At 41.7% G+C, this 72,089-nt stretch overlaps 1 long non-coding RNA gene across 1 annotated transcript; it reads right to left on the minus strand.

Annotated features, from left to right (window-relative positions):
- Nucleotides 1-28,588: 28,588 nt before the first annotated feature.
- LOC131812895 (uncharacterized) lies at nt 28,589-58,547 on the minus strand. The gene is made up of 4 exons (XR_009346537.1): nt 58,027-58,547; nt 54,894-55,187; nt 36,425-36,601; nt 28,589-29,437 (listed from the first exon to the last, which is right to left on the minus strand). It is a non-coding gene; the product is annotated as an uncharacterized LOC131812895 (long non-coding RNA).
- Between the last annotated feature and the right edge of the window lie 13,542 nt (nt 58,548-72,089).

The following is a 72,089-nucleotide window of genomic DNA, read 5'->3' on the forward strand; positions in this document are numbered from 1 at the left end:
CATAATAGGTGCTCAGTAAATCTTTGCTGAATAAATGAATGAGGAATGAAGAAGTATTAAACAACTGATGTTGACCCTGAGGAAGCTGGTGTTCTCTCTTAGCCCTCTCTAGTCACTCTGTTTTCCTTTTAAGACCAGTATCCTACTTTGTTGTTATTATTATTTTTTTTTAATTGACATGTAGTCAACAGGCAATATAACATTAATTTCAAATGTTCAGTGCAGTGATTCAGCAAGTTCTCTGATGACCTCTTGTCTTCTGATCTGGACCAAGGGTTATTAGAGAGCCTTTCTTTCTTGGCAGGGAAGGGGAGATGAGGAACATTTATTAGGCACTTGCTGTGTGCCAGGGAACTTGTATAAAGCAGGCATAAGGACTTTTACAGATGAGAAAACTTGAGTTTCTTATTGGTAAATCATGTGCCCATGGACGTAGTCTGGTAAGTGGCATGGAGAGATGGGAAAACCTCGGTCCATCTGGTTCTCAAGACTTGGTCATCTTTACGTTGTGCCAAGCTGGCCTCTTTACAGGGCTTATGGTAAGAACTGGCTCAGGCTTCTGTAGCAGGCCTACAGTTCCCCCTAGGGACACACGCCTGAGCAGACTCTTGGTGCCTGGCTCTCAGCACCCACTTGGTACAGGGTCATCTGCCTGGGTGGTCTTAAACCTGTGAGGGCCTGAGAGCTGCTGTTTATCATTGTCTAGGCAGCAGATCAACCGTGGCTGGCCGTATTCTAGTCCTCTGGATGTTCAGTTTTGTTTTCCACACTGGTGACTGTGTGAATTAAAATAGGAATCAGGTCCCTGGAAGGGGGACGTGTCTGTCCTTCTGTGACTGTAGAAGGCAGGTAGAGCATCTTCTGAATGTTTCTGCCCCAACTGAATGATCTGGGAACACTCACCTCAGAGGAGTTTGAAGATGAAAGAGTTCTAGGAACGTGTTAGACACACACGGCCCCATTTATCTGTGTATACTTAGGCCTCTTTGTGCTGAACTTCCTGGCTTCCCTGGGAGGGTCTCAGCATTGAATCCTGAGTATGGCCTGTTGGACCCAAGCAGAGTTGGGTTTAAATGCTCTGGCAAGATGTGAGTACCAGTGCTTACTAGCTGGTTCAATTTCCTTTTCTGAAAAGTGGGAGTCAAGATGCTTACTTTATGGGGCTGGAGCACATCTGATGGTCAGCAGATGTGATCATGACCGTTGTTGAGTTGAGGCTGGAAGGTCCTTTCCATGTCAGCTTATGATCTGACCCAAGTGTTTTCCAGCTCATCTTTATATAGCGTCTCTTTAATAGACTTTAAGAAACGATTTTGAATCTACTGTCTCATTTTTTTTTAAACATTTTAATTTTTAATTTTTTTTTAAGATTTTATTTATTTATTTGACAGACAGAGATCACAAGTAGGCAGAGAGGCAGGCAGAGAGAGAGGGAGGAAGCAGGCTCCCTGCTGAGCAGAGAGCCTGATGTGGGGCTCGATCCCCGGACCCTGGGATCATGACCTGGCCGAAGGCAGCGGCTTAACCCACTGAGCCACCCAGGCGCCCAACTGTCTCATTTTATCTTTATAATAATCCCACAAGATGGGTATTACTGGTATTTTATTAATCATACACCTTATGGGAAAATAAAATCTTAACAGAGGTTCAGTGAATTATTCCCTGTCTTCCCTGTAGTGCCGAAGAGTGGAGTGGTAAGGAATGCTAAGGCTCTGGAGTCACCTCTACTTATCTTGGGCAAGTTTTCATCTCCGTGCCTCAGTTTACTCACCTGTAAAATGGGATCATTCCCCTCATAAAGCATTTGGAATAGGTGCAGAGGGAGCACTCAGTTGAGCCTGTTTGGAAGTATAGAGACGTGGCAAGTAGAGGACGGGGCCTCAGAGTCAGATCTGAGTCCACACACCTGTACTTTCCGCTGCCCCAGAACGTCCCTCACCCAAGTGCTAGTTTCAAGATGAAGGAGTCTGACACAGTCGAGACACTGTGGGCCTCCTATGATCCTCCCTCCTACCCCAGCTCTCTAATCCCCCACTTTATTTGTTTTTTCCTAGATGAGGGAACCCAGAAAGGTTAAGTCACTTAAGTCTTAACGTGGTTTGTGGCAACCCAGAATTACCATCCGGGACTCCTGACTGTGAGTTACTCTTTTTGTGAACCCAGTATCTAAAAATTAAGAAAGGAATGAGATACACCCACACACAGAGAAAAACAGCATATCTTGAATTTCATTCCTGCCTCCAGCTAACACAACTCTTGTGATCAGTAATTCATTCCAACAGTTCTGATTTCTTCAAGGGTGGTTCAGCATAGATTAATAGTGGCAAGTAGACGCGGTCTGGGGTCTCCACGGGAGAAGCACTTTCTCAGAAGTTTTGCATGACCGAGCTGCTACACATGCCCCTCCTAGATGGTGCCCGGAATTCCGGGTTCCATGTGTTCAGTTTCACATCCCTTTGCCTGCCTCCCAAAGGGTAGGACAAGTGCAGGCTGAGGTGGTGAGATCCACGTGTCAGATAGAGTCCCAGTGGCTCCCTGGAGGGCGTGTGGAAGAGGGCTGGCTCATGTGTTGGAATTCCCAAGTAAAAACAAACAAAAAAATCTATCATCACATTGGTGCAGAGTTCCTGCTTCTCAAGAATTGGATTTCTTGGAGCCTGTCTCTTCCCACTAAAGCTCAAAGCATTCCCTCAAGTGGGAATTCCAAGTGCCAAGAGAAGACATATGGATAAGCTTGGGAAATAACTTTGGTGATTAATATGGCCCCCTAGCATTTAACCTTAGCTTACCTTTGTCATTTTCTTTGCATGATATCTCTTTCTGCACCCTGTGTTCCAGCCAAAGTGAACTGCTCATCCTGTCTGTGCCCCGCTGGCCTCCCTGTCTTTGCTTGAACAGGTCTCTTGCCCTGGAATATTTCCCCGAAATCCCTGACCTCTTGGTCTCCACTGGCCTGGTCCCACCTGATCTTCAAGATGCAGCTCACATGCTGCTTCCTGACATCCTGTCTGATCTCTGGGAGCACTGCTCCTTCTTCCTGGCCCCTCGAATAGTAATTGAGTTCCTTCCATGAACCAGGAACTATTCTAGTTATTTGGGGTGCCGAAGTGAACAAACAAAGATCCCTGACTTCGGACTGTTTACCTTCTGGTGCCTCCCATAGTTGATTGCTAATGCTGGGCATATGAAGTTCTCCTGAGAAATACTGTGCCACTCAAGGTCAGATTCATGTCACGTCCGGTATCTTTAGTCATCCTCTCAGTGGCTTCTATTGCTGTTGGTGTAAGGATGTTAATGCTGAGCATTCCTTCCTAGATCTCCTATGGATCCCATCTCCCCTCATATCATTTCCCTCCCAGCATTCTCTGTTCCGCTTTCTTCTTGTCCCTGCTTCTTTCCCTGATACGGTGCCTTTGCACAGGCTTTCCTTCTGCATGGAACGCTGTCCCCACCTGTCTCCATTTGGTTCCTTTCAAATCCCAGCTGAAACTTTACTTCCTCAACATTGCTGACTAAATCAAATACCTTGACGCTTCATGATGTCACCACTGCCATGTCACTCCCCACAGTTGCCAATTTACTTGTGTCTGTGACTGTTTTCTTCATATCTGTCTTCTAATCTGGATGGCGAGTAAATCAAGGGCAGAAGTGGTGTCTATGTTTGTTTATCATTTACAGCCGTAGCAGATAGTAGGGAGTCAATAAGCATTTGTTGAACGAATCAATGAATGGATATCGCCTATGTATGGCGGATTATCCGCGATGGGCTCAATTTCAAGCACTCTGTTCTTGCTTGTACATTTTTAGTTGTCTGGACATCTGTCCTAGTTTGCGTTTCAGAAAACATCATCATCTGACCCTAGCGATGCTCTGTGCATAGAGAAGGTACTCAGTATTTGTGTTTGCTAATTGAATACATTCATGAAGTCAGAGTTTGGTAGAATGGGGAAGTTGGTGGGAGTGGGAATCACCTATCAGAAGAAATTCTGCTCGAGCCGAAGCTGACAGTGGCGTGTCTCCACAAATACTAACACACACATTTCAGAAAGGCTCATCAAAGGAGGCCCAGGCCTGCTGGAGGTCTGTTTATATTGTGTCAGCAAAGGATAAGGCAGATCTTCCTGTGATTGTTGCTCAAGGTATACAGAGTTTTACCTAAAGACCTTGCAGTCAGTGTACAAGACTAGTCAAAATGGAAAATAAAGTTTTAAGTGCAAGAAAAAAAGTAGCATTGGGTAGTGATTCTTTCCTCTTTTGCTATTTGCTCTATTTAAAAAAAAAACAAAACACCTTAGGTTTACTTAATAAAGAAGAGCAGTTGTTGGTTTACAAAGCACGTTCACATATATTAGCTTATTTTTATTATTATAATACTCCAGAGAGAGTGGTATTATTAGTCCCATTATTTATTTATTTATTTTTTTACAGATGAGGACTGCAAGGCTTAGATCTCTATTCCCAAGGGCACGTGGCTATTGTATCAGCCAGGATTGTCTAGACTATACCGCTGTAAGAGGAATTCCCAAATTCTCTGTGCGTAACAGAGTTTGGTTTCTTGTTCATGGGGTTTGTCCGTTGTGTGTTTGCTAGGGGACCACGCAGCATGCTTCAATCAAACATACAGTGTTGTCTGCTCCCTCTGGGCCTTCCTGCGGGCTGTTCCCTTTACCCATCCTTCTGGTCTTCCTTCTGTATCTGGTAAGCTTCTACTTGTTCTTCAGGACTTAGATCAAACTTCACATTTTCTTGAAAACCTTCCCTGAATATGGCTGGAGATGGTTCTGAGCGTGGTGTCCACGAAGTGCTCCGGACTTATGCCATCAGACTATCCTACAGTTGATGGTTTACCTGACTCTACCCCAAGTAGACTTAGTGCTTCTTGGAGGAAAGGACTATGCCTTGAGTTATTTCTGTGTTCTCAGTGCCATTCATGGAGCCTGTCTCCAGCCAGTGCTCACTGAAGAGAGAAGAAAGGCTAAAGCAGGGTTGGGAGTTTATCTTGGGAATAAGCTGAGAATGGACGACAGTGAGTTGCCCATCACCTCATTCCCATGCAGCACTGTGGTTCCAGTTGTGAGAAACTGGACCCTGTGAGGCAAGTCAGGCTGATTTATCTGAAGATTGTATGCCAGAGTAGTTGAGGCGATTGCTCGAGATGTTTAAGGTTGACCATGTAAAGCCTGATGAAAACCTACCAAGTGTAACAACTGCATAGCCGACTCATTCATCCAGAACTTCTTGCTCATGAAAATAGTGGATGATCAAAACTAACCACATCTCAAGACCATTCCATCTAAAAAACTCGGAGCAAAATTTAGCTTGTCAATTTTCTCAAGAGTTAGTTGTATCTTTTTTGTTGCTTTTGGATAGCTGGGTAAATTGTTGTTTTTCTTTCCTGTCACAGCCCTGGACTTTGACAGGTCCTTGTTTATAATCTGGCAACTCTCATTGGTAATATACCTGTTGAAGGATTAATTACAAATGTTTAAAATATGAACTTTCAGTGAATGGGGAGCAGGGATTGTTTTATGAATTTTCTCATTACATCTCATTAGCATCATATCCAGAATTGGAGTCGTTAGAAAAACAATAGACACATGTTCCGGTGCTCTCTCCAAAACTTGTGTGGGCAATTTGAGTTTCGAGGCCTATGTGTGATATAAGCAGGGCACTGCAGATATGGTGGGACTGGACAGCGCTATGTAAATACACCCAGAATATGAATGTGTCCAGAGAAGCAGGCCCCAGACTTGAACCCCAGACTGAACAGGGGTGAGAGGTGCTCGAATACCCATAGTGCTTGGAGGTCCTCTCATTCTATCTCCGGTTGCTGAAATAGGACAGAGAGCCTGGTCTTGGGAGTCAGAAGACCAGAGCCCAAATCCCTTTTCTGTTTGTCTAGTTCAAAGATTGATCATGCAAGAGGCATCTTTGCTCCCGCTGGTCCGCAGCCTGAGGAAATGGTTTTCAGCTAAAGTGAATTTTGCCGTGCACATGTTCAGGCTATGTAGTCCAGTGCGATCCTGGGCAAGTTGCTTAAATTCTCTGAGAACTGGTCTCCTCACTCGGTAAAAGGAAGAGGGTACCATTTACCTTACAAGAGTTGCGTTTGTAAAGTGTCTGGCCGTAATTGTACTCAGTGGTCAATGAGTAGTTGACTAGTGGTCAGTTCCTTTTGTAGCCTTTTTCTAGTGTTTGGGGTAGAAGAGACTGATTTATAACCCTTTTGGTCTTCACCAAAAGTTCAGTACATATGAAGCCATTCCTGAAAGGGACAGGAGAGTCCATCTGGGTCAGTGCCAGCGCCTCATGTGGGAATCTAAAGGATGACATGTTATGGTGAAGGGTTTGTGCTTACACTCAATGTTGGATGATTGAAATATTGATCGATGTTGGGAAAGCTTAAAAAAACAATCTAATTTTATTTCAATTTGTCCTTGCATTATGATTTCTGGTTCTACTGAAGGTCAAAATTGGAGATTTCATGGTACTACTAAAAAGATTCTTTTGAAGGTGTTTTTGGTTAGCCAAACCAAATTGTACAGGGACTATCTCAAGGACTTTTTTTTCCCCCTCATGGGAAGGTGGGTTTTTGTGAAGGATATTCATCCAGATGCCTGTCTGGCTCTTTCTGATTGTTCCAACATCTCATGACTTTGGTCATCCCTCAAAAATGTTTTATTCTAGTATTCTTTTTCCTCAATATGAGTCAAAGCCTAAAATTCAAAGGAAAGAAAATAACCTAAATTCTAGAACCATCTAAAAAGTCTGAATATTTGTTGGTTCAAATAGCAGGAAAAAAAATAAGACTTTTTTTTTCTTTTTCTGTTCGGCTTCATTCTAAAGAGATCACTTTCTAAAGAGATCACTTTCAGGTCAGAAGGATTTTTGATGTTTTCCAGACTTTCCTATACTTTTTAAATACTTTTTAGAACATGAAGCACTAGGCATTTATATGTGAAAATCTTATTAAAATTCTTTTTCCAAAAACTTGTCATACCCTTTTCCCTAAAGCATTAAAAACATCCAAAGAGCAACGTATATATCAAAACCCAAATCAAGTAATTTAAAAAAGTATCTTAACGATGAAAATATAGCATATCTGATTTAACCACAGAATATTTGCCATTGGTGTACATCAAAATTGTTAGATGAAGAAGTTAGTAAATTTAGCTTTTCTCTAATCTTTAGGCATAGTACTATATTTACTCAGACATTGTTAGTCTACAATTCAAATTGCCTTAAACTTGACAGAACTACAAACATTGTTGAATATAATCTCTAAGTAAATAACATATTTTGGGTGAATCCAAATTCTAGGCATATAATAAGAGGGCTAACACTTGAAATCCTGTTATCTTCTTTCTCTTTTCTTTCCTCTCTCCCTTCTTCCCTCCCTCTTTCTCTCTTTTTTTTGTAGGTTTTTTCATGCCTAGTCCCAGAAAACTGTGCCACGTGTCTAAGAAAAGATTTCACTTACTAATCACTCACTTACTAATTGATGGCATTGTAATATTTTCACTAACTTTTGGCTGTCATGAAAACTATCCCAAATTCAGTAATGGACAAATGAGGATACGATGTATCCTCTCATTACAGTGTCAGTGGAGTTCAGTAAACTTTCTATTGACTGGGCTACTCTATGGCTCTGTAGGAATGAATACCAGGATAACTTGTAGATTTTTGTCTGGTAGAGAGACAGATAATTCCTGTTAGTGGAAAAGATGTCCCCAAAGATTAAGGGTTATGGCTCTGTGGGACAGTGACCACTTTTGTATCTAAAGTAGAAGTCTGTTATTGTATATCTATTGTATACCTAACTTCTACTACCTAACTTCTCAAATACTTGTTATAACATCTTACTAGTTCGCTCATTAACTAATAGGTTAAATAAAGCCTTTGATACACATTCATTTTATATTTATTGGAGTTGAAAATTTACCTGAACAGTATATAAGATGGTTTATTTATCTTTTAAAAGAAAGTATGTTTTATATTTATTCTTACTGATGAAATTAATAAGTTCAGTGACATCCAATGATCTCAAGGTAGGTTGACTGATATCAGGGAGCCAAGGTGATATTTACGAAAGTCTTCCATATGTTCTCTTCTACCTGATTATGTGCTCAACAAACATTTTATTGCTGTAGTTATTCTTGCTAAGAGAAAGCCACGTAGAAGGGGAGGCCAGGTCCATGTGAAGCATTCACATCTGGTGGCAGAGTCCGATTTAAACCAACTGTTGCTATCTTGGGCCAGAGGATGGAGGTAGGAAGGAAGTGCCATGGGAACAGAGATAAGGAAGTTTAAATAAATTCCCTGTATATTAAAATATATATTAACATACACTTCAAGGAAGAAAAGGCTAATGAATAGCTTTTATTATATAACCACAGGCTTATGAAAATGAGTGTCTAAAAACATTTGAAAGAAATGGATAATAGAATATGTCTGAGGGGGAAATAACCATTAAAAACTTGAAAAATTAAATACCCCATTCTTAAAAACAATTTCAGACTCTCCCCATCAGTTTTAAAAAGCAGTGGTCATGAACTTTGCCATGAGCAGTCCATGAAGATTCAATACTTGATAGCTTTTCAGGAGTTAGGTCTTGTAAGAGGCTCATCTGTCAAAATTGTCTAGAGATAGTGTTCAAAACACAAACTCCTAGTCCTAGTCCAAGATTTACTAAATCAGACTCTTCAGGGGGTGGGTCAAGGAATGCAGGGTGTGTGTGTGTGTGTGTGTGTGTGTGTGTGTGTGTAGACTTTAACATGCTCCCAGAGGATTTGGATGCAATTGAGTTTTGGAATTACAGGTGGTGGGGGCGGGGTGGTTCATAGTATGGATGGGGATCTAAGGTCTGCTTCAAGTCAGGCCCTTTGTTTGATTTTGCTGTAGAAGGCTTCTTAGCGGGCATCCTCGGGCACTATTGTGCATCTTTTAGAACCTTAGGTTCACTATATAAAATTGCTCTCTTTATGCGGCATAAGCTGCACCATTATCCCAGGGGCCCAAGGTTGGCTGGGTCTGAACTTAAACCTCCTCCCTTCTTTCAAACTGCTTATGTGCTTGTCTGCCCTCCAAGGAACTCTCACTTCCGGGAGTAAAAACCCCTAACAAGTATATACTTTCTGGAAAGCAAATTGGCTTTGCAGATAAAAAGCCTTAAAATGAATCATATCCTTTGACTCCTTTATTCCAGTTTTTTTTTTTTTTTCCCCAACCCAATCTAACAAAAACCAATGATCAGAACCATGTATACTCATTTTTTTTAAAAATTATTCTTGGAAGAGTTTAAAAATTTTTTTTTTCAAAAAATGCAATATAAATATCCAAGAATACGGGAGTTATTCAGTCTTAGCTAATAACAATAGGATGAAGTCCTTATGGTATCTACAAACAATGTTTAATGACGTAGGACTATAATTATGGGGTGCTCACTTTGTCCTAGGAATTTGTCTTCTTTTTCAAATTTTCTGTGATAAACATTTATTAACTTTATGATCATAGGAGTGCCGTAAATTTTTATCTTTTGAAGTTTTCCTATTTTCTGCAAAAAAATTTATTAACTAACCAGGTGACTGTGAATGATATTTGACTAAGAGACTAATTTTGTTAAGAAATTTAGCATCTGGGCACCTGGGTAGCTCAGTGGGTTAAAGCCTCTGCCTTCGGCTCAGGTCACAATCCCAGGGTCCTGGGATCGAGCTCCACATTGGGCTCTCTGCTCTGCAGGGAGCCTGCTTCCTCCTCTCTCTCTGCCTGCCTCTCTGCCTACTTGTGATTTCTCTGTCTCTGTCAAATAGATAAATAAAATCTTTAAAAAAAATTAGCATCTACCATTTACAAAGTCATCAGATAATTTGCTAAATGAAAGTGAGAAAGCTTTTTATTATTTAATAGGTCTGGCCTCTGCCTGGCAATGCCTTAGCAGTTCTGGTTACTTTATTCATTTTAAAGCTAGAGCCTTATTTTTCAGAACTAAATTCAAATTACCTTCCTTTTTATTTCCCTTCAGTTTCCTTCACCTAATCTGTCTGTATCAATAGTGCTTTAATTACTTTTACCTGCATGTAACAACATATTTGCAGGAGCTAATTAATTCACTGGCTGGAGGGAATCTCCATACCAGAGAGAATCTCTCCAGGCCTCCAGTTCCCCTGCGGGTACCTTCTCACAAATGTAGAGTTTGCACTGATGGCGCCTACCTAACACTGCAGACGGGGACTGGACAAGGGGGAGTTTGATGGAGAGATGCAAGGGAGTGGAAGGGTCAAGGCACTGATTATGAAATACATCATGGAAATTCACCTGGGGATGAAAAATTGGGATTATGATGGAGGCGATAGAAGGTAATAAATTTGTAGATCCAGTGAATGGATTGGAACTCTTAACTGGGTCAAAATATTGTTGATGTGGCCATGATAGAAGATGTGAACTGGTGAGATAGAAGGTGGGCATCTGAGAGTGGAGAGTTCAGAAGAGAAATTTCAGCCTGCTGTGGTATTGGTTGATAAGATGTAGCTAAGTATGGCAGTGAGAGGCCAGGCAATGGATTAGTGATCTACATGAGTGATGAAGTCACCAGGAGAGATGCTAAGAGAGGTGGTGAGGAAAAGAGTTAGTCACCATGTTCTAAACTCTTCAGTGAATGAGGACACCAACAGCGAGGGGAATCTAATGGCACATCCTTCAATGAAGCTTTTTGTTTGTTTGTTTGTCTGTTTTGGAGTAGAAAAAGGGAGGAGAAATGATGTGGAAGCAGCAGGGGATCAAGGAGGATATTACCCCATGAAATAAAACATACCTTATAAGGCTCATAACTCTAGAGACCCTCCTTGGAGACTTTCACCTGGCACGTTTTCTCCTTTGGTCCCATTCATGCTCCTTCTCTTTCCACTCTACCTAGTTAACAGCTTGACACTGTTTGTGTATGTGTCCGTGGGTCTGTGTCTCCCTCTGGATTTGAAATTCTTCTGTGTGGAAGGCCCTTCAGTGTGTGCCCAGCATAAATGCTTAATGAATGTCAAATAAAGAAGTCATTTGATTGAAATGTGCTGGGAGAGTTTTTAGGATTTTGGTTCACCCCAGATTGGTGTACCAGTTCTCTTTGGAGACTATGCTTATAGAACCTCTGATGACCTCAACAGATACCTCTGGACTTTTGAGTCTTGCATTAGATTTGGCTTGGAAGTCCTCATGTGGACATCTACCTTTCCACCAACATTTTTTTTCCCCTAAAACAACTCCATTCATGTGTCCTTCCTCATTACCTGGCCTCTGATGTCCCCCCAAGCAGACGGTTCAGGCTCCCTGCTCTGTCCCAACACACCCTCTCCATGTGCAGGCACACTTGTCTTCTGAAATGCACACCCATGATGATATATAATGGGTTGCCATCAGATGGACTGATTTTGAGTCCTGGCTCTGTCAGAACCTAGCTGTGAGATTGATAGAAACTCATTGACACATGAAGAAATTACAGATCAAAAAGGTTGAAAAACCAGCCCAAGATCTCATAACTCAATAACTTATAAAGCCCAGGGTGCTAGGGTTATAGAATTTGGGGTTCACCATTACCCCAAATGCTTCTCAGATGTTTTCTATCAGTTGGTTTGGTGGTGGGGTAGGAGGATAGTTTTCTCTTAATTCTAACAAAGTATCTAAGTGTGGGGCTTCGTTCACAAGTTCCATTTTTTTTTTTTTTTCAGCTCAGATGAAACCTGAATAAGAATGACAGTTGTAAATCGCCCCTTATGCATCAGTAACCTGCACGTCTTCCTGTTAACAGAATGTGACTTTAAATGATATGACTGCTATTTTATCTTGGGTCAGCCCCTCACATTATTTCCGTCATAAACAATGTTCCAAATGATCGGTATTTGGGAGGAAACACCTTTCCTGTATGGCTTGGTCATGAGATGATGGTCAGTTAGGATAACTGTGACTTCACTGCAATCATGAGTTAGGCAACTAGAAGGTCATACGTGGGGCATAGAGTTACCTGCCTGGTATAAGCCATTTTCCATAAGCCACTCCTCTGTAGAAAGTAGGGGGTTTTGAGTAGTAAGCTTATACTGTATGTTCTGGTGCTACCCAGTGTGGGGGGTGGTGGGGAAGGAGGCAGCTCATTTAAAGCAGAAAGGGCACGAGTCTTGGAATAAAAAAAATTATAGATAGAAATCCTGGCCCTGAAAGTTATCTGCCTGTGGATCACTGGACAGATCCCCTCATCACCCTTAGGTCTGGAATTCTCTTCAGTAAAACATGATTCTTATATTCCTTATATAGGTCAACAGTGGAAAACATAGGGAAGTGCCCATATATAGGCTCCCCAAATACTACTTTGTATAGAAAAACTTTTAGAGGCTTAAAATCTTACTGTTTGTTTCAGAAGTTGCTTGGTGCTGATACCATTTTGAGTTACAACTTCCTTTCTGGTACAATATGTTTGATATATTAAAGCAAAGAGTGATCTGGCTAGTTGAATGAAGATGTTTTCCCTCATATTTTATGTGTTTCTGTAGGGTTCTAGATGTTGACTTTGGTTTTTTCAACCAAGAAAACAATCATGTTCCTAACATGGTTTTGTGTATCTTAACCCAGCAGGCAAGAACAGGCCTTTAGTGTAAGTAGTCTTAAGAAATACTGATAATAATTACATGTTGTTTTCTCACTGTTACTCCTACAGCAATCACAACTCCTCACAAAAGGTATAAAGGACTTTTAGGTCCATTAACTACTTAGAGCTAACTCCACAATACTCTGGAGCATCATGAGGATTAGTATTTGGTATTGACCTTGACCTTGACCTGATAGATGAGGGATCCACCTCTAATTAAAATGCATTTATTTTTCCACAAGTTCATTTTAAAATACAATTTCTGGCCTCTTTTGTAATCAAAACGGATCACACTTATTTGTGTCTTCATTATACTTCTCTGCTTCTCCTTGCTTATTTTCAACTTGCCCTCAACGTATGTATTTATAAATCTCATCCATCAGAATAATAGTGCTTATGCTGCCTGGAGTGGGCGGCGTGTTTAGATGGTGAGCTAACAAGTGCCCTTTCATCCTCCGCAATGCCAGCAAGCAACTGTCAAAATAACAGTATTGCTCTGCCTGGGACAGCTAAAGTCAAGTTCTTGTTCTGTGAACAGGGAAATACAACAGAAAGAAAACAAGCTGTGGCGTTCCCCGGATCCAGGCTGTGCTCCGTCCTGTTTGTTATCTGCGGAGCGCTGATGTTATTTCAGCCCTGTTGTCATTCTGGACGTGCTGCTGCGGAGCTGTTGTGACCGTCAAAATTCCTGCCATTACTTGGGGGCTGATCATGGTAGCCCCATGTGCCAGGAACGGGCTTCCTGGCTATTGCTAGTGACACACATCCAGGGGATGAAAAAGAGCCTCCGAGTTAGCTCTGTGTGTGCACGTGTGCGCGTGCGTGCCTGTGTGTGTCTCTGTGCTTGGTTGGTTAGAGTGGAGGAGCGGCCACGGCATTATTTATTTATAATTTCAGGTACTCTGTTTCACAATGTCATTGTTGGAGGAGTGTTTAAATGCCATTAAGACCAATCAACCTGTCTTTATTTACTTTAGCCTCAAAAATGTTACACAAACTATATGTTCACTTTTTAAAATTGGAAAACACATACAAGCAAAATGGAAACAGCACCTGTAATTTCACCACTCAGGAATCAGTGTAGTTAGGAATCGGGTGCATAACTCTTTGGTCTCTTCTATGAAAGAGATTGTGCTTGACCTTTTTTTTTTTTTTTTTTTTTAACTTAGCAAACTATTATAAACATATTTTTCCAAGTAAATAAATTCATAACCACATCTGATTTTTATAGTGTTCCACTGTGTGGGTTGACTATAGTTTTTGTAACTAATTTCCTGTTTTTGGATTTATCTTTTCTAAGTTGCATTAATGAATACCCTTGTACATACATTCTTTCATACCCAACTGGTCTTCGAAAACGTCCTGTATTGGGAAACAGCTCCCTGCCCACAGCAGATTTAACTAGGGCATGGGTTCTAGAAATGGGACCCTTAATCTGCACGATATAAGGTCTGTGTGGCATGGTTTGTGTCACACTGTGTTCCCCTACTCTTCTGAACTCTTTATATTTTCTAGTCACCAACTACATGCTTCCAATTATATTTTCTTCCATCAGACTATGGTTGCTTCCATTCGTCTTCCCAGGCCGCAGGACCATTAATGATGTTAATAACATCACATAGTGTCAGCGGTCTTTCTTCAGTCTCTAATTGACAACTTGCCATCTTTTGTCCCAACCAAAAATTGTATTGCTTTTATCAATGATTATGTCCATGTATGTGAAAATGAAAAGCAATGGGGAAAAAAAATACTGACTTTTAAACACAAACTTAACTGTAAGAAAAAAGCACAAAACCAACAATAGTTAAAGGCTCCCAGGAGGTCACAGGCTGAACAGAGCCTCTGAGAACTTCTCTGAATACTCAGAAGTTTCCCGGCCCAGGAAATCAGGTCGCAAGATCTTGAGTGAGCGCTAGAAAATGTAAGGAGTTCTGTAGTGGGGCTATCTGGCAGGACTGTGGTGTAGGTAAGATTCTGGACATCTGGCAGGAAAGTTGTCAGGATGCTGTAGTGCTGTGTTTTCTGTGTCTAAGCTCACTCTGGCCAACTTCCTGCTTGCAAGAGTTGGCCCAGCAGATTGCTTCTTTGCGACAAAAGGAGTAACCTTGGCTGATTCAGGCAATAAGGCATGGAGAGGAGAGTCAGCACTTCACCAGTCAGCATGTAGGCCAGGCGAACCAAATATCGGCACAGTCCACTAAAACCCTCCTGATTATCTGCTTATCTTCATCCTTGGTTTCCTCATTATTTTTCTGAAGACATCTTGAAGTGTGGCAAAATTGGCAATTTAATTGCCGTAACAACTAATAAGAAAAATAAATCTGGAAAATCCAGATCTATTCTTAAGTCACTTCTGCATTCCACTGTGGGTCAAAATTATTGCTAGTGTGCACATGTGTGGGCACACACACACATACAAGCATTAAAAAAGATCGTAGTCAATAAATCACATACATTACAGAGTGCACTCAACTCAAAGTTGAAGGTAGAGTTCTATTTGATATAGCCTGTTTGATAACTCTTGTTGACTAAAAACATGTAACAGCATGTGAAAAAATAAAGAGCACTTTTAGATAATTACATAATACTTATTTTTAGAAAATATACCGGAGACAAAAAGTTTTATTTCATTAGTACTGTTTAGGAATAGCATAAAATGGACTGGGGTGTATTATGTTCAAACTATTCTCCTACAACCAATTTTTCCTATTTCTCTCTTCTTGGGTTTACTCAGAATATGTCTCCACGATGGGTTGTCAAAGGTTGGTAGTTTCCTGGGTCTTCTCATGTACCGAGGCAATAGCTGCATCTGTTCTAGTCAATATTGTAACCCAAGTGTCATATGTAAACAAGTAAATCTCTACATCCTGGCTTTGGTAAGGGCACCAGACGATCATCATTGAGGGGCATAGACATTCTGAAGTGGTTAGTGTTGGGATGGGAGGTGGTCCCGGAAGAGAAATGAAGAAGGAAGGTAATTAACAAAAGCAAAATGTCCTGGGCTGGGACCCTCAATCAGCTAGCTGTCTTTTCATTTCCTCTGCTCCTAGAAAGGAGCATCATACCTGGAAGGCCCAGCATTTCTTATTACAAGAAGATTTCATATACAGGTATATTAGGAAGCCAGTAAGCCAAACTCAATAGCTAGGATGAGAGATTGATCATTAAAATGATGATTATCTCTAGATCATTCACTCTATAGATGTGAATTCTGAATCCCAGAGAGGGGCTGGGATGTCTTTGAGGCCACTTGTGAATTAAGAGCAGAATCGAGAGTAGGACTCCTTCCTCATGTTCCAGCTTGATGTCCCTCTCAAGGTAGCACCGTTGGGAACAATGTGAAATGAAGCAATTCATGTTAGCAGCTGCATTTTGTGACTGGTATAACTCCAAAAATCATCCTAAACAAGAAACTGCAGAGATAATTGTACAGAGGATGTATGGCACATTGAAATTCCATTATTTAAAAAACAAAACAAAAAAAAGCAAAAAAAAAAAAACCTCCACATTTTTTTTTTTTTTTCTGGTATTGCCGTCTAAATTTATGGTTTGGTTACTGGCCTGGCAGGCAGCATGATGTATGCTTGTATCACTAGGTTGTTAAATACCTCTCTCTGCTTCATTCTCAAGAGATTTTTCTGCTATTCCTCTGTGTATTTTATTTTATTTGGCGGGGGGCGTCATTTGTTACAAAAAGCAGATATACAAAACCACGGAATTGCAAGTGGACCTTTGGGTACTATCAACATTTGAGTAACCAGGCCTGTACCCTTCTGTAAGTCACGGTTTGCTGGGGGATTTTTGTGCTGCTCCTATTATGCTGTCTGGGAAATGGTTCTTAAGATCCCAACCTCAGGGCTGTGGAAACTGAGGTTCAGAAAGGGAACTCCTGTATTCTGAGATTTGGTACAAATTCTCTGCAAGTCAAGTTTCAGAGAGGACCGGGGCTGGGTCAATTCTAATTTGGAGGCCTGCCCTCCGCCCCATTTTGGGCCCTTCCAAAATCACATCCAGTTTTTCAGTCATCTCCTTTAGCAAATCTAATCACTTCAACTTCCCATGCACTCAACATTAGTTGTCCAGATGAGTTGAGAGCTCGAGTTACCTCCAGGCTTTATCACCACTCACATTTTGTATTTTTGTAAGAGAAATGCAATTAGCTAGGGGGCTTAGCATTCTGTGGTTTGTATAATCTATTTGAAGAGTTTGTTTTGTGGCTTATTTGTACGTCCCCTCTTAGTATGTGAGTTGAATTTTTCTTCCATTTTATTCCCATCTTATCATACTTTCATTATCTGGTCATTTAAAAATTAAAACCAGATTTGAGTCGGTGTTTAAGACATGCTATCTGAGGTTGGAAGACAGGATTTTTGTTCCCAGTTCTTCTTCTCTACAGATTCATGACATTGGTTAAGCCTGGTCCCCTCTCGGGCTTTAATTTCTTCACCCGGTGTTGGACTAGCTGACCTGTAAGAGGTCTTCCTAGTCTGAAATGCTGTCCTTGCATTTTGGGTTAGGGATGTTTAGCAGAGTTTGATTATCTTGTTTTAGATCAAAGACTGTGGGAACCAAAAAGGTCTCAGTTTGGGATTGTCTCTGTATGGTGTCCAGGTCTCTCAGAAATTGTCCAGGCAAAGCCTGCTCTGCTCCAGATCCCTGTAGACATCATGTGAGGTGCTGTGGCTCCCATAGTGCTCCGGGTCATGAACTGACAGGCTGGGAACGTGCATGCTTTCAATGTATCATGAAACCCTTAGCAAACTGTCAACAGGTAGACTTGCAGACTTTTTATCTGGTTGTTTCTTAAACAACAACAACAACAACAACAACCACCAACCATGCCTGATAGCTTCATAGATGATGAACTCTGTGAGGAAAACTTCATATCTTCACTTTACAGAGGATGGTCTTGAGGGCCAGAGAATGAGTGAGTGAGAGAGATGTGATGGCCTAACTCCCTTTTCTCTTTCCCGATTTGAAACCCGCCATTTTGGCTTAAGTTTATAGAGTTAATGCCAAGACTCCTCAAGCCATATGGGTGTCTTCCCCCCGTGTTAGGGTCAGAGACAGAATTAAAATTAAATTCCTATTAGTCTGAGAAGTGGTGCTGCTCTTCCCAAGCAATCTTGCTTCACAGCAGGCTTCATTTGAGGGAAGCCAATTTACCTCAGGTGCCATAGGGCCATTTGCCATTGTCCCATGGAATAATATCCAAACTTCACAGCATGGCATTCGAGGCTGTTCAACCTTTAGTTACAACCCGTTTGCTTTAAACTGGCTTAAGCCTGACTGGCTTGTGGTTGTAAGTCTTCCTAGCCTGTTCCTGATCTGCTGTGATTTCCCCTAGCATCCAGTGACCCTTGGCTCTGCCTCCAGTAATTAATGCCACCCCAACATTTCATACTCAACATGAGTATTCCGTATCCCCAGTTTGGACTATTACCTTTGTCTCAAGGACTCCGTAGGGTTTCCTTCGTGTTCCTTAGCTCCTCTCCCAGGGAAAGACACCCTGTCAGCCTCGTGAAAATTACTCTCTGGCTCCAGTTTGCTTGTCTGGCATCGTGACTGGCTTCTTTTTCACTTGTCGGGACAGGTCAGGAGAAGGAGCTTCAGGACAGCTACGGTGGATTCCCTGAGTAGCTCCTCTATGCCATGCCTTGGGTTAAGCTGGGAATATGGAGAAGGATTAGATGCTCCCCTGCCTTCAAGGAACATGTAAGCCATCAGGGAAGAAAATGAAATAATTAAAGGTAGTGTTATGTTGTAGGTATGATGAGAGAAATCCATATGGAGCGAGTGAAGGGCATAGAGAAGGGACAAGTCCTTTGTGCCAGGGTTGTGGGGATGGTTGGGGAAACGTGTTGCTGAATCTCCAGGAACATCCCACGTGAAGAAAGTACGCCTCCTACAGAACCAGACTTCCTCCCTGAGACTGGGGAATAGGTCCTCTGAAACAGAGAAGTCCATGGTTTGTTAATGATGCCTTTGCAGACAGAGTAATGTGAGAAAGAAGTCAGAGCCTCTTGGATGGAAATCTTTGACATTTGGGATCCAGAGTGCTCCATGGCCAGGCAGCCTGACCAAGGGTCTAATTTGGTCTTCTTCAGAGAGGGGAAATTCCCAGCAGCGACTGCAGTGGAAATGCTAAATCTGGAAGGCCGACAGAATAGACTCTTGTTTTATCTGGCTGAAATGAGGGGGAAATGGCTCTTGATATGACCTTTCTTCCATGAGGGGGTTGCCTTTTAGACTTGGAAAAACTGGCTCAGAAACAAAATGATGACTGAACCGATACATGCAGAACATCAGTGGCGAGTAGTTTCCTCAAGACCACTCTTTTTCATGTGTGTTAGGTGAGAAAGGGTTAGGTGTCCGGCCCTGGGCAATGGCATACAGGGTGGTTCAGGCTTGAGATAAGTAGGGCTGTTTGGTGCCCATCAGCTGGTGGCAGAGCTGGGACAGGTCCATTTCTCAGGAGAGGAGCAGAGCAGAGAGGAAAGGGTTGGAGCTGTCTGCTAGGCCTGTCCCACCCCAGCAGATACAGAGGACGTTGGATTCCCTGGCTCCCTGAGAGAGGTGTTGCTCTGGACACATTTTTCCATGGTGACATTGCCCAGGGTCCCTACAGGAGGTAGACTGGGGAGAGGAATGGGAAAAACAATGTTCTCCAGCAGGACCATGACATAATGGAAACCCTGACACTGATTTGCAAACGTCTCTCTGCTCCGACTACCTGGGGCTTTTATTTAACGTCGGACACCATGGTATTTATGATTCAGAGTTGATGAAATAACTCTACCTTCAATTAAAATACATGTGGGTTAGCCTCAGGATCATACTGTTGAGTGGAAAAACAAAACCAGGGGAGAATACAGACAGTGTGATTTCATTTATATAAAGCTCAAAAAATATACAACTACATATATATATGTGTGTGTGTGTGTGTGTATGTGCGTGCGCATAGGTTAAAGATGAAAACATATGTATGTTACTATAAAATTAAGCAAGGAAATGATTAACATAAAATTTGGGAAGATGATTATGAATTTTGGGAGGGAGGGAATGTTTGGGATAGGGAGGGATACCCACAAGGGATTTCAAGATAATGATAATGTTCTTTTTGAAAAACTACACAGTGAGAACAGAAGTGTTCATTATGTGGTAATTCTTTCTATGTGAGGTATGTTTTATGAATATTAGCTAAATCTACCCTGTTTAATAGAACAAACTGAAGTCTTCTCACTAACAGTGGTAGGATTTGTGTAGGGACAGAGACGTGTGTCTGATGCTCATACGTTAGAAGGAAGGACATCCGATCAGTTGGCTTCTTACTATGAATCAATATGATTCTGGCTTTCCTCATAGCAATAAGTGATTTATATTTTGAATAAAAACCCAACTGTACAAACTAACCCCAGCTGCCCCTGTTGAATCAAAATTTTATTTCCCTTCCTGATGTGGGAAACAGGAATGAAATAATATAAGGTGAAAAAAAAGAGGAAGATATCAAACTGTTACAGTTTCATCCTGATATTGTGCAACATTTTGTTCATGTGCAGAGATGAAAAAGGCTTGGAAAGTGTCTATTAAAGTACTTAGAAGGAATTATCTCTTGACTTATTTGTTTTCAGAATAGACGATAGGTTTTATGAGCGGCTGTCCCATTGGATTATTTCCTTTCCCTCCACTTCTGGACAGGTTGCTCCATCCTCTCGATCATTCCTTGTTGCCCTGTGACAGCACCAGTTTCTTCTCTCTGTGTCTTGTTTGAGAAGGACTCTCCTTTCTGCTTTTCAAAAATGGTAAACATTTAATTCGGTCACTGGAACATGTTAGTGAATCCAGGAGCTGGGAGACCAGCCAGGAGTTAGGAAAACCATAGGAAATATGTGGCCGGATGGGTCTTTGACTGGGCAGAGGGTTGTATGGGCAGTGCAGGCTGTGTGGTCCGAACAAGCACAGCAGAGGCAATGGGATCTCACCTCCTGTCTCTTCCTTCTTTTTTTCAATCTACTCCACTGTCCTAGGTTAGGTTTCCTGGGAAGCAGACTGACACTTAGGTTAGTGTTCACGGGGTACATTAGAGAGTGTTCTTGGGACCAACATCTGGGGAAAGGGGGTGGGGAGAGAAAAGGTGGAGAGGGGAGGGCAGAGGAGGGACGGGAAGGAAGCAGGATTGGGTCTAGGGAGAGCTCAGGCTGGGCTGCAGGCTCAGTGGAAGCTTCAGCAGACCCGGAGAAGCTGTCAAGATGGGAGAAGAACCATTTGGAGCCTGTCCAGTTTTGGGGGGTAGGGTCGGACCTATATAGCCCACATTAGTTGGACACCAGATGCTGCCCACCTCAGGAAAAGGGCATGGCCCTGGGTCAGGGGAGATCCTTTCAGCTGAGATAATCCCCAAAGTGGGGGCCAACAGGCTTCCCAGCAATTTCATATCAAGTTGTTCACTCTTCAAGTGGGATCTTTATTTCCATTCTGTAGTCAAGATTATTTTCTTATTAAAACATGAATTTAAGAATGTCAGCTGCTGCTCAAAATCCTTCCATGGCTCTCCACTGACAATAGGAAAAGGATCCAACCCTTACCTTGGCATTCAAGTCTTTTTGCAATCCGATCCCAATTTTCATTCTTCCTTTCTGACAACATTCTTCACCTCTGTCCATGACCTAATAAAAATACAGCATGTTCCAGCTACACTAAATATTTCCCATGCCGAAGGTACACCTTGATATCCCATTTACTCTGTCTGGAACATCTTACTCGCTCAAACCCCTACTCAGTTTTCGAAACGAAGCTCTAATGGTGATGAGCCCCGGGTGATGTACGGAAGTGTGGAATCACTGTATTGTATACCTGAAACTTACACAACACCGTAGGGTAACTAACTGGAATGAAAATGAAAATTTAAAAAAAGGGACAAAACCAAGCTGAAATGCCCTTTCAGCTAGAACGTCTCCAGGCATAGACTTTCTTTTCTGCGGATCCTCATGTCCTATTTTTCTGGCCTTCTTCTCTCTCCACTCATATTATTTTCCCTTTCCTCTTCTTCACCCCTGACTTGTGCTTCTCTTCCTTGTTCCTGTACAAATCTTCTCCCATTCTCTCTGATTCCTCTCTTTTTCTCTCTGGGCACTTTTCCTTCTCAGGTAGTCTCCCGGGAAAAGCCAGAGGCCCGGGGCTTGGTCTGCATTACCTGCCTCGAGGGACTCTGGATTGGCGTGCAGGTTAGCGAACACTACTCCCGAAGCTCTTTATGCCACCCTGATGACCCTGCTTTTCCTGAAGGTTCTGATCATTTGCCCGAGAAGAGCTGTCCATGAACGTCGGTGTGCTGGGACTGCTTGCTGATCAGGCGAGCGATGCAGCCTTACCTAGAAATACTGTCAGGGTTGCTCCAAAGAGTTTCCGCCTCAAGGAAGAGGTGACTTATTTTAGCGATGGGCTTACATATCTGACTCCTCCAGTAGACTGAGAGTGATCCAGGCCGGAGACTCGGCCTGCCATCTGCGTGCGCCCTCTGCCTCGCCCAGCCCAGCTGTAAGTGGTGGTGTGGGTGGTGGTGGTGGTGGGGGGCTTCCTTCAACATCTGTTGAGTGAATGAATTGCTACATATGTTTTGTTTTTCATTTGAGTAAAGGGGTGAGGGTGAAACGAAAGTGAATTCCTTGCTCAGAGACTCAGCAAAGCAGCATGAAGAAGAGGCCACATCCCTTTCTAACATGCTCAGCTTTTCATTGCCGAGTTGATGTCATTCGTGAATTGATGGTGTGTTGATTACAGCTGTGAAGACTTCCACTTATTTCCATCTGTCCCTGACACACATTAGCAGCAGACACTGACAGAAACCCGGTCACGTGCTAGGCTCTGCGTTCATTTCTAGCCCTCACAGTAATCCTACGAGGTAGATACTGGGATGCCCATTTTGCTGGTCGAGCAAGTGAAGTTCAGAAAGGTTAAATGAAGTTGTCTCTGGTGATGTACTTTCAAATGACAGACCAGGATTTGAACCAGGGCAGCCGATTCCAGAGCTCTCCCTCCTCCTGTTACTCCCTACTGCTAAAATTCAGTATACGGGTACTTCCTGCATATATGGGTGGTGAGAGACATTTACCCATTAGGGGTGGGAAACATTTTGGGGAGCAACTGTGCTATCATTTCGAAGAAAGGCCACATAATTCATCCGTCAAAACAAGAATTACCACCAGTTTCATGCTGACTTGAAGTGGACACTTCAGCTGGGTCTCTGTAACATCTTCCACTGTGGAACAGAGAGAGTTAGTGAGTGATTGTGAAAAAGAGTAGTCTCGAAGTTCTCTGAGACAAAAGAACAGCAGAATCCCGTGCTATCACTCGATGTTGTCATTACCAAGAAAATGCATCCAATAATGTTGTTGCTCTTAAGTCATCACGGCGATCTCCCCAGGCCATGCACTGTGCCAAGTGCTTTCTGTGCAACGTCCCATTTCAGGCCCACAACAAACTTTCGGGGTAAATGTGATAATTGTAGATACCGTGGGAGCCAGCACTCTTGCTCTTAGGTCTTTCTGTGAGATAAGTAGAAGTGCACAGACATCCTTGTGTTCGAGTAGTGACTGTAGCTTCATTCATAATAGCAAAACCGAAAACAGCCCAGATGTCCATCAAGAGGAGACGAGATAAACTGTGGCATGTGGGAATATTACTGAGGGATAAAAAGGGAGTAACCCCAATGGGCGCAAAAACATGGATGGAATCTCAAAACCATTATGCTGAACCAAGGGTATCTACTTATTTCACAAGAGTACATATGATGTTATTTCACTTAAATGAAGCTCTAGAAATAGATGGGCTTTTTGGGGTGGAAAAAACATTAGGACTGTGGTTACCTTTGGGATGTAGGACTCCAAAGGCATCAGAGAATTTTCTGGGGTGATGGAAATGTTCTATGTTCTGATAGGGGCCTCCACCACACAGGGAGATGCATTCATCAGAACTCACTGGGAGGTACATTTAAGGTTTGTGCATCTCGTTGTATATAAATTTAACCTAAAAAATGGCAAACCAATATTGATCTCTGGTTAATCATATGCCTGTTGAAGTGTTTAGAAGCCAAATTTACTCATGTCTGTAACTTTCCTTCAAATGCATCAGAAATAAATGGCTGTGGATAGACAGGGAGATATGGCTTGATGTGGGATGAAGGTAGCATAGTAGATGCCAGCAGGCAGTCTGAGTAGTGGACAGCATGGTTATGCATGATGGATTTCCTTCAACTTTTCTCTGTGCTTGAAAAAATTCATTAAAAATGTTGGAAAGGGGCACCTGGGTGGCTCAGTGGGTTAAAGCCTCTGCCTTCGGCTCAGGTCATGGTCCTGGGGTGCCTGGGATCAAGCCCTGAGTCGGGCTCTCTGCTCAGCAGGGAGCCTGCTACCCCCCACCCCCACCCCCGCCGCCTGCCTCTCTGCCTACTTGTGATCTCTGCCAAATAAATAAATAAATAAATAAAATCTTAAAAAAAAATGTTGGAAAATCAAGTAGTAGACACCCAAAGAGGGAGTGTAATCAGAACAGAATAAACTAGAATAAAGTGCCCTTATTTTGATACAAACGAAGCTCTTTCACACCAAAGGTCAGAGGACTCTTAAGCCTGTATCTTAGAGTCAAAACCTTACCACATTCGAGCCTTTTACTTCTTCTTGGTCCAATCTGATGTTCCAGTGCATTTCCAGCCACTCTCGGACAGATCTCACCCACTGGTCCCTTGAAATGACTTCTTCCTCCCTGCATTTTTGACATACATTTAGGCTTCTGTACCTTTGCTTTATGCTGTTTCCCGTGCATGGAAAGTCTCCATCTCTGCAAAGTCTTTATTGATCCTTGTGGAGCCACTCTCGTGTCCCTTATTGCCAGTTCCTTTTATGGCACTGATCACATTAAAGTTTCCTTAATGCTGTTTCCTTCTTTCTCCACCTCAGGACTCAGAGAACCTCGAGGATGGGCAGAGGCAGTGTGGAGCTTAAGTCTTTTGTGCCCAGGACCTGGTACAGAGCTTGATGCAGAAAACAAACTCAAGAAATACTGGCATAAGCAGCAAGCATAAGAAATGATGCATAGATGAATTAGAATAGAACGGACATTGGGAAGTCCCTGTAGCATGCATTTGCCACTTTGGTCTCAGATCCTTTTCTTGTTCTTTCTTTGCTTTCTTCTGTTTATAGGGGGCTGAGCCCTGCGAGTGACATTTCCCAAGGACCTTCACCATCTGGCTTCTGGCTAAGACCAGCTGCTAGGAGATGCTGGTGAGAGACTGGAGGGAAGATGGGGAGAAGCCAGGGCGTTTCTCTCCTCTTGTCCTGCTTTGGCGAGTATCGCCAACAGCAGCAGAGTCTCCTGCACATCATTCTAGCTGCCATATGATAACCTCTCCTTCTCGTGGCCCCCACTCCAGTTGCCTCTTGGTGACTCCACCTCCTTCCCTTGTTCCTCCAGCCCTTGGGATGGTGGTGGCTTTTAGCCGTTGATAATCTCTAGTTTGACCATTTATTCTGTGGTTGGCTTTTAGGCTCTTCTGACAACTTTGTGACTAATTTCTTCTGGAGCTAGCCTGGGCTCTGTTTCCCTGAGTAGCTCCTGACAGAGGTAGTTCCCTTACGTGGTACTCCAGTTTCTGCATTTTTATAAAATGAGATGGATGAGATACAGGATCGCCAATTTTCTCCTTGCTAAAATTCAGATTAAGGGGAAGAGATTCATTAGAATGCCACCAAAGTTGACCCGTTTTTCAGTTTCAAAAAGGGAGAGAAAGATAGAATTCCTAACACTTCCACTTAGTACCCTCTGTGCTTCCTCATGCGGGGATCACCGTGCTCAGCTAGGGCTCATCAACAGGGGCCATGAGTGAGAGTCTGCCCTGGAGTCCTGCCCGGCATGATGATTAAAATGCTACCTGTTAGGTGCCAATTTCCAAGGCACCATCAGCGATTACACAGTGGCCAGAGTCAGGGAGAAGCAGCGGAAGCTGGGGTGGCAATGAGGAGGGAGGGACCTGGGATCAGTGCTCATCCCCTACCAGTCCTGGTACTTCCCTGAGGACAACCCAGGACCCCGGGGTTAGCGTGGGTTGGAAGGAAACCGAGAGAGGATGAGCCGCTTCTCCGCTAGGACCTCTTCGTTCATGGTCATCAATTATCAGCTAACATTTCATCATCCCGTCTACTAACTCCCACCTCATCAGGCTCAATACGATGGAACGCGTTATTTTGTGTGTGAAAAGAAAGACAAAAGTGGATGATATCTAATCCCTTCTCTCCAGCTACCCTCAATCAAGTGGGGGGTATGTAGACACATGTATGACTCTCATTCATAAAAACAATTCTAACACAGCACAGTTTGTAGTATATACTATAATAAGTGCAATAGGGGCACCTGGGTGGCTCAATGGGTTAAAGCCTCTGCCTTCGGCTCAGGTCATGATCTCAGGGTCCTGGGATTGAGCCCTGCATCGGGCTGTCTGCTCCGCGGAGAGCCTGCTTCCTCCTCTCTCTCTCTCTCTGCCTGCCTCTTTGTCTACTTGTGATCTCTGTCAAATAAATAAATAAAATCTTTAAAAAAAATAAGTGCATATAACAGAGGAAGAAAGAATTGTAAGAGTGTTTTGGAAAGAATTGGTGGAAGGATGTATTTTGAACTAGACCTTGGCAAAGGATAGCCAGATTTAAGCATGGGGGGAAAAGACATGGTAGGCAGAGGTTAAGAGCCCGAGCAGAGGCATGGGGCAAGAAAATGTAGGGCCCATGAGGAGTACGTGAGGGCATGGGGAAACCAGAAGGGAAGAAGGCAGGGATCAAGTTCCGAATCAATCAGTATGAGATGAGGAGTTTGGAGTGTATTCTTTTTTTTTTTTTTTTTAAAGATTTTATTTATTTATATGACAGAGAGAAATCACAAGTAGATGGAGAGGCAGGCAGAGAGAGAGGGAAGCAGGCTCCCCGCTGAGCAGAGAGCCCGATGCGGGACTCGATCCCAGGACCCTGAGATCATGACCTGAGCCGAAGGCAGCGGCTTAACCCACTGAGCCACCCAGGCGCCCCTGGAATGTATTCTTATGCAACTGGGAGTGACTGGAGGTTTTTGAGCAGGGATAGTCAGATCTGTGTTGTAGGCAGACTGCCCTTGTGTCATGGCAGCGTATGGATGGGCAAGGAAAAGGCATGCGAAGAGCCCATGGAGGGTGCCATTGTAGTAACCACTTCTATAGCCGCTCAGATATGCCCTTAGAGGCCATGGCCTCCATAGGGCAATGGAGACAAAACAGAAACTAGTTGAGATTGCATCATTAGGAATGCTTGCAGACCTCAAGAAGACTGGGAAGAATGACCAGTATCTGGGTTTGTACTTGGCAGGGCTCATGGAGGGGCTGTGGGGGCAACTAACTGGAGCAGCCATGAGAGTGCAGCTGAGATCACAGACCACAAAGCCCCGTGAAACCAGGGAGGGGTCAGCTAGAGGTCCAGTGGAAGAAGCAGCTGTCCCAGTGCAGGCAGCCTTCAGCTGTGGCGTCCGTGAGGGGATAAGAACAGACTGTGAGGTGAGTGACCCTAAGAGGAGTTCGTGGGTGCCCAGTAGTCACCTCTTGTGCTCTCATCTCCTGTATCAGTAACAGGAGTTGGTCTTTACTATGTTGTTCTTGCAAGCTCACGTGGAGGCCAAGGGGACAATGTAAGGTCCAGAGTAGGTGGATTGAGTTGCAGATCTGCACTTACCCTGTCAGCTCTAAAGCAGCTCTTAACCCTTCTGCTACTCCTAGAAAAAGAGTCTGGTCACTGCTTGATGCGAAGGGCTCTGGAGGTGGCGCAGCCTTGCGTAGGGCCTGGTGCCAGTGACTTAACTTCCCAGTGTGTCAGTTTCTTCCTTGGTAAAGCGGGGACACTAGCTTTGCCTACCACTTGTTGCTGTGAGGATGAAATGAGATGACGCAAGCTAAGCTTTTAGCACAAGGTGTGGAACACAGTAACTAATTAATAATGTAATTGCCATATTACATTATTAATGTCTTATCATAATTATTACTCACTACTGTAAAGTGGGGATAAAAATCTGTAGCTCTGAGAGTTTCTGTGATGATCCAGTAATGAACATGAAGGTGTTTTAAAAGTGTAAAACGTAGTACAGATGTAAGATATTAATTATGATGATAACAAGGGCCCATTCGAAGCGAGATGCTCCCCAGATACGCTTTCAGAGCCAGTGTTGTGTGAATGCCTAGAGATCATTCCCGATTTCTGTGCTCTGGCTTCTCTCACTGCCTGAAATCAGCTGATAAAGGCTTCTCAGCCCCTTCTGCCCTGAGTGGGGCTAGTCTGGTCCGCTCTCCTAGCAGTTTATGTCAAAGATCTTGTTATGATAAGTGTAGAATGAATGAAGCCAATGTCTACTGTGAAGGCCACCTTGGGGGTCACAGAAGCCATCTCTACCTGCTCCTCTAATGATGCAGTTATAAAGCCCAGTTGCATTTAGAGCCTTACTGTTCACAAACCTGTTAAGAAACTTGCCTGAAGTCATGCATCTGCGAGGTGAAGAAGTTGATTTTGGAGGCCTGTCCTATCTGATTCTAATGCTTGTGTTCTTTTTTTATTTTGCATTCTCTGTGCCTCTCACTGTCTTATTTGGGGATGATGGAAAGGAGTTAATTAATGATTTGGGATAGGAGAAGTTGGCAGAAATATGGTGATGCGCTCCACAGCCCCTGTGGCTACTGATATTAGAGCCAGTCGTTGGAGGTCTGGGTAACAGACCTATTCTAAGAGGAGTGCTATGTATTATGTATTTTGAAAAAAAAAAAAAAAAAGAGAGAGAGAGAGAGAGAGACTGTTACCATTCCCAGCAGTCAGAGCAAAAGCTGATGTTCGCCTCTGGTAATCTATCCAAGTAATAATGACCACAAGGCCAGGATGACCCAGAGCAAAATTATCTTTCCCCTCCCAGTTATTTTTTTGCTTCCAATTTTAATGAGAAATACAAAATTCCTTCTATTCATTGTTCCAAAGCTTTGAGTCATCCTAATTCTTTCTTCCGCTTCTTCTTACCACCTCCTGTCAGTTCTCAAGTCTGTTGATTTTTCCCTTCTTAAAGTCTCCCTCTTGCAGTCCTTCTCTCCACAGCTTGGTCAGGGCCCCTCGTGTCTTCTCAGGGTTATGGTGGCAGCTCCCTAACTAGCCTCCATGCCCCATCTCTCTGTGTCTTATTCACCCTGTGCCCAGGCACCAGTGTGAGCTTTCAGAAGCAAAGCTCTTTTCACATCACATCCCTTCTCAAAGTACTCATGATATGTTCACAGTGTACACAGTGAAGCCCAAGGTCGTGATCATGGTGTTCAAGAACCTTCAAGTCAGAGACACCTGTGTCATCACTCACGATGGCCAGCAACACCCTCTTCACTTTCTCATACACGTCCTACCAGGCTGAGCTTACAGATCTTGCCTTTGTCACAAATCTTTTCTTGGTTCTCTGTGTTCCCATCGTCCTCATTTGGGTGTACTCATTTCACGCTGTTTTGTTTCTGACTTATCCAGGTGTCCATCTTCCTGCCCAGAGAGCAGGCTCCGTATGACCAGAGCCTGGGCTGTATGTATCTCAGCTTCCCAGACAGCATCCATCACTGGCCCCACACAGCAGGGCACAGAGGGATTTTCTGCATTTGCCTCTATTTGACTGCAACTACCTAGTTGAAAATTACCACATTAAAAAGCAACACAACAGCAAAGTGTCTTTGCTCCAGTATCCCATTATAGAGAGTTTTTGAAGTCTTGAGTTGATTTCATGATCTAGTTGTGCCTAAAAAAATTATAGGAAAAAGAGATGTTCAGGCATAAAATCAATGAGCAATACTTCAAAGGTAAAAAAGCAGATTCAGGATTTTTTCTACTCTTCCCATTTGCGGCTAATACTGGTGCCAACATTTGGAGGTGGTGGATATTTCACTTATTTGCTTATGTTATGTATTTTCTGCATTCTTCTTTTCCCTCTTAAATTATATGCATTATCAGGTGTCTCTAAATTGGGATTAATTCATGAAAAAGCTATATAGTTTTAAAATGTTATCTTGAGCTGTATTATAGGGACTCCTATGTCAGGAGGCTTTGGTGAAGAGTCTGGGTTTTATACTGTTAATGATAAATCATGGGACTGTTTTAAGTAGGGGTGTGATAAGAGATGAATTTAAAAAACATCATTTAGGCTGTAATGGGGAGAATGGATGGAAGGGTCGGAGTGTGGAGTCAGAGAATCCAGTACGATGCTACAGAAGTGGTCCAGGGAATGATGATGGTGGTGTTGACCTGAATGGTGGTAATGAAAATGGAGAGAAGGAAAAGATCATGGAATATATAGTGGAGACGAGTCAGTGGGTCTTGGAACGAATTTGATGGGGAAGGAAGGTGTACTGGGTTGAACTGTGGCTTCTAAAAGATATGTCCATCTGGAACTTCTGAATATGACACTTATTTGGAATAAGTGTCTCTGCAGATGTAATAAAGATAAGGATCTTGAGATGAGATTAGATTAGGGTTAGGTCCTAAATCTAAAGATGAATGTCCTTATAAGAGACAGAAAAGAGACAGACACACAGATCAGAGGGGAAGGTCATGTGAGGACAGAAGCAGAATCAGAGTGGTGCATCTGTGAATCAAGGAAGGCCAAGGATTGCCCCCAGCCAACAGAAGGAAGAAGAGGCATTGAATGGATTCTTCTTTAGAGCCACCAGAAGGAATCAAACCTGCCTACATCTGATTTAGGCCTTTCAGCCTCCAGAACTGTGAAACAAGAAAGGTCTGTTGTTTTAAGCCATTAAGTTTGTTACGTCATGTGTAGGAAGCTAATATGGAGGGGAAGAGGGAAATGAAGAATACCTCCTCAGATTTCTAGTTTTAGGTACCTAATAGATAGCGATACCATTTACTAAGATGGGGAAGACAGGGAGAAGGGCACGATTCTCTACAACTAAGTATATCTTCTGGGGGTGGCAAGGTGAAAGGAATTCTACAGGAAGTAGAATTCAGAGCCACCTTGCAGATCCAAGGGAGAGGAGGAGGTAAGCATAGGAGGCTCCGGGTCTAGAGTTAAAGTTACAAGGAGGGAGAGCCAGATGGATTGAGTAAAGGAGTGACAGGGGAGCTAGTGGTGACACACTTTAATCTTCCTTCCCAATGAATGTGGGCCATTTACTTAATTTCTTTGAGTTTCATTTACTTCGTCTTAAGATAGAAGTTAAAAAAAATTCACCATCAATAAAATGACAAAGCAGCCTACTGAATGGGAGAAGACATTTGCAAATGATGTATCTACTAAGGGGTCAAGATCTAAAATATATGAAGAACTTATACAACACATCAAAACCACCAAATAATCTGATTGAAAATGGGCAGAGGACCTGACTAGACATTTCAGGATCTGAATAGACATTTTGCCAAAGAAGACACGCAGGTGACCAAAAGACACGTCAAAAGATGCTCAACATCACTAATCATCAGAGAATTGCAAATCAAAACAATGAACTATCACCTTACACCTGTCAGGATGGCTAGAATCAGAAAGACAATAATAACAAGTGTTGGCGAGGATGTGGAGAAGAAGGAACCCCCATGCACTGTTGGTGGAATGCAAACTGGTGTAGCCACTGTGGAAAACTATATGGAGGTTCCTTAAAAAATTAAAAATACAATTATATGATCCCGTAATTCCACTACTGGGTATTTACCCAAAGAAAAGGAAAACACTAATTCAAAAAGATCTATGTTCCTCTATGTTTAGTGCAGTATTATTGACAATAGCCAAATTATGGAAGCAGCTCAAGTGTCCATCCATAGATGAATGGATAAAGAAGATGTGATATGAATATTCCTCAGCCATGAAAAAGAGTAAGATCTTTCCATTTGCAGTAATGTAGATGGATCCAGAGGGTATAATGCCAAGTGAAGTAAGTCAGACAGAGAAAGACAAAAATCATATGATTTCACCCATATGTGGAATTTAAGAAACAAAACAAAGAAACAAATGAAGAAAAACAGAGATAAGCAAACAAAACTCAGACTCTTAAATTCAGAGAACAGACTGGTGGCTGCAAGAGGGGAGGTGGCTTGGGGGAATGGGTGAAATAAAAGGGATTAAGAATACACTTTTGTGGGGCGCCTGGGCAGCTCAGTGGGTTAAGGCCTCTGCCTTCGGCACAGGTCATGATCCCAGAGTCCTGGGATCGAGCCCCACATCGGGCTCTCTGCTCAGTGGGAAGCCTGCCTCCTCCTCCTCTCTCTCTCTCTCTCTCTGCCTACTTGTGATCTCTGTCAAATAAATAAATAAAATCTTAAAAAAAAAAAGAATACACTTTTGTGATGGGCACTAAGTAATGTATAGTATTGTTAAATCACTATAATGTGCACATGAAACTAATATGACACTGTAAATTATACTTCAATTACCAAAAAAGCAACACTTACCTCAGAATTAAGAAGATGCCCTTTATTTACCTTTTTCCTAAGATGTTTCTCTAAAGATCAACATTTTCGCCTTTTTATTCCACCTCTCGATATCAAAAGAATTAGTTGCCAGGCACTAATGTCATTAAAAAGAAGAATTTGCTTTCAAAAGAAGTACGCTCTGCTACCTTGTGTACTTGGGGACTGAAAGTCTCCAGGACGGCTGTGCTTTGACCGTGTGAGCAGATAACCAAGTGCCTTAAATATCTAAGTTTTTATTTTTCCAGGGATTTCCCAATTTTCCATTCAAGATACTACTCCCCCACCTCCCAGTGTCTGGTCCAGAAGGGATCACTTTACTGTAATATGGTATTTATAAACACATCAAGGTATTTTATTGCAAAAGAATTTTTCAACTGCAGAATCTGAGAAAAGTCTTCAAATCATTTGCCTCTTGCTTTCCATGTACGATTACAGGTACCCTGATAAAATCAATGGACTTGTTCAACCCTCTTGTGTCAGTTGCCTATAAATTTTCAAGATTCAGTCAGTGATCCTCGAATGTGTTGACAGATTCTTTACGTTTTGGTTTCTGCGCTTAGAAAACATCTAGGAAGCTGTAAATAATTGTCTCCCTGCTTTTGTTGAAGCTGTTCTCTCTGCCTGAAAAATCCCCCATTGTTATTCTATCCTGGCCTTCCCTAATCCTTCCTAATACTGCTTAAAGGTCCCACTTCCAGGAAAACCCCTCCTTTTTATTGTATTGGTTTGGAGGTGGAGATATTTGGAGAAATCTAGACATTCCCCGCCCTACCCCACCCCACCCCAGCCAGCTGTGGCCGGGTTCTTCTTCCCTGACCTCCTTCCCATGGCAATTTCTGTACCATTCTTGGCTTATTGGACCCTGTCTGCATTGAGTGCCGTGGTTTCCCTTGTCTTGTTTCTTTCCTTCCTTCTCAGCACCTTGATCTCCACTCTGGTCTGCATTCCATCCACACAAACGCCCACTGTGAGGAGTGCCAAGGGCCTATGTGCATAGATGGACACATGCATGGTTATAGGTGTGCAAGTATCCTCAACACACATACTGTATATGAATTTTGAAGTGGCTCTTTGCTCAATGCTCTCCTTGGCAGTAGGTACCAGGTACCATATTGATGAAACATTTTGACACTAGGCCTTGTTCTTTGCTTCTGAACCACCAGTTTGGCTTCTCCTTCCTTCCTTCTCAATTCTTTCTCCCTGATTCATCTTATTGCTTAGCCTCCCATTGTAACTTTCCCCCAATACTCACAGCTTGTTTTCCCTGGATAATAATTCAGCTTGTCTCTTGACCATAGCTTCTCTTAACCGTGGCTTCTCTCTCTTGGATTCCCTTGGATAAACCACTTACGAATTTAGCCCATTCTCCAGGACTCTCTTCTGATATCCCACCGTTGGGCCTGTCTTATTTTATTAGCAGAACATTTTTTACCTTATTGACAATAACTCAGGGAAGAACTGAACTCCAGAAACATTATAATCTCTCTCAAGAGAAAGATTTAGAGAAGATATATGGTGGCCCCAGTTTAGTTACCCATCAGGTTTCATGAAAATATTGCTTTCGAGTATAGAAAAAGTCCCTGCAGTCATAGTTTGGGGAAACCCACACGCCTGTAATTACTTGGTAGATCATAATGGGGCCTTACTGTATGATGCATGGAGAAGTTTAGTGGCAAAGGTGTAGGATTTTTGTTTGTTATTTTTCCAAAGTCAAGCAGAGAAGTCAGGTTCGTTACTTCTGATTCATTCCATATAGTCTCATCTGTCTCATGTTGATACTTTTATTGATGATGTAGTTTAAAAGACCTCACGGTAACAACCAAGATTACTGAATGTCAGAGTTCAAGGCCCTTAAAGACCATCTAGCCTCACTTTTTCCAAAGTGAGGAATTGTATTCCTAGAGGCAACTGGGTTGTTTTGGTGTGGTATCTGGTTACAATGCTAAGTACTGTTGACTCTCATAGTGTGAGGCATTCTTTAATTCTTCAGCCTCTGATTAGCCAAGGAGATTTGGAGCCAAAATATCCTTATCACCTCTCCATTACAGTTTGGAGCCAAATGTCCTTATCACCTCTCCATTACTTACTAATCATCTTAATTTATTCATTTGTTTATAAATGATGCAAAAGTAAATCCAAGGCAAAAAAGCCCTGCAGGTCGCCCTCTCTATGGAATGAACTTCATAATGTCTCTCTTGTCACTGTGTTTATTTTTCATGTTTCACATCTACACATGGCAAGGGATATTTATTTTCTATTGAAGATGGTAATATAAGGTTTTCATTTACAAACACTTATTTAAGTAAAAATAGGAGTTAATCAAAAGGAAAATAACATTTATTAAGATCCACATACTCTCAGGATTTGGGAAATTCATGGTGAAAATGAAGAGGCGGTCCTCACTCTCTTCAGAATTAGGTCAATTAGGTTGAACTTCACAGTCTTTGTGTCTCACCTTTGTCTTTCTAATACGAAGTCTGTCTTTCTTTCTTTCTTTCTTTCTCTCTCTTTATTTCTTCTTTCCTTTCTTCGTTTCTTTTTCTTTTTCTTTTCTTTCTTTCTTTCTTTTTTTTTTTTTTTAATCTCCTACCTGTGGAAAGACAAACTCTTCTGGTGTGTTTTGCCTTGAGTCACTCAAAATTCTAGGCATCTCCCCAGCTCTGTTTCTTGAAGCGCCTGTGGCTTTTGCTGATTGATTTCCTTTTTGGTGTCCTTGAGCAATTATCTGTTGTATGTGACACAGAGGTTTCTGAAGCATAAAATCCTGCCTTTACCTTCCACTTTAGTTTCTCTCTATCAGTTGAAGGCAAACCGCAGGCCAGACAGACGGGAAAGCACATTCACAAGTGTGTGGTGACCTAAAAGAGTTGGGTGACTCAACGACTGAGGTCAGGGTCACCTCCTGTGGCCACCTGACTTTAGACACCATAGAGAGAGCAGAGACCTGGTTCCAAGTCCCCAGGTCACCCTTTCCTGCAGCAGCTCGAGGCTTCACAGCTCCCTCTAAAGCTCACAAGAGTTGGGAAGCATAGTCTGATTCTCTCCGTATGTGCAGGACACGGGGGTCGAGGTGCCTCTCTGTAGCCTCAGAACCCCAGTGCAGCCTCCTCTCCCTCCTGCAAGACCCTCCCTCAACAATCCTTAGTCCTACCTTTTGTTTTTTCAGCTTGAAACTTCTCTCAGCCTCTGTGTTTCTCCACAGTTCTTCCCGTTTTCCACTCCTGAGCCCGTGGGCAGCCTCTCTGTGTGATCTGTGTCCGTAAGGCCATTTCTTTTCTGTCCCTATGCCCCCAGATCTGTACCCCCCACACTGGCTCTTACCTCCTCACGCTGCTTCTCTCCACATTTCCCTCACACCCAGAGAGAGGCCAGGGAAGGCCTGTGGACGGGCCTCAACCTGCAGCCAGACCTGAGCCACGCTTTCATCACACAGGAGGGCCTTCTCCTCATCCGACCAGCTTCCCAGTCACCCCGAGAACGTGGGGGAACCGACCAGCTTCCCAGTCACCCCGAGAACGTGGGGGAACCGACCAGCTTCCCAGTCACCCCGAGAACGTGGGGGAACCGACCAGCTTCCCAGTCACCCCGAGAACGTGGGGGAACCGACCAGCTTCCCAGTCACCCCGAGAACGTGGGGGAACCGACCAGCTTCCCAGTCACCCCGAGAACGTGGGGGAACCGACCAGCTTCCCAGTCACCCCGAGAACGTGGGGGAACCGACCAGCTTCCCAGTCACCCCGAGAACGTGGGGGAACCGACCAGCTTCCCAGTCACCCCGAGAACGTGGGGGAACCGACCAGCTTCCCAGTCACCCCGAGAACGTGGGGGAACCGACCAGCTTCCCAGTCACCCCGAGAACGTGGGGGAACCGACCAGCTTCCCAGTCACCCCGAGAACGTGGGGGAACCGACCAGCTTCCCAGTCACCCCGAGAACGTGGGGGAACCGACCAGCTTCCCAGTCACCCCGAGAACTTGGGGGAACCGCTCTTATTTCGGGCCCGTTTGTCCTCCTCCCAGGCCGGCACATGGAGGCTAGATGAAGGTAGGAGAGCTGAGAACGGGGCATCTTCTGAAACCCATCCATCTCTGTGCTTGCCTCCTCACTCTTGGCCTCCGTGTATGGCTTTCTGTCCCCATGCCTGTCCCTTCACTCCATCTAGGCCCAGCCCTGGAAGCCTCTGCTCCATCCCTAATGGCCTGTCTCCTGGCTCGGTTAGTGCTCTCTTCAGAGGACAGCGTCTCTCCTCACCTCCTTCATCCTTTCTCTTGCCGAAGTATCTGTGAGTCTCTTGAAGGCAGAGAACATACCTGACGTGTCTTGGTCTTCTCCCTTATTCACAGTACAGGGCTCTCAGCACACCGAAACCATTCCATTTGCTGAGTGACAGTAGGAGGAGGTGGTTGAGACTTGACTCCATGGTGTGAGATGGGGATACACTAGAGCCTTGCTTGTAAGATCCAAACATCTCTCTCTCCCAAGAACACCTGAGATGGAAGCAGAAGCCAGTAAGGAGGAGACACACAACCCAAGTCTTCATTCCACAGTCTGTTCAGCCAGTATTGACCAAGTGCTTTATCTGTGCTGAACTGAGGAGGGGAGAAAGACAAGACCATGTGATGTGTAAGTGTATACCTGATACAAAATAATTTAACTTAATAAAACATAGTTCCAAGGGGGCCTGGGTGGCTCAGTGGGTTAAAGCCTCTGCCTTCGGCTTAGGTCATGATTCCCAGGGTTCTGGGATCGAGCCCCGCATCCGGCTCTCTGCTCTGCAGGGAGCCTGCTTCCCCCTCTCTCTCTGCCTGCCTCTCTGCCTACTTGTGATCTCTGTCAAATAAATAAATAAGATCTTAAAAAAAAAAAAAAACAAAAAATAGTTCCAGTCACGAATATTAATGGATTAGAAATGGGAACAGAAGAATTTTATAACATGTAGGAATGACAAAAACGATAAAATTCAGGACAAATTTAATAAGAGGGTTACATAATATGTGTAAAGAAAATAATTCAGTTTTATTTATTTATTTTTAATTTAAAAAGAACAAATGGTGCCCCATCCTTCCAAGACCTCGTATCCCAGGAGCGATCTGATCGCCTCCGCCGCAGAGCGGTCATTACCATATGGTGGCAACGGCCTTCTGCGCCTTCACGTCTTCACGTCTCTAGATTGCTCAGATGCTCCCACTAGCGTTAACTTCCCTGACTAAGCAAAGATTTAATAATAAAAAAGAAACAATTTCATCAATAGCATAAGATATCTGTGAGGAAAAGCGGTTAACGAGCTTATTAATAAGGTTAATAAGTACATTAATGAAGCCGACATGTTTATGCTCATCAGGTTAACCACTTGGTGACACTGGCAGTGTCTACTCCGGAGCGGAAGGGCGTCTGGTGATTGAATCCAAGTATACTCTGAATTATTCATTCCCTTTCATTTCAGAGACATAGAGATGGATTTTTAAAAATATTTTATTTATTTGACTGACAGAGATCACAGGTAGGCAGAGAGGCAGGCGGGGGGGGGGGATGGGGGAGCAGGATCCCTGCTGAGCAGAGAGCCGGATGCGGGGCTCGATCCCAGGACCCTGGGATCATGACCTGAGCTGAAGGCACCCACTGAACCACCCAGGTGCCCCGAGAGATGGATTTTGAACTAGGAAAATCTACCTCGTGGGTGACAATTACTGAACAAATAATGTAAATGCTATTTCAAAGTCTCTAATAAGAGTCCCTTATTAGCTTATAGAGAGGTTATAAAAATAAAATGACCTATTTTATATTACTGATGTTAGGGCATTTGTATATTTTCTTTTTTTAAGTCTTTATAAAGACTTTATAAAGTCTTTACTGAAAATTATGTATATCTAAGTTATGCAACATGATTTGACATACATATAGAGAATGAAATGATTACTCAAGTCAATCTAATTATTAATGTGTCTTCTGCTCACATAGTTACCATTTCTCAGTGTATAGTGAGAGCGCTGAAATCTACTCTCTCAGCAAATCTCCAGTATTCCGTATGGTATTCTCTAGTACTATTGTAAGGCATTTCCCACTATACTTGCAACTTTACAGTAAAATAGAGCATTATTAAAATAGAGTTTATAAGTATGCAAATTTACCAGATAAAACATGATACATAGTTAAAAATCGGCAACATTCTGCTTTAGATCTCAACATCAACATCTCCCAAAGATCCTCTTTTCCTACTAACCAGTTATCTATATCTACCAATAACGGTAACAACAAAAGAGCCTAACAATGCCTGCTTGAGAATATCTCTGTCACTCAAACATAAATTCTTATGTATCAACTTCTTTTAAAAGAGGTATTCAAATCTTCAAAATGTATTGATGAGAAGTCTGAATTTTTTCAGAATTGCCTAGTGAATTCTAAACTATTTTAGACATGATCTATGGAGTAGAACTTTGAACATTGGCCATCCATTCTTTTGCACATTGAAACAAAATAACATTTTTCAAGGAGAAATCTGGCCTAGTCCCCAGGCATCTTGCTCTCAGAAAGGCAGGTCGGGTATGTGTGTGGGTTGGGGGTTTGCTCTCTCATCTCTGCAGTGGTTCCTCCTGGTCAGGAGTCCAGAGCCCGCTAAAGCCGTGTTTTTCAAATTGAGTTGCAACTCATTACTAGGTCATAAAATTAGTTTAGTGCCGTTGTCCATTAGAAATATTATGTAAGCCACATATGTAATCTAAAATTTTCTGTTAGCTACATTAACAAAATAATTGATGTTAAATTTAATAATATATTTTATTCAACCCATTATATAAGCATATTATCTTTATGACATATAATTAATATAAAACTATTAATGAGATCATGCATATTCATTTTTTGTACTGGGTTTTCAGAACCTGTACACTTGATTTATTATACACTTTAGGCATACCTCAATTCCGAACAGCCACATTTCAGATTCCCACTAGCCACATGTGGCTGGTGTCTACTGTATTGAACAGCCAAGTTTAGTGCTTGCAAGTTTATACACTGCAACGGAATAGAACAGAATGGAAAATTTCAGAGGGCATTGCTAATAGTAAGGTAAATAATTTTTCAAGGGATGCAAAATATGTTTCTTAGTGGGGATCATGGTTAAAAAAGGTTGGAAAGTTGATGTATTAAACCAAGTTGATCTTTACCCCATTTAAATGCCTATAGAGATATCCTGAAGATTGCTCCCTTGGAAACATAAGAGTTGTGTGGGGGCACTTGCCAGGCCATGTACTGGCTCTTAGGCTCACCACTTCTTGATATCTATTCAGGGCTTAGAGATCTATCAAGTAAGATTTGGGACGATTGCTTGGAGAACATGCAGCTCCCCAGTCTGCTTATATGCTAAAACTTTTCAGAACCCAGCCAGATCAGCAGAGAGATGGGGCCTTTGACCCTAATCAGGTTGTTTTTTCTATTTGACTATGGTGTGATATTATGATGATAGGGTTCAAAGCTGCTTTACAGAACAGCGTCATCAGCATGTAATGGGCACTCTAATGCATTGTTGGGGAAATGTGTGTTGGTACCTTTCTGATGGGCAGTTTCCTACGTATCAAAGAATTTAAAAATATGTGTGCCCTTGGGTCCAGTGCCTCCAGGAGTTTCTTTTTCCACTTCCAGGCATAAAAGGAAGTGATAAATGTGTGAGTAAAAATTTAGGTATCCTAAATGCAGTGTGTTATGTTGGATTGGATCCTGGAACAGAAAAAGGACATTAGTGGAAAACTAATAAAATCTGAGTGAAATATGGAGTTTAGTTAATAATAATGTAACAGTGTTGGTCTCTTAGTTATGAGAAATGTGCTATGGTAGTAATGTAAGATACTATTGTTAGGGGCAACTGGGTGTGGAGTACATGGGAACTCTCTGTACTGTCTTTGCAACTTTTCTCCAAGCAGTAAATTATTCTAAAATAAAATGTGTATTAAAATATTTAATCCGGCATTTTAATTTAATATTTAATTTGATTCAATATTTACTTCAATATTTAATTTTAAATGTTTATTAAAATATAATTTTTATTAATAATAAGGATTTTCATTATAGTACTATGGTAAAACAAAATTGGAAACAGCCTATCCAACCACTGAGGATTTCTTAAATAATTTTGGTGCTTCGTACAATGAAATATCAGGGGTGCCTGAGTGGCTCAGTTGGTTAAGTGTCTGACTTCAGCTCAGGTCATGATATCAGGGTCCTGGGATGGACCCCGCAGCAGGCTCTGCACTCAGCAGGGAGTCTGCTTGTCCCTCTCCCTCTGCCCTGCCCTCTGCTCTCTCTCTTTTTCAAAAAAAAAAAAAAAAAAAAAAATCAGACAGTCATTTAGATGATATTTTAAAATTAAAATTTTTTGCAAATAAAGATGTTGACAATATACTTAGTGAAAAACAACTTCCAACCCAAAATATTATTTTATAAGGTATGTATGTAAAGAGAATTAATTCACAGAATATGCACCAAAATAGCAAGAATTGTTATCTCTAAGTTAATGAAATTAGAGAGGATTTAAAACATATATATGTATATATGTTTTAAAACATATAAAACATATATGTATGTATGTAATTGTGTATATGTGTTTTCTGATTTTCCCGTCCGGTGCTTATATTGGTTTTCTAATAAGAATTTTTAAAGTTTTTTTTGTTGTTTGTTTTTTATTTTTTGCAAAAGTGGATCAGATGAGTCAGAGTGCCCTGACATGGGGTGATAGCGATGAGTGTGTTCTCACCACAGACTTGGAAACAGGGGACTCTGATTGCCCCCCTGAGAATTACACTCAGGAATCAACATTGGAAGTGTTAGTGTTGAGTGGGTGAAATCTTTTTAAAGTATCAGAATGATTCACAGGCAAGAATTAGTCCCAGCTACAACCAAACTTGACATTAAGAAGTACAGTTGAGAAGTGCATCTGTCACAAAGGATTTGGCTGAGATTGGCTGTGTCTGGAGGAAAGTCACGGAGGTGGCCAGCGCCCATCAAAACAGGCCCAGGAACGATGTGCTCCATCAGACTGGCCTCCGTTTTCTTTCTTCCTCATAGGTTCACCCCATGGTGAACTGAAAGCATCATCATGTTATCCTGGCCCAGTAGCATTAAGTATTTAGATCGCCCCGTTGATTCCCTCACTCCAACAAGGATTAGACCCTCGAAGGAGCCTGCCAGTCACCTGGCTGTCCTCAGCTGGTCAGGCTACATAAGCGTTCATCCACTTAACAGTGAGCTTCCTCGTGAATTAGCAGATTTGGCAGCTAATTTGATGAATGTGTCTGTGAGCATTGTTAGCATGAGTCAGTGCTCTGGGTCCAGTCAAATCTGTGGCTCTGACAGTAGGAATTTATGAGCCCAAGAAGGGAAGGGCTAGACCATGGCCCTGTGAGTTGACCAAGATAACGGTCCTCCTGGGGCCTTGTCAGGCTTCCTCTCAGCCTCTTCTCCATGCTATGAGTCACCTTTCTCCTGGCATGTAGCAGCTCACTTATTTCTTTTTCAGAGCCCTGCCCATCCACCTGGGATTGAGAAAACCAGTCCCATACCCTTGGGTAGGGCAGCAGAGCCCAGTGAGATGAGTGCTCTTGTAACATGGCTAGAGAACTCTGAGAGACATGGGAACCTGACAAATTTGCAGTGCGTTGAGTAGTTCCAGGTATCAACCCTAGCTTGCTCGAGATTACTCATGTCACTGTACCATGGCCCTGTTGTGCTGAGAAAAGCATGAAACGTGGTGTCAGCAGGTTTTGGTTCCGTGGTTTATGTCCTAATTATCTGGGTGACCTTGCACAAGCACTTTTTGGGTCTTTGATCATAAAATTAGGGATATGGTCCATAACACATAGCATTGTTTTAAGTTTAGTTGTTATGATGGATGGGAAATTATACTATAAACTAAAAAGAACTTTATAAAGTAATTATTTTTTTACCTAGGAAACGTATTAGAATTTGTATGTCTGTGAGTGACTTTTGAAATGCAAACAAATTGAAATATTTTATGTTCTAGAAGCTTAGTTTATCATGCAATGCATGGAAACCCATCAGTTATAAAAGAGACATAATTAAGTATTTAACTCAAATTAAGCAAAACCAATAACTAGGTTTTGTTTTAAATGATTGCTTTGCATCTAAATTAGATTTCTGTTTACTATTTTTAAGATAACAGTTTGATGAAGAATATTCCTTTGCTACCCAAATTCCAAAGCCCTGGTGGAACCTCTCCAAAGTAGAAGCCCCTAAAATTCTTAGGGATAATTTTCTGTGAACCTATAGGCACACCATCTTGTCTGGCCTATGCTCGACTTCTTAGGTTAAGTTCACTTGTGACCTTTGCCTGGCTACATACAGTACAGCAGGGGAAAAAAAAAAACCCTGAACAATTGTCACAAGACCTTCATGGTGTGGCTTCTGGTTATGTCAGTTTACCTCTCTACGTCCATTAGTAAGATCGGAAGAAGACTTCCCTTGTAGGGTATGGTTTCAATGGAACACTAAAGGTGGAATTGCTTTGTAAACTATTTCAAGTCCTATTATTGTTACTCATTATTTTGTTTGTTCAATAAAACAGTAATGCTGAACATTTTGAACTTATTTTTAAGATGAGGACATAGAGTAGGGCAGGCTGACCTCCTAACCCAGACTGCTTGATGCTTGGACACCATCCTACTGGATCTTCAGGGCTTGGGCATGTCCATTGATCGAATACTCCCTTCTGGTTGAAATTAACTACTCGTCTTCTGGAAGAGTTCTACTTTGGAAATTCTTCCTCTAAATAGAAATCTGCCTATTTTCCCTTGTCGTTAGTTCTTTCTGCTGCTGTGACAAGAGAATAAACCCTTATCTGCCATGACACAGATTTTGTGGGCAACTGCCATGTTCCTCTTTCTCTTTTCTACAACTCATACTTCTCTTTGATATACCTCCATCCTCTCTGCTGTTTTTGCTTGAAGTATTTTCCAAACTCTTCAGCATCTTGGCTGAGTTTCTTCAGATACAGAGAACTGGTCACCCCAGCCTGTCACTTGAATTATAGATACAAATGGCTAACACTTATGGAGTACCTTTTCTGTGGTAGCACTGTTCTAAGAACTATATATAAATTAGCTCATAACAACTCTATGAAGAAGGTATTCTTATTCTTGCCCCTTTTAGAGAAAAGGAAACAGAGGCATAGATAGTAATTCACTCACCCAGGTAGTAGGTGGAGAATCTGGAATGTGAACACTGGCCTCCACTGTGCCATATGGCCCTCTCTGAGAAAGAACATTTGTCCCGGTCTTTGCACTATGAGCACAGGAGAAAATTGAACATTATTCATTCATTAGTAGACCCAATGATTGGCACATTCTATACTTTACTCTATTGCACAAGCCCAATGGCTTCTTTCTAGATCTTGGTTTTCCCACATGTCATATGAAGGGGTTTGATGAGGTGGTTTTTGAGACCCCTCTGTAGCAGTAATATTAGAAAATTTAGTGGCCTAGCAGTTTACAGCAATGGCAACTTAAAATGTCTGGCCTGGTTTCTGGGCCACAATGTACTGATTTACTCATGGTGTAGGCTTACCTATGTTAGTTGAAAGCATTTCTCTTACTAAGAAAATCCTATTCTGATCTTGGTCATTGTTTCTATTCAATAGGAATATTTTGAAGAAAATTGGTTCTGGTGAAAATGGGTCAGATGTTTCTTATATCTAATCTGCAGTTCTCTCTCTGCTCTAGCTCACAGGACACTTACATCTGAATTCCTCTTCTTAAACCCCGGATCTGATAGTTCAGGCCACTAACCCAAATTATGATTCCCCACTGCTTGCCAAATGGGAGTTGAACTTGCTAGCATGCTATTCAAGACCCTTGACTCATGTTCCAGCCTTTATCTCCATGGTGCATCTTTACCCATCATTGGCTTCTCATTTGATGCACACTTCTCCCTTCATTTGGAATCCTCTTGAATCTTTTGTCATGTTGAAATTCTACTTGTTTTTTAGGGTCAGCATCAATGACCCTTTTGGTTTGGAGCCAACTTTTTTTTTTTTTTTAAGACCCATGATCTACCACCTCCAAACTCTATAGCATTTAAACTGTGCTTCTCTCTCACTGCCTTTCCTCCAATTTAATGGTCATAATAATGTTTTTGGTACAGGCAAAATGATTGTATTCATGTAATAGAGTTTTCTTTTTGATAGTTACGAAGGTGCATACAAGTTTGTATAGATATTTGATTTTTTAAATATTTTGTTTGTTTATTTATTTATTTATTTATTTGTCATACTCATGGGGAGGGCAGAGGCAGAGGGAGAGAGAAAGTCTTAAGCAGATTCCCCACTGAGCACAGAGCCCAATGTGGGGCTCCATCTCAGGACCCTGACTTCATGACCTGAGCCGAAATCAAGAGTTGGACACTTAATGGACTCAGACACCCTGGCCCCACCATCCTGTTTTATTTTTTAAAGGGATGATCATAAGAAAATGGATAACTGAAGAGAAAGTCAGTTTGAAAGAGAGACTGAGTTGTTAAAACTATTTTAGCAATGATAACATAGGATCCGTCCTAGAAAGTCTGCCTTAAGAATCAAGTTTGAGGCCATTTTCTTTTTTCTAGGTTACTAGCTTCCTAGAACACGGACAGACAAAGCATAGGCCAAAGGTATAGTTTTGTTGTGCCATTTCTATACGAGGCAATAGGACACTGTGGAACTAAGATAGTTTTTGGAGCTTGGCTTAGGTGAATTTTGGCTCCACTTCTTAAATTTCCACCCGGAAGTCTCTTACTTGTTAAGATGAATGAAAGGGAATTTGCCCCATTTGTGAGTGCTCGGCAACTTTGAATATTCTTTTTATGTTTGGAGAACAATTTACAGTACAAATTCTGCTTCCTTGAGATAGGAGCCATAATTCTCAGGGCACAGGCGTGAGATCACAGGCTCCATCAGTCAGAACTATTGATATGAGACTTCATTCATTTCAGTTGGAGCCACCCGGGAACCAGTTGCCATGAGAACTCTCTTTTGGTGAGAGTGATGGTGTAGCCCTTGTTTTGTGGGTCAGCCAAAGTTGACTCTGTGTCCAGGCCCCAGAGTTGCTGTTACAAGCCATCATGTGTGTGTGCGGGAGTAGGAACCGGGATATTTTTACTTAGGTGTTTGGGCAATCTGTCTAGGTTTTCATTATCTTTATGAAGCACTATAGTAACTAAATTCCCTGTAGATGTTATTGTAGCTAGTTATCTGGAATGTATGGGATCCCAAGTCTTGCTATAAAAATTTTGCTATCTGAATGGGAGGAATAGTTGAATTACTCTCCCTTTTCCCCACTGTGATGCTCCTCCCCCCCAAAACTCCACCCCCCCCCACCCCCAACATGCATACATTGACTTTAGAAATTCTGGATGAAATCAGGCAAGTGTCTTTCTATGTTTGTCCTGAGTTCTTGACACCCCTAACTCAGTGCTTGGCACATGGTGAATGCTACTTTCCTAGAAAACACCCATTGTGTTTGATATCAGTTTTTATATCAGTAGCTGACAGCATTTTAGCAGCCTAAAAGGATGATTAATGCTTGTGAGTATCTGGCGTCCAGTAATGTTATACCCCCTTTTCACTGAGGCTGGCAAGGAAGGAGATATTGCATTTGTCTTACAAATTTGCTGGGGCAGAGCCAGAGTAAACATTGACTGGAGGTTCCATTTAAGGCCAACTCATTAGAATTTTAAACAATTTGTAAGAATGATCTCAATTAGCACAACTCATTAGACTAATTAGACTTTAAGCCTTTCTTTTAACCTGGTAGCCTTGGTGGGACTCCCAAAGATGTGTTGCCGGGGGTGGATGTCTACATGGTTGTGTACCTGTGGACGTGCCAAAGAGTTAATTTTCCCACAGCAGGGTGGGGTAATCCAAAGAAAACAGATGGGGAATTAGAGTGGCTTGACAAAAGCACTATATGATTGTAAAAGGAAACAGGACCGAGGCTTGGCAAAAAAGAGAGAGAGAGAGACTTCTGTTGCTTTCTCTCTTACCACAGCCAGAAGATGCTGCTCAAGGCTGGTCAACAAAAATGGTGTAGAGAACAGCCACTGCTATCTGTCTCCAGGCCAGCCTTGGGTAACCTTAGGATGACTTCACGTTAAGCCAAAAATCTGTGCTAGCCCTTGTCCCGACTAGTACCTGTCATGTGCCAGCAGCAGTGTCTTGGGTGACTCTTCCCTTGGGAAGGCATTTGTCAAGTGTCCAACCTGTGTTCTTCCAGTTAACTCTTTGTAGATGCCGGCACTCCCCCTCCCTCTTACCGTCCTTGAAGTTATGAAATCTTTGAAATATGTTGATTTTGGTTGTGAAATATATCACATCAAGACTCCAGACACCCACTGTCTTTTCATATGTTTGATTCCCAGGAGTTCTCGAGTTTGGAAGAGAACCCAGGGGTCCCACCCAGCAGAACTTCTAGTTTGCAATAGCACGCACAGGTGCACATTGCGCCCACTTCCGGTGACAGAGCCTGTCCTGTCTTCCTGTCTTCCACCCACCCAAGTCTCTTGATATCTAGAGCCATGCTGAATATGCTGAATCCAGCTCCCACATGACAGCCTTTCAAACATGCCCATGAATCCCCGACTCTGCCCTTTAGGCAAAGAACTCCATCCTCCATCAACGTTTCTCAGGTGGTACCATTTTGAGATCTTTCTCCTTCCTGGCCTGTAACCCTCCTCCACTTGTTCACTTTCTCACTTGCAGTGAAGAGCTTAAAACAGAGAATATTTTTCTTGCTGTGTCTACCCTCAACAATGGCATAGAATGAATTTCACCCTCTTTGCCCAGGCCTTTATACTTCTGTTGATATAGCCACCACATGGTAGCTTTAGCTTTATTTGGTGATTTTATCAGAGCTTTGGGTCATACCAAACATCATGTCTACTGACCTCTCATATCCTGGCTTGTCCATGTGGTAGCTCAGTTGTGAGCTACCATAGCTCAGTGCTATGACCACGCCCCTCACCCCCCACCCCCCAACAACAAGGGTTGTAATGATCCCATTTATCTTGTTGGATCTGCATGGTCTTTCTGTGTAACTCACTCAAGAACGAAGACGTATGGATTGTCCTAAGCTGTTTCTTGAGGTCAGGGACAGTTCCTCTTGCCCACCTACTACAGTTTATTGACTTTTACTCAGAAAACCCTACTTGTGATCTTTTTTTTAACGAAAAAATACTAACCCCCTGAATTCCATATCCTGAGCTGTTTTTCTGCACACACAGCAGTTTTTTGGAAGTGAAGAGCACGCTGGGTTAGAAAGAGAGGAGATGGTCTTCAACTCCTATTCTTTCTTGGCTTTCTTTCTAGGGGTTGAATAGTTTCTTCTTAAGAATCTCATCATATTTCTTCCTGGTTCAGTTGTGGTAGTTTATATGTTTCTAGGAATGCATCCATTTCTTCCAGATTGTCAAATTTATTGCCGTAGAGTTGCTCATAGTATGTTCTTATAATAGTTTGTATTTCTTTGGTGTTAGTTGTGATCTCTCCTCTTTCATTCATGATTTTATTTATTTGGGTCCTTTCTCTTTTCTTTTTGATAAGTCGGGCCAGGGGTTTATCAATTTTATTAATTCTTTCAAAGAACCAGCTCCTAGTTTCGTTGATTTGTTCTATTGTTTTTTTGGTTTCTATTTCATTGATTTCTGCTCTGATCTTTATGATTTCTCTTCTCCTGCTGGGCTTAGGGTTTCTTTCTTGTTCTTTCTCCAGCTCCTTTAGGTGTAGGGTTAGGTTGTGTACCTGAGACCTTTCTTGTTTCTTGAGAAAGGCTTGTACCGCTATATATTTTCCTCTCAGGACTGCCTTTGTTGTGTCCCACAGATTTTGAACCGTTGTATTTTCATTATCATTTGTTTCCATGATTTTTTTCAATTCTTCTTTAATTTCCCGGTTGACCCATTCATTCTTTAGAAGGATACTGTTTAGTCTCCATGTATTTGGGTTCTTTCCAAACTTCCTTTTGTGGTTGAGTTCTAGCTTTAGAGCATTGTGGTCTGAAAATATGCAGGGAATGATCCCAATCTTTTGATACCGGTTGAGTCCTGATTTAGGACCGAGGATGTGATCTATTCTGGAGAATGTTCCATGTGCACTAGAGAAGAATGTGTATTCTGTTGCTTTGGGATGAAATATTCTGAATATATCTGTGATGTCCATCTGGTCCAGTGTGTCGTTTAAGGCCTTTATTTCCTTGCTGATCTTTTGCTTGGATGACCTGTCCATTTCAGTGAGGGGAGTGTTAAAGTCCCCTACTATTATTGTATTATTGTTGATGTGTTTCTTTGATTTTGTTATTAATTGGTTTATATAGTTGGCTGCTCCCACATTGGGGGCATAGATATTTAAAATTGTTAAATCTTCTTGTTGGACAGACCCTTTGAGTATGATATAGTGTCCTTCCTCATCTCTTATTATAGTCTTTGGCTTAAAATCTAATTGATCTGATATAAGGATTGCCACTCCTGCTTTCTTCTGATGTCCATTAGCATGGTAAATTGAAATCAGTTGCATTTCTCTACACCAACAGCAAGACAGAAGAAAGAGATATTAAGGAGTCAATCCCATTTACAATTGCATCCAAAACCATAAGATACCTAGGAATAAACCTAACCAAAGAGACACAGAATCTATACTCAGAAAACTATAAAGTACTCATGAAAGAAATTGAGGAAGACACAAAGAAATGGAAAAATGTTCCATGCTCCTGGATTGGAAGAATAAATATTGTGAAAATGTCTATGCTACCTAAAGCAATATACACATTTAATGCAATTCCTATCAAAGTACCATCCATCTTTTTCAAAGAAATGGAACAAATAATGCTAAAATTTATATGGAACCAGAAAAGACCTCGAATAGCTAAAGGGATATTGAAAAAGAAAGCCAACGTTAGTGGCATCAGAATTCCGGACTTCAGGCTCTATTACAAAGCTGTCATCATCAAGACAGCATGGTACTGGCACAAAAACAGACACATAGATCAATGGAACAGAATAGAGAGCCCAGAAATAGACCCTCAAATCTATGGTCAACTAATCTTCGACAAAGCAGGAAAGAATGTCCAATGGAAAAAAGACAGCCTTTTCAATAAATGGTGCTGGGAAAATTGGACAGCCACATGCAGAAAAATGAAATTGGACCATTCCCTTACACCACACACAAAAATAGACTCAAAATGGATGAAGGACCTCAATGTACGAAAGGAATCCATCAAAATCCTTGAGGAGAACATGGGCAGCAACCTCTTCGACCTCTGCCGCAGCAACATCTTCCTAGGAACAACGCAAAAGGCAAGGGAAGCAAGGGAAAAAATGAACTACTGGGATTTCATCAAGATCAAAAGCTTTTGCACAGCAAAGGAAACAGTTAACAAAATCAAAAGACAACTGACAGAATGGGAGAAGATATTTGCAAACGACATATCAGATAAAGGACTAGTGTCCAGAATCTATAAAGAACTTAGCAAACTCAACACCCCAAAGAACAAATAATCCAATCAAGAAATGGGCAGAGGACATGAACAGACATTTCTGCAAAGAAGACATCCAGATGGCCAACAGACACATGAAAAAGTGCTCCATATCACTCGGCATCAGGGAAATACAAATCAAAACCACAATGAGATATCACCTCACACCAGTCAGAATGGCTAAAATCAACAAGTCAGGAAATGACAGATGCTGGCGAGGATGCGGAGAAAGGGGAACCCTCCTACACTGTTGGTGGGAATGCAAGCTGGTGCAGCCACTCTGGAAAACAGCATGGAGGTTCCTCAAAATGTTGAAAATAGAACTGCCCTATGACCCAGCAATTGCACTATTGGGTATTTACCCTAAAGATACAAATGTAGTGATCCAAAGGGGCACATGCACCCGAATGTTTATAGCAGCAATGTCCACAATAGCCAAACTATGGAAAGAACCTAGATGTCCATCAACAGATGAATGGATCAAGAAGATGTGGTATATATACACAATGGAATACTATGCAGCCATCAAAAGAAATGAAATCTTGCCATTTGCAACAACATGGATGGAACTAGAGCGTATCATGCTTAGCGAAATAAGTCAAGCAGAGAAAGACAACTATCATATGATCTCCCTGATATGAGGAAGTTGGTGATACAACATGGAGGCTTAAGTGAGTAGAAGAAGAATAAATGAAACAAGATGGGATTGGGAGGGAGACAAACCATAAGTGACTCTTAATCTCACAAAACAAACTGAGGGTTGCCGGGGGGAGGGGGTTTGGGAGAAGGGGGTGGGATTATGGACATTGGGGAGGGTATGTGATTTGGTGAGTGCTGTGAAGTGTGTAAACCTGGTGATTCACAGACCTGTACCCCTGGGGATAAAAATATATGTTTATAAAAAATAAAAAATTAAAGTCTAAAAAAAAAAAAAAAAAAGGTAGCTTCATTGGTCATACAAAAAAAAAAAAAAGAATCTCATCATAGTCTTTCAAACCCATATTGTCATTTATTTTTCTATCACTTACTACCTAATGGAGGCTGGGAATGGGAAGAAGAACAAGGGGAAGTCAGGGCGTCATAAAGGGCATTGGATCAGGAGCTAGGCTGGCTTCATAGGCGTCCGACCTATGCAGGTACACTAGACCCTGCATCTGGATTAATGCTCCATTGCTGCCATCTTGAAATTCCTAAGTTTTGAACAAGAGGCCTCGTGTTTCTGTGTTGTACTGGGCCCAGCCAATTATGGAGCTGATGCATCCTGACTAGAAGTATCTTTCTTCCCCCTTCTCCTCCATCTCAGCATATTGCTCCACCTCGTATCCACTGTAGGTAAGACGAAGGGGTTTTGCTCACTGACAGTCTAAGAATCTAAAACAGAAAAAGGTAGAAAAAGGGACCAATGAACTCTGTCAAGAATTATGGATGGAACCGAGGCTTCACATGAGGTCTTTATAACTTACCTGGTCCAGGTCTCTCATTTTATATTAGAGGAAACTCAGCTCTTTCTTTCTTTCTTTCTTTTTTTTTTTTTTTAAGATCTTATTTATTTATTTGACAGACAGAGATCACAAGTAGGCAGAGAGGCAGGCAGAGAGAAAGAGCTGGAAGCACGCTCCCTGCTGGGCAGAGAACCTGATGTGGGGCTGGACCCCAGGACCCTGAGATCATGACTTGAGCCGAAGGCAGAGGCTTAACCTACAGAGCCACCCAGGTGCCCCAGGAAACTCAGTTCTTAAAAAGAAAATGTCCTCTTCAAATCCCATAACACATTGGAATAGAGTTGTCTGTGGGGGAATCTCCTCCCTAGAGGAGCCCACTGGGAAGGTGATGGCTATAGGCAAGGAATGGCCAATGATGGGACAGGGAGAATATCAGACAATTACCTCCTGACTCTAGTCCTTGCCTTCTTCTGCTCTCTGAAACACACATATTTGGTATAGATTAAGAGCTTTGGTGCCAAGTTCCAACGATAAAGATAAGCCATCCAGAGTCCTAGGTAGAAAATTGACCATAATGTTGTAGAGGAGCATGGTGACCCTGCCCAGGCCTCGCATTCCTTGGGGACTTCTAGGACTGGCCTATCCAATGAGTGTCATGTGGTCACTCTCTCCTCGTAATGACATTCTGTGTTCCTTCTTCTGGCAGTCCTCTGACTTTCACATTTTTCTCTCTCCTTCTATTCTCAGCTCTTCCTTTGGAAATTTGAAGCCCCTACTCCTTTTTGGTGTCATGTAAATATTCATGGCTCATGGCATGTGCTCTGAATGAAAGCGTCTCTGTGACCAACCTTCTCTGCTGCTGCGGTAACATGCTGGGGCTAGGGTCAAAGGGGAGAAGGATATGAGGCTATGAAGAGGGGGCCCCTCCACAGTTTACTTTTTCCTTCAGCTATCTTTTGAGGGATTTTTTAAAAAGTAAGTTCCATGTCCTACCTGGAGCTTGAACTCACAACCTTGAGTCAAAGAGTTGTATGCATTATTGACTGAGACAGGTGGCCCTCCTCAAGCTAGCTAAAAAATACAATTTCACATAGCAAAGGTTTGTTTCTTACTTGAAATCCTCTTTGGATCCCTGTACCAGTTTCTTATTCCTCCTGCTAGAGTGATTTTGACTGTGTAATTCTAAAGAGCCCTCTGATTTCCCCAGACCCTCCATTCCAGTCATCCTTCTCCATTCCTTTGCTGGACCTTCATTAAGGCAAATGAGCTGATCTCTTCACTTGGCCCATACTCCTCAACTCCTAGGGGAGGTATTCCAGCTTCACTCCTCTTCTAATTTCTAGAATGTGCTCTGTATTCTTCACCACAGGGCTTACTTATGCCTTGAACAACTCCCTTGAAAAACTCATGTTTTCCCCAACACAGCTCCTCAGAGAGGACTTCTTTGACCATTAGACTAGTTTAAGTATCCCTGGTGTTCATTCTCACTGTCATACCACTTATGGCTCATTTATAATCCTGCTTGTTTCCAGTGTAATTGTGACTGTTTTGTCTGTTGTTTGTGTCCCTCACTAAATTAAAACCCAAAGGGCTAAAATGTGCTGAGAGTTTACTCTCTCCCACAGGCTTTACGTGTGTTATTTAATGTTTAAAATAACTCTTAAGGGATAGATAATGTTATTATCATTCCCATTTACAGATGAGGCAACTGAGGCATGGGGACTAATTCATTTATTCAAAGTGACATGACTCCTAGGTGTCAGAGTTGGTAATCAGATCAGACAGGTGGTCTGGCTCCAGAGGTCATGCTCCTCCCCACTTGGCTATCTGCCATGTCAGTAGGGGCTGTGGCTATGTTTGTTTACCATGGTGCCCTTCATGCCTAGCTCCTGGCATGCAGCAGGTCCTCAATAAATACATGTTGACTTAGGGAAGTTTGCAGTTACTTTTTCTTAATTGTAGGGTTTCTCAGCTCCTTGTCATAGGGAGAAAGGAGGGGATGGGTGTACATACACAATCATGCCAGTGGTCAAAACTCTACCTTCATAGCATCTGGTGACTTTATAGGCAGGCCACAGGAACACTGGGAGAATAGATCTGACAATAGGATGATGAATTCAGACCTGGTGCTGTGGCCTCAGTGTTTGCCTTTTGTTACTATGGCCTGTCCTGTTTGTGCTCCACCTCTGTGTCAATGGAAAACAGCTCCACAATACTTCCAGTGAAACCCGGCCCCAAAATCATGGAAAGGGATGGTGGGTGGAGAGCCCAGTGGACAATCTTCATTTCACATGTGGTTAAGGGCCGAGTTCCTTCTTAGTGTGTCTTAAGCTTTGGACCAATGGTGACTAAGGAGGATGATTCATCAGTCATCTTCCAATTTTCACTATTAAAATAATTCTAAACCAAACCAGTTTCCATTTTCATGGAAGACAAACCTCAACCCTGTTGAGTCTGTTAATATTTAAGTCAGAGGTTGGAAGGGGGCAGAACATAAAGGCAGTCCCTCAATGAACACACAGCCTGATTTATGGTCCACTGCAGAAGTGAGGACAAGGGGTTCTGACCATGCCTTCTTTTATTTCATTCGACTATATAAAAAGTATCCCAGGCCAGGCTCTGTGGTAGTTTCTGTGGATACAGAGAAGAATAAGACAAAGTTCCTTCCCTGTGTATGTATGGGGGGGGGGGCATATATTTGTACCCAATGTAATACCTGGTTGATGGTGCTGGGTTAATCCAGTTATCTGTGTTAAAATCCAGGGAGATCCTTAAAAGAAATGCCATTTGGGCTTTGCTTAAAAGCATCCGGAAGACTGATAAGAAGAGATGCTGGAAGTATATTCCACATAAGTGGGGTAGAGTCAACAGGGGTCGGAAAGGTAAAATTATCTTTGAGGCATGGGAAGCCATTAGTGTGCAATGGATGACCTTTTAGGTATTGAAGGAAGGACTGGTACTAGACAAGAGATGGAGAAAGCACCCTGTGGAGGGACTGTACGCTTGAGCCAATGGCGCGGAAATGGTGGCAGTGGGACAGGGGAAAGGTCTTCTACCTCTCTTCTCTCCCATCTCTAATAATCAACAGTGATAATTGAGCTTTCAGATAAGAAGACTGAAGGCAGAGAATATGAGAACCATAGTCCCCATGGCTCCTCCTTTAAAAGGCCTGACCACATCTCCTTCCCCAGGACTTAATCCGCAAATGCTTATTTCGCATCATCCTTTCAACATCGTTCTACCTGTCCATCAATCAGTCTATATATTGATATAAAAATTAAATCATAACTGAATACCTGCCATTTCAAGGCACTCTGTTAGATATTTAGAAGAGATATCAAATGGAATAAGGCAAGCAGCTTTTGTGTGCCGAGTTTCTACTATATGTTGATGTTGATTCTATGAGCTTTGTATGGATGATAAACTGAGGCTTTAAAAGGTCAAGTAGCTGGCCCACCATCACATAGGTAGTGAGTGGCTGAGCCTAGACTCAGACCCTAGAAGATACCTATACCTCAGTTTCCTGGTCTGTTGTGTGAGGAGACTATAATATAGACATATCTTGGAAGAGCTAAAGATCATGAGTTCGCATCAGTAAAACCCCAGCACAGGGCATCACACCTAGCTACTGTGCTTGATTACTGCTTTATGCATGTTTCTTTGCAACTCCACACTGTCTGCCTGGGAGGCGATACAACATCTCAAGGTACAGCCTGAAGATATAAATAGACTGGAGAAGAAATAGCTTCAAAGTGATGCTGGAAAAGCGATTAACAAAGTAGATGACCAGTCTAATGTACACGCCAGCCCACCATTCTTCAGGATTCACTAACCTCTTTGCAAGGATCAAGTCCAGTTCCAGGGAAAACTGCCATCCAGTGACTGTGTGACTTTTGTTCCTATGGTCTGCCTTCTAATGATGGCTCCGTGACTTAGTGCTTCTTACTTCTACAGTGATTGTCACATCCAAAAAGGCGTTGGAACTTGGGAGACTTAGATTTACAGCCCAATTCCAACACTTGTGTGCACTCTAATCATGGGATAGTTACTTAACTACTTTCAGTTTCCATTTCCTCCACCATCAAGTGGAAATAATAATACTTCGTCATAGGGTGTTGTGAAGTTACCTGAAAATAAAAAATGTATACAGAACTTAGCACTGCATCAGACTAACAGAAGCTCTCGGTGAATGGTAGCTTCCATTATATGAATGTTTTATATCTTTTGTAAAAAGGTTGTTGATGAATCTTAGATAATAATCCGTGATATATATAGATGTGTATCTCTATATATCATATATGTATATTGATTGATTAATTGATTTATAAATGCTTCATTGGAAGAGAGAGCCATCTCTCCCAGTCTGGCTTTTTCTGATACACTGTACAGAGAAATGTGCAAGAAGCCAGAGGGAAACCCAGGAGAGATATGCTGCCAGCCCATATTTTAGTTTAAACAAACCCACTGCATGGAATCCCACACTTACACAAAGATAAATCCAAAAGCAGTGACTCCCATCATGAGGGACTTGGAAAGAGTACATGAAATCTGTCTGAAAGTAGTTTGGAAAGGCTAGAATGTAAAATAAAGAATATTTTATATTAGGACCTTGGGTGATGATTTAGTTTATTCTTTACCTTATCATGTTGTTTTCTAGGAAGAGATACAAAAAAATTAAGTTACAAAAATGGAGAAGAGATGAACTATTTTTAAATTGGTCTTTTTTTCCAGCTTTCTAGGAGCACATAATTTTTTATGCATAATGTGCATCTAGTCCATTTCTCTTAATGTTTTTTTCTGTCCATTTTTAATGTCCATCTTTGTATTTTCATCTCAACTCCATTATTCCTTACTCTCGTTCTCTCTTTTCCTATTTGTATTTTTAGGTTATGTCTTTTGAAGGCAAAACAGCTGGTTCATCTGGTCAGTTAGTCAAATAATTGTTAATACAATTATAGGGAAAAATTTCAAAACCACAAAACAAAACCTAAACAAACAAACAAAAAACCCAGCCCATTACCACCACTAACCACAATGTTCAAACTTAACATCCAGACTTTGTCTTAGGCACGGAGCAGGTAACTTCAAAGAGCAAACGGTGTCATTTAGTTTTTGTTGGCAGTGGTGGTGAAGCCACTCTCCTTTTGCTTATAGAGTCAGCTAACTCAATTCCTCACTTGTTTATTCTACCCTCTAGTGCTTGGAAAAAGTTAGGTATTCTCCCATGGTGTTCTTTATTCCTAAACTTGGTGTCTCCTTCAACCAGTGAAGGATTAATTTTTAATCCTAACCTCATCATTTGGATCTAGTGAGTGGCAGTCTATGATTCTTTTTTCTTATCTGTAAAATGGGGAACTACCGTGAAGGCCAGATCAGAAAAGAGGTATGTGAGCCTTTTTAAGGACAATAGGATATACACATGCAGGGCTTTATTGTCCCTTGTTGAAATTCTCCCACAAAATTCTTTTTTCCCAAAGAAGTGGAAAGTTCCCTTTAATAGCCCATGTAATTGTTTGAGACTGGAGATATAAATACCAACTTCTATTTATTTAAAGCTATTCTAATTCTTTCTTGAATGGTAAATTATATCTGAAAACCATTTTAAAAATTCTCACTTAACTGCATTTAAAAGCATAGATTCTATAGATTTCCTAAAAATTCTTGGGCTCCAAAATTCTTATTGTTTAAACAGTTTGGAGCCACTTCTTCTGTTCTTACAGGTCACAAATTTGATTTCCCAGAATTTAAAGACTTGGAACATCCGAGTACCTTATCTATTGTCTTTAGGAATCTGTGTGAAAGAGTATCAATCCAATGTCATTTAAACACCCCAGTTCAACAAACACTGGTAGCCTTCCACTAGGCACTGGGAAGAGACCGGAGAAGAAAAAGTGGAGCATGGGTTGTAGAAGATAGTGTATGCCTATAGAAGTTAGCTTGCTTGAAATGTTTTTCTACTAACATCATGAGAAACAATAATTCAACATTTGTGTTAGAAGACTTCATGGTTTATAAAGTGCCTTCCTTAGCTCTTCTTTTATCTTAATAATAATCATATGTTTTTCTGTTATAGGTGAGAACCCTGAGATTTAGCATGGTCACATGTACTTAAGTGTGACTCCCTCTAATTTTTGGCAAAGCCAAGACTGATACACAAAATCCAGCATCTAAATTTTGTGTTCTCTTTCCTTCTTGCACCATACTGCATCCATCCTATGAAGGATAATACATTCACCAAAAAAATTATCGTCTCATTTTTGTGTTTTAATTTGGCCCAAATTACACCTGTTTCTTCTTGCCAAGTTTACTACTACTCATCTGTCTGTTCTTATGACATACTAGAGCTTTGAACTTCTTGGAAGAAAGGGACTGTCTAAATTCAAGGTATTATTATTGCTCTTACTATTAGCCAAGACAAATGAAAAGTGAATAGAGCATCTCTTGTCTTACTAGAACCCTTTAATTAAGGAAATTGGTTATTTTCGTTCCCTGTAGCTATGTAATGATTAATGCAACATGGCACAATACATTCAGAATGTAAGACATATCTCACTGAGACCAATCAACAAGTGTACTTCTCTAAAGAGAAAAGAATGGAAGATTGGACCCAATGCTGACATCTGATTTCTACAGTGAAACATCATGCTAGAGTTTGCAAATTCTAGAGAGTTATTTATGTCCGGTCTAGGGACCATGAAATTATCTAGTGAAACTAATTTTGGAGATATATATATATATATATTTACTGGTAGAAGTAAAAATGTGAAAAAAAATAGAGACAATAATTTTAGACTCCTAGAGCAGTGAGAAGATATTGTAAGACAGATAAGTAGCTAATTAATGCTTTACCATACAATATTTCTTGTAGCTACACAAAAAAGACAATGCACAGTTTTCAGTATAATGAAAACAAAGTAGAATTGCAATAGAAGCAGTTAAATAACTTGCTTTATCTTAGTCACCAACCTTATAGCAACTGGTGGGAGCTGCAGGTGTGTCTATTCAGTGCACTGCCTTCATGCCTCGGAGAGACCAGGCTGCTCCTTGTTAGCTGTGTGATCTTGGACAATTTCCCTAGACTCTCAGAGGCTCTGTCTCTTCATCTGTAAAGTGGGGGAAATAATAACCATCTCATAGGTTTCTGTGTATGAAGCGTGTGCTTGAATACAGGGCCTGGCCTGAGTAAGTGAACGTGAATTTTAGTAAAGACGCTGATGCTGACAGAAGTCCTTTGGCACCAAGCTTTCACCACCTTTCTGAATAGGCCAAGAAAGCGTTTCTCAACCATTGGCCTTTGGCTTCCCCTGGCAGGGGTTGGGTCTCAACCACACCTCTGGCTCACTTCTTTAGAATTTGGCTGTGGCCCATGGTCCCACATCCAGTCCTTTCCTTCTGTCGCAAGTCTTCAGCATGTCCCATGCTGGGCAAGAAGCAATGAGGGCCCTCAAAGAAGGTGTCCTATGGCTTTGTGTCCTTTGGGTATTTGAATGCCAATCATCTCGTCCTTGGGCTCACAGTATCTCAGGCTTCTTGTTCTCCTGGGATCCTGATGGAGTGTCTGTGAAGCTGCCACCTGCTGTGAGACCACAGCTGGCAGGATAAGAGTCAGGGTCTTGATTAAACTCGCTTCTGTGCTGCTGACTTCTGACCCTTAACTCTGGGGTTAGGACTTCTCCTGAGCTTTAGACAACATTGTGGGAAAAATCACTGATGACTGTGGGTCCCTACAGAGCATAGCATTCTTACATCGAAGTTAATGAGACTTCACTATCTCCCCCACTATCTTGAGAGACCGAGATCTCTCAAGGCAATAGGTGCCCCTCCCTCTTTTTTTTGTCTTAATGTCTGACCTGTTGCCCATTGTGTTGTAGCTTCTCAGGGAATTTTTGGCGAATTGTGGACTTTCTAACTTAAGTCTTTAGCACTGTACTCGAATGCTAATGGTGCTGAAGATGAAGATGATAATGACAATGATAGTGATGGCAGAATTAGAAGGGGACAAAAGTAGTCAACAACTATAGGATATAGTCTACAATTCAGCTGTTGGACATTCAGAAGAGGCATAGGATGTTATACTCACTATCAACTAGAGAATATGGCTGCACATTCCCTAGTGAGACTAGAATCAGAAGATGAGTTTACTTCCGTGATCCACACAATAGCATGAAATTCATAGTGACCAACATTTGTGGAATACTTACAGTGTTCTTGTCAAATTACAAAGAAGTGCTGCTATTCTTCTTCTTATTATTATTATTATCATCATTATCATCATCTCCAATTTCTGGATGAGAAACCAAAGCATAGCAATGTCAATTGATTTTCTCAAGATCATCCAGCTTGTAACTGGCAGAGCCAGGAGCTGAATCCAGGCAGTGGGACTCTAATGCTGTTCTCTTTACTACTACTATTTCTCTTGGGACAGAAAGCAGTAAAGTTACAGGGTCCTAGCTGCAAAGTGAGGTATAATAACCTCAGAAAACTGGATGTTACAAACTTGACTCTGATTGTATTCTTTATTCGTTCACTGACCAATTAGGATAAATTAAAAAATTAATATTAACCTAAAGCCATAAATCAGCAGATCAAAAAATCCAGAGGGGAAATGTAGAATAAGATCATGGTTAAACCAGACTGATAGATGCACAGATTTCAGATGTTTCCTACATGCAAGGATCCAGATATAGACACAACATCATCTTGGAGCACAACTGTGGACCCTCACCAAAAAGCAAAAAAAAATAAATAAATAAATAAATAAATAAATAAATAAATAAATACATACATGGTCTTGGGATCAAAAGTTAGATATTGAAGTTCTGGGGTTCAAGGTCTTGCCTATGTACACCATCTTCCTGGATCCCATGGGGACCCTCGGGGTCCTGTGGTTAACAGTTCTAACACCACTGTAGTAGATCATATCAAATTATAGATAATATTTTCCAGCTCTAAAATTCTGTGTGGCAACCTCAAGTGAAGGTAATAGCTTAACAAAGTCAGCACTTGTACAAAATCCATCTTAAGCTTTTTTTTTTTAATGGTTCCTTGGAAAAATGAGAACAAAAGCTAATCATTCCTTAACATGTTTAAACCCAAAGTAGGGTTATTCTTCAGGTATAGGTTAACAACTTGCAGTATTGTTAGAGACAGTAGCCTTCAAAGGAAGTCAGGAGTTGAGTTTGGGAACAGAAACTATATTTCATTCCTATTTACCATACCTCTTGTTAAGCATAGATGCTTGTAAATCAGTCCATGGGACACCAGTAGATTTGCGGTTCTGAAAAGCAGTTACACCAGATGTGTATTTCACAGTACAGTATTTCCATATAGTTCTGTTCCCCTCAGTGGATTTGTATCAGACCCCCAAGTGCTTCGGTGTATTGGATACTGCATACATGGAAGGTAGCCTTGAAAGGTTTTGGGTCACTCTGCCAGAACTGTGAGTGGCTCTGGTTTGCCATCTGTTTGGTTAGTTGATATTCTGCAGTACCTGATTCACAGCTGGCCCTCAGAAATATCTGTTGAGTGAATGGATGAATTCAGTAAGATGAGTCAGGTCACTCAAGGGTCTTGGTGGCTACTCAAACCGAGGGTTAATGAGAAATAGCCTAACAGTTGACGCAGACGTTTAAATACCTGGCCAATTATTGTTCTTACATAGATGTGACTGTGGGAACTTGAGCCTATAGAAATGTTTTATGGGCTTAGATCATAACTCCACAAAATGAAAGGAGAGGACTCAGGGCCTTTGTTTGACGTCTACAAGAGCAAATAATGGCTGGAAATCAAGTGCTCAAAGATGGTTTTAAAATAAGTTGATAATCTGATCCATTTAATAATAAGTAGAAATGTATGTTTATAAGATGTTATGTTGCTCAGACCTCCTTGCTGGGATCAGAGACTTACTAGTTTATAATTGACTACTCCACTGTCTCCACTTTGAATCAGAAATTTCGGGTTAATAAAGGCAAAGGCAGAAAAGAATATCCCATGGACAGAATCTTAGTTTAATGTTGTTGTTTTTTCTCTCTAGAATGTATTTTATGCTTGCTGGGTCGAACCAATTCCTCATCTTATTTTGTGATTTCAAACTATGGAATATATTTGTCATCTGAATCCAGTTTTAGATTTAGGGATGTTTGCTAAATTCTTGTACTGTGGTGGCATAAAGTTCATAGAGCACCAGGACAGCATTTCTCTTGTATGTTCAAAGGTTTGACTTCTGAGATGCTCCCTGATGAAAAGGGTTTTGAGGTCAAATAGATTTTATTGAAATGATGCAACCAAATCAGTACTAGGTTAAAAACTGTTTTTAACTATTCATAAATGAACATGACACATATCCAAGAGTTTGCATTAAAAATCTTATTCCAGTTGAATGTAATCTTTAAATATTGCTGATGAATATTGAAAGAAGTTACTTCTCTGACCAATAAGAAATGAGCTTCTTAAAAAAGCTGTGCAAAAAAAGCTTACATTTAAGATGAAAAATAACTTTGATGTAATCATGTGATGGAAAGTGATCAAAATAATTAATTCCATGTTTTCTGAAGGAGAATATGGTAAAACACAGTAGTTTTCCCCTCGTGCCTCTAGGCCATCACCATGAATATAGTACAGTATTGCAGAACAGTGAGGCCTTCGCAGCTATATGTGTGGAGCCCTTCGTTCCCAAACCTTTTAATTCTTTGAGTTCTTTTGCATGCTTTTTATTGACAGACTTCCTCATCCCCTGCTCTGAAATTCTCACCTATCACTTCTTCTTGCTGCACTCTGATCTGATCACATTCTTTTCTGATGTGATAATGAAGCTAGTGTGGTTTTTAGAACTATTGCAAAATAAAATACATTCCAAGAGATACAACTTTAGCAAAGTATTTGAGTATTACTTTGGATTAATGATTTTAGGGAATATTTATTCTCACTGGTCTTTCATTTCTGCTTATTCCTGGATGTGAGTAATAGCTATTTTGAATGGACCATTTTCCTACTTCTTCAGATATATAATGAATGGATGAAACCTTCCCTTTATTTAAAAAAAAAATCATACATTTCGCTGTAAAAGACCATTGATTGCATTCTCAATTAGCCATCTGTAGAGAGCCTGAGAGTTCCAACTAGACTATCACTAAGGTACGTGCATTCACCCAGTAGCTGTGTATCCTAACTACAAACAAATTGAATAGGAATGGAAGGCTCATTAAGTTCTGTGATTACAGGCACAAATTTTATAAAAGTAAATGAATGCCATAACACACAGACATCTCAATCACATCAATGGGAGATTTCCAAAACACCCTAAAATAATGAAATAAGACACCTATCACTTTCACGGAAAGCCATGGTTCAGTGATGGTTCTACTATTGATAAAATTGAGCTGCCTGGTCACGTTGTACCAGACTTCTGCATTTGTTCACTTCTCTACAGAGAGAAGTCATGTACAAATATTTGAGATTGCATTTTGCCTGGAAATCAACTTCCTTTCAGATGTTCCCATGGTGTTCATAAGTACTATAGGGAATAAAGTAAGTCTCTTTATAGCTAAGGCTCTATCTATTGAAATATATCAGAAATAATCTGGTCTACTAGGCTGAATACTCCTAGGCCAGGAAAAAAAAATCCCCACAAAGCTCAGATCTAAATCCCCGAAGCAGCGTGATACAAAGAACAGAACTCTGGACTTGATGTCTGGAGGCCTACATGAGTCTGGATCCAGAAAGCCCGAGTCTCCCGCAAGCTGACTTTGTGATCACAGGCAAGTCCCTTGTTCTTTCTGAACTTCATTTCCCACCAAAAACTGAGGAGTCTGAATGACATGCTCTAAAGTTTTTTCCAGCTCTAAAGCTGGTTGTGTCACCTCACCACAGTGGGAGAAAATGAAGTCCTGCTCTGTGAAGGGACTGGAGAGAGGGCCCACCATGGCTACGGATCCATGAGGCATTGGAAGAAGAGTCTGGGCTGTTCTCCCTTTTCACTTTCCTAGGCTCAAGGCTACTTCTGCCTTTTTTTTTTCTTTTAAGATTTATTTATTTACTTATTTATTGACAGACAGAGATCACAAGTAGGCAGAGAGGCAGGCAGAGAGAGAAGGGGAAGCAGGCTCCCTGCTGGGCAGAAAGCCTGATACGGGACTTGATCCCAGGACCCTGGGATCAGGACCAGAGCCAAAACCAGAGGCTTTAACCCATTGAGCCACCCAGGCACCCCCTATTCTGCCTTTTTACTGCTTCCCTCAACAACGGGTATTTTTTTCAAGCAAGAAGTTAGCCATGAGAAGTTTTTTGAGTTCTCCTTTCTTTCTCATAATGTGTTGTTTTATGCATACCTTGACCTAGTATTGTCTGGCTCTCTGCCCTTGGGGTGCCAGAGTTGACTCTTCCAACTGGTGTTCTGTGTCCAGAAAGTTAGAACTGGCAATGCCTCTCCTGCTGAGTGACAGGCACACAGGGTTCATGTACACTTTTCTCTTTTTTCCCCATCTCTCTTTCTTTGTGGAGTTTGTAATTTTTAACCATTAAAGTATTTTATTTGGTTAAAAGCAATCATAAAAGGTTGGAACTCCACACTGGAAAAATATTTGGTACACCCATAATATAGCACAAGAGGTAATATTTTTCATAGATAAAGAACTATTAACCAGCGTGTGGAAAAGCGTTTATAGAAATGAAAAAGAAATGTCTAAGGACATGAACAGACAATTTGCAAATGGAGAAACACTAATAGCCAATAAATATGTATGAAAAATTTCAACCTCACTGATGTTCAAAGAAAAGTTAATGAAAGCATAACTCACTTATCAGGTTGGCAAAGATTAAAAAGGTTCAGGAAAAAAAAATGGATGTAAATTCCTACACAGTCACTGGAATGGTGAATTGGCACAAACCTTTTAGAGTGTAGGTTGGCAATCTACTTCAAAATATAAAACACAAATATACATTGACATCTATATTCCACTTGTAGAAATTTATTTGGAGGAGATATTAGCACAAATTTTAAAAAAGTGAGGGGCACCTGCGTGGCTCAGTGAGTTAAAAAGCCTCTGCCTTTGGCTCAGGTCATGATTTCAGGTTCCTGGGATCGAGCCCCACATCGGGCTCTCTGCTCAGCAGGAAGCCTGCTTCCTCCATTCTCTCTGCCTGCCTCTCTGCCCACACTGTCTCTGTCAAATAAATAAAATCTTTAAAAAAAAAGTGAACATTAGGATACTTTTGTTAATATAGAAAAATAGAATACAATGCCTATCAATAAGAAGCTGATTAAGTATAATAGAATGTTTCATAACAATTATAATGATGACATAAATTCATATTTGTGACCAAAGAGAGAGATCCATGTCATTCTTTTGAGGGAAAAAGTAGCACCTACATATCTATATTTTTCCAATTCACAGAAAATACATGGAATTTATGTACATGCTTAGAGGAATGTTTGGAAAAAGATTCACCAACTTGTTAAGTGTGATAGTCTCTGGCCAGTTGGATTTCTGGTGATTTTATATTCTTCTTTGTATTTTTGTGTATTGTATAAATTGGTAATAATTAAGAAGTAAATTTATCAAGAACCAACTTGTTAAAATAATTCATTTCATATGCTTGCCACTAGGTATTGAGATGTTAAGCGGTTATGAGAATGTACTTCATTCAGTTTTGTAGTTCTGATTCCTATTCATGCCTAGGGGGTGCTCAGTGAATATTATTGGGATTAAATTGAATTTTATCTACCATCTTTCCTTGACATCCATTCAGGTAGATTTTTTTTTTTAAAGATTTTATTTATTTATTTGACAGAGATCACAAGTAGGTAGAGAGGCAGGCAGAGAGAGAGAGAGAGGGGGAAGCAGGCTCCCCACTGAGCAGAGAGCCCGATGTGGGGCTCGATTCCAGGACCCTGAGATCATGACCCGAACCGAAGGCAGTGGCTTAACCCACTGAGCCAACCAGGCGCCCCATCAGGTAGATATTTTTATGTTGGTATGATATATGGTCTGCCTATATTGCTTAGCATTTTTAGAGAAGCACAGAGTGTTAGAATAGAATAGAATAGAATAGAATAGAATAGAATAGAATAGAATTTCTCTTTATACCAAAATTCTTACTTTGTAGATGAGGAAAATGTCACTCAGGTAAAATGACTTGTTCAGGATCATACAGCTAGTGGTTTTCAGAATGCAGGCTCCATGAGAGCAAGTCTTTTAATCTGTTTTATTTATTATTATGTCCCCAGCACTAAGGATCTAGCACATAGTAGGGACCAAATAAATATTTATTGAATGGATAAATAAATATACTTTCTCACCACTCTGGGTCAGGGAGTTTGTCCATTTTTTCCCTATATAGTGATTTTTGTGTTTGAGATAGGTTCTCAAGGTTGGTGGTTGTCTAAAATTCATTCTCTTCCTCATTGAAAGTTAAGATTCCCTTTTGAGGGGTTTATGATTGACTGAAATGCTGAATATATTGTTACTGGCAATGAAATGAGGGCAATGAACACAATTATAAAGAAGCCTTATTTCTTTCATCATTGATAATCCACCATTGTAGCTCAAGAGGATGGCTCAGACCTGATGCATTATGGGTCAGGCTTGGTGACACCAAGCAATGGAGAGGGGAAAGAGCCAGAGGTAGGCAAAGACACAGTCTCTAGGGCTGAAGGTAGACTGAGGTGCGTTACTGGATTTAGAGAGGCCAATGAGCAGTCCTGGAAGAATACCTCCAGGGTCCAATATCCCAGGGATATTTCTGGAAGCAGTTGATACTGGAGCTTCTCATCTAGGTCATCCAGGGGCTGAAAATCCAGGAAATGACCACCATTTAATGGTAAGACTGGAGAGCAGCAAAATAGCAGCTTCTCAACATTTAGGGGACCTGGACTGGGGTATAGTCCTGCGAAAATGACCCGAGCAGAATCACGTAGCTTACTCGCGTCTCGCTAGATGGAATGAGACCTCACGTTGGGCAGCTCTGACTCCACCAGGTCAAACCATAATGATCACAGATGGGTGACAGGAAATGGAAGCCCAGTCCTCAGAATGGGGCTGATCTAAATTGAGGGGTCCTGAGAGTGAGACGATAGAGCTACACAGACGCTCAGGAATGAGGGAATTGGAATGTAGTGATAATTTCATTAGGAACCCACCTGTGTTAACTCAAGTTGGAGGCACAGCCTCATTCCCAGTCCCCGGAGACTGTGATAAAGCGGGAGACGGGATTGGGAGAATTAGCTGACATGCTGACTCCTTTGCTAGTGCCAGCGTCGACGGCAGGGCAGGGATAACTGTTCAGGAAGAAAACACTTTGGGGAAGTACTAGGGCAATCCATGGCAGAGGCTGAGATCATCTATTTTCCCTCCTGTATAATGAGGTTGGTTCATGCTACACATTCATTGCTTTGTTTAGTTTCAGTATATCTAGTTCTTGTTGACTTCCAATCAACTAACCCTCGCATAATCCTTTGGACAAGAACAATATGTACTGGCACACAGTCAGAGGCAAATATTGTGACACCGCATTCAATCTATAGGACAGACGATTTTCATGCAGTCTAAACATAGCCTGAAAGTCTTCTCCCTTCATTTTGGGGTTTTGCGTCTCTCCAAAGTAAGCTAACTTGTCTGTGTAAGTTAATGTTCCTGAGCAGTATTATGATCTGTTTATCACGGACAGTGAGATAAAGTCACTGCAAGGTGTGTATGTGGGAGGAGACGGGAAATATTGCTTCATTTCATGCCATTCTTAAAAGCAAGTTTTGATCCTGTTTTGTTTTGAGGACTCCTGCTTTTCCCGTTGTGGGATCCCCCGGGGGGGGGGGGGCTTGTTAACTTTTTCCCCCGGCTGTGGAGTCAGCTGGTGCCCGCACAAAGACCCTGAAATGCGGTGCAGTCTGATTTCACAGAACTCGAGGCCATGACGGTCCATGAATACTATCCACGCTGTGGGCACTGGAATTGGGGAGTGTCAGAGAAGCAGATAAGCCAATTTTAAGGATTCTCTAGAGGAGCCCCCGAGAGCTCCTCTCACTGTTGATGGCATATCCTGTTCACAGCTTCAGCCTCTAGAAATGCTTTGATTCAGCAGCGACTTGGGGCTTTTAAACACTCCAATGGGCCTTTGTTGGCAACGGCCCTGCCTGCGTGCACAGAGGGCTCATTCTTCCACGAAGGGCCAGCCGGCCTGCTGATGGGCCAAGGCAGTTTACACTGATGTTGCTGGTGGGAGGGAGAAGAAAGCAAGTAGGCCAGGGTCAGCGTGGCCTATAAAGGCACCATTGATTCCTTTCCAGCTCAGTATTCTCTTCCCCAAGTGCATGCCACCTTCAGTATGCCTCTTGTTTTATAGTCTTAGAGCTGCAATTCCTACAGACTGAAATACCTCTGACACTCCTCTAGAAGAAATTCCTGAATATACAACAGAGGCTGTTACAAGGTGCCGTCCCCAGTGTTCCTTGGGGGGAATGCTTTGTGGAGAAAGTAATGTCATCACACGCCCCTACACACGCCCACCTTTCCCTTTGATCTTAGTGTTTACCTGTGGCTTACTGGTATCAAGGCAAACTGGGTATGGAGCTTTTGACTTTGAAATAGGTCTGGTGCTCCAATAGGTGTTCTTTGAAGTCAGATCCATTATGCATTGTTTATTGCTCTTTCAAACATACCCACATGTATTTCTAAGACCAAGACTCTTCTTTACTCATTCAAAAGGAGCGCTGGAGTTTGTTGCCATTTTGGCTATCCTTTGATATTTTTTAAAATGAGAGAAATAGTATCTCTGGAGTCCATTTTGTCCACTTACAAATTATTTTAACGATATATGTTAAGGGCAATTTTACATTCCCTCTATCCCATTACTATCTTCCAAAACACAATTATATATCAATTGAATGACTCAGAACTTCTTCTGCCCAAGTAATAAATCATGAGTGTAATGGGTAAAAAGGCTTTGTCATTGTTCAGTGTGTATACAGAGTTATGTGGCATATAACCTCAAATTTCTTTCAGATCATATATAAATACATAATAAAATAATAATACTCATTAGTCAACACCAAGTATAAGTTCCAGATGTCTGAACATCAAAGTATTTATAGGCCTATAGGAACCGCCTTGAGACAGGAACAGTTCTTCAGAAATGGTATTGCAAGAAAGCAGGCTACAGAAACCTCCCAAATTCTCTGAAACAAAAGCTATTCTTGTTTATACATAAATTATGAATGACTTTTTAAGGGCTGACTCACTGGCCTGTGCATGTGCCTACAAGTCCGGTTTCACAAGAGAATGGGAGCTGACTGGACTAACAGGAATTCTACAACAAATCGTTTTTCCCAGCTTGCCTCTGAAGCGAGTCAGACTGCCGGTGTTTCAGCTACGGCTCTTGTCAAGGCACAGTGGGGCGTGTTGCTCCTCCTGGGAACTCTGGCTCGGCGCCAGGGCCACTCCTGTCACCTAGCAGAAGCTGCCTGCTCCAAGCAATCGTCGGCTGGTACCTCAGTAAAGGAGCTTTTGGAGCCCTGCTGCTCTCAAGCTACTCCTTGCAAGAAAGGACTTTGACAGCCCCCTCAGATGGTGGGATTGATGTGGCAGCGTGAGGACCCCCTGCCCGAAGCCACTCACTCACAATGGCTACTCACTCACAATGGCCACTCACTCACAATGGCACCATGTCTTTTCCCTGGATGTTGGCCTCGTGTCCAGAGATGCTGCCCTGCTGGACAAGAGCATCAGTTTCTATTCCCCACTGTGCCATTTATTCACTGCTGGACCTTGAACGAGGTCTGACTTCCCTCAGATTCCCTCGTCCATCAAATGAGGTATCATTCCGAATAAACTTTCAGGTTCTGTATGGCTTTGGTGGGCTGTGGTTTGGTTCTCCTCTGCACACAACAAAATAAATGAATATATTACTTAGTTCCTCAATGTGCTGTTTTAGATCCAGATGACCAGGATGCCTAATAAGTGGCTTAATTAATTGTGACTCAGTATAAGATTTCACCGCTAACACAGACCTTCTGAGACCTGAAACATTTCTCCTCTTGCAGGGGGAAAGGGAGCAGGTTGTGTTCATTTCTTGAGAGTTTAGGTATGAAAAGGTAAAGTCCAGACAACTTGTTGGCAACACGAAAAAGAAGTTCTCTTATCCTTTGCTTCTTCAGATCCTCCTCTTACAGGAACTTATGGGAAGAAGGGAAAAAAGGAATACACTTTTGAATGCAGTGATTCAAACCCTCCAATGACTGATAGTGTATGAATGTCGAGAATTTTGAACATGAGTTATCCATCCTAATTCTCCCACCCCAAATGCTTTTGGTTGATTTCTCTAACCACGGAAGAATGTCCCTAAGAAAGAACGATTTGATTGTCAGGGTATTGAATAGGGAGACAAGTATTTGGATCTGAGCTTCACTGGACCTCTTTGGGAAGCTATACTAAGGGGAGACAACCCCATTTCCTTTCCTCTTTTTCTCAGAAGGAATTTGTTTTCATGGGCACACTTGTCCATATAAAAAATCCTGAATTTCTTCTGATGACAAAATTTGATCACTACAAGGTGGTGATGGTGTCCACTTACCAGTTTTCATTAATAAATAAATGACTACACACTCTATAGTCACCGTGGAAGAAAAGTCAACATGGAAGAGAGATTACTTAGCACTTGAAGCTTCAATGTTGCACAATTAACAACAAATCCATTATTACTTGATGTATTTTCTCAAACAAAAAACACATGTAACTGGGAATTTAAAAACTGAACAGACATTGGCAAATGTTTTCCAAATATAATACACCATCCTGACAGCTAATGCATCAGCAATGTTTACTTCAGCAAATGTTTCCAATTTGGAGAGAGGGGGAAAAAAATAAGTGTCTAATAATAATCTTTTACATTCAAACATGTGTATGGTGCTTTACAGTTTACAAAGCACTTTCAATGTATACATCCCCTCAACCAATCCTTGAAACCACCATGGGAGGCAGACAGGACACATGCTATATTGTCTTCCAACAATTTGTCCTTGCCCACTTTTGTCATGCTGTTTCATGTCTTTGTGACTCACACGTGCTCTTCCTGAGTCCTGGAACAGCCTCCTTCCCCTCCTCTGTCTGAGTTTTCATCTAGCTAATTCTCAACCAACTTTAAAAATTGACACAATCGCCGCGTTCTTCAAATCCTCTGGAATCCTGCATTCTGATTGAGATGTCTCCCTTCTGTACTTCTTCTGTACCATGTGTAGTGTAGCAATGATCACACTTGACTGAAATCATCTGCTTGTTTTTCTGTCTCTCTCACTAGGCTGTGCACTTATTCAACTGCATGGGTCTCATCTTATTGCCTTGACACCGTCTCTATCATGTAATAAGGACTCAGTAACTATGTCCATTGAAAGAATGGATGCTTAGGAATTTAAGTGTCTTGTTTAAGGTCACACAGCTAGTGAGGGGCCGAGGATAAACTTTAACCTGAGATGCTGGTCTCCCAGTCCAATAGTCTTTCCTCAATGTCATGTAGCTCATTGCTATTGGAACACATTAAACGACCACAGACATAGCCCAACATCATTTTGAGGGTGACTTTTGCATGCATGTAAGAAACCATTGGGAAGAAATATGCTAACTTCCTTTCTTCTGTATTCGTTTATTATTTTCCAATTCTGTTTGCTTCCTATTCTCTTCCAATGGGAATTTGAAGCAGCCTAAAGTAAAGTTTATGTAAAATAAGGATAAAAGACAAGGATTCAGGTAAAAGAGAAAGCAAGGAGGTAAAATGCTATATCAGAAAGATTAGGCTAAGGAAAATGAGCTTAAAACTTGTTTTGGGTTTTCTAGAATTCAGGTAAACAAAGGAAACAATGTGTTGAGTTGCTGTTATGGTTTTGTGAGGAGAAAGAGAACATTGTGGGAATTCATTTTTTTTCCTGAGCATTAAACTCTAAGAGGAATTGATTGCATAGATGTTTATATAGGCATGAAAAACTTAACAGAAAATGCCTTCATATGCAGCTCACAAAAGAAGAATTTCTTCGTCAAACATTTATTGAACATCTCCTATATGTTAGATACTATATTGGGACAAAGATTTGAAGATGAGTAAGATATGGCCTTGTCTTCAAAAGATTTCAGGGTCAGCAGACAAAAGTGATAAGCAAATAACTAGACATAAAGGGCAAAAACCTTTGACAAGAATACAGATATTTAGGCCTATTATCAATGTTTGATGAGTGGAAGGATGAATGCCTTATTTGCTTCTCTCTGCATTTTTCTTCTACAATTGCTGTTCAATATACAAATGTATGGCTTTAAAAGCTTACAAACTGAATCTATACATGGAGGCATCTTTTTGAACTCTAGCCCACTGGGAACCAAAGCTAATAATAAATTGTCTGGACTCTGAAAACATGGTTAGAGTGAAAAGTCCACGTTTTGTTCCTGTAATTTGTAACGCACTCTGAAAATCCCGAAGCTGGCTCAGAACCAGCTGACGACCCCTCCAGCTCCGGGCTCATAATGGGGAGCCTATTTTCCTTTTATTACTGGTAACTGGAAAAGCCTAGCAACTATTTTCCATTGACATTCCCTCCAGGATGGAGAGCTTGTTTTTCCTAGATTTTCGTATATTTTTAGGCGGTCATCTTGGGCAGTCTGGCTTTGTATCAAAAGTGTTTTTAATTGAAGAGGTTCTCCCTTGGGCTATCGGGTAGAAAAAGACATTCTCTGTATCTCCGTGTCTATTTTGGGGGTCACGGCTGGATTCCAGTTCCCTGTCTCTTTGCAGAGTGCCTGCTCTTTCATCTTATCAGTGCGCCTGGAAAAAGGAAAAGGGAAGGAAGGAAGGAACAGAATCTGTGATCAGTTTTCTAAACGGCTGACTTAGAAGTGGCGAGGGTGACTTTGGGCCACCTACTCCATGTTCTCGAATTTATGGCTAATGTGAAAAATGATAGAGAAGCGGGAGTGTAGATGATGAGGTGATAAGAAGATGGTCTCCACCTTCAGAATCTCCCATCCAGAATTGGAGAGGGCTTACGGGAGTTTCTTTTT

This window comes from Mustela lutreola, chromosome 12 (genome assembly GCF_030435805.1).
Source record: "Mustela lutreola isolate mMusLut2 chromosome 12, mMusLut2.pri, whole genome shotgun sequence".
Classification (NCBI taxonomy): Eukaryota; Metazoa; Chordata; class Mammalia; order Carnivora; family Mustelidae; genus Mustela; species Mustela lutreola.